This window comes from Numida meleagris, chromosome 2 (genome assembly GCF_002078875.1).
Source record: "Numida meleagris isolate 19003 breed g44 Domestic line chromosome 2, NumMel1.0, whole genome shotgun sequence".
NCBI lineage: Eukaryota > Metazoa > Chordata > Aves > Galliformes > Numididae > Numida > Numida meleagris.
Window position 1 is genome coordinate 119,250,678 of NC_034410.1, and position 69,839 is coordinate 119,320,516.

The 69,839-nt window shown below is 41.1% G+C and overlaps 2 protein-coding genes across 2 annotated transcripts; one reads left to right on the forward strand and one right to left on the reverse strand.

Annotated features, from left to right (window-relative positions):
• Positions 12,127-46,360, forward strand: STMN2 (stathmin 2). The gene is made up of 5 exons (XM_021387670.1): positions 12,127-12,349; positions 34,570-34,665; positions 35,318-35,490; positions 42,424-42,615; positions 44,971-46,360. Exons 1-5 carry the CDS (start codon positions 12,331-12,333, stop codon positions 45,028-45,030), a joined length of 540 nt encoding a protein of 179 aa, XP_021243345.1. The 5' UTR covers positions 12,127-12,330; the 3' UTR covers positions 45,031-46,360.
• Positions 66,662-69,833, reverse strand: HEY1 (hes related family bHLH transcription factor with YRPW motif 1). The gene is made up of 5 exons (XM_021388424.1): positions 69,706-69,833; positions 69,556-69,631; positions 69,404-69,487; positions 69,245-69,326; positions 66,662-68,520 (listed from the first exon to the last, which is right to left on the reverse strand). The coding sequence occupies exons 1-5, from the start codon at positions 69,795-69,797 to the stop codon at positions 67,937-67,939; spliced, it is 918 nt and encodes a 305-aa protein (XP_021244099.1). The 5' UTR covers positions 69,798-69,833; the 3' UTR covers positions 66,662-67,936.

A 69,839-nucleotide genomic window follows, 5' to 3' on the forward strand; every position in this document is an offset into this window, starting at 1 on the left:
AGAGGAGAGGAGAGGAGAGGAGAGGAGAGGAGAGGAGAGGAAATGATTGCTTGCTGTAGCAAGAAATATCATTCTTCACCACAATTGACATTTTCAAGTAGCTTTGCCATTTTAATGTTAAAAAATGAATTTTATGCTGTCATCTTTTCTTCTCTGGGGTATATTCAGACCAAATTCTTAGCTCCCAGAACTATCTCAGACACAGGAAAAACTATTATCCCACTGCTGCAATGATGAGATATATGACTACTGAGATAAAAAGGGCATGGCTGTAGCGCGTTTGTTCAAACCTACTGAATTTAGCATACTATTAGCTGACAACACTCACTTTAGAATCACTGCTGCCATTATTGATGTTTAATAATGCCAATTTAAATGCATTACTGAATTGAAAATTTGAACTCTCTAGAATGTGCCTTATTTACTTTTGAAATCATTCATTTTTTTGCAATAGAGATACATGGTTTCTCAGAAATGATGGATATTGCATTCCTTTTGCTGCTCAGGATTCTTATCATCCTTTCAGACAATTGAATTTCTTCCATTTGTAAAATCTATTACCAGAGAAACGATTGCAAGTAAAACCCAATGACAGGAATCAGAACTGCTCTGGCAATATAGGAATAGTTCACTGATCCATATTAGTACCTAGGAATCCTATTTAAAATATTATATTTACTTAGTCTTAACAATTATAATTTGAGCAACATCAAAGAAAATCTTATGAGGCTTGTAAGTTCATTATATTCCTAGAACATATTTCTCTAAGATAAACTACTGAGATGTTTTAATGTTTGGAAATGCCCTAAGTAAATGTAACAATATTACACGTTTAAAGGCTGATTAACTAGAGAGGCTGCAGAAAACCATCACAGAGGAAAATCTTTGTCCAAAGAGGTACTTTCCAGAAGGGTTCCCTAAAAAGGATTTACTTTAATCCAGATGTGAAGCAGCATTTGTCGTAATCTAAATGCAACTATTAAATTAATGCTAGTAAATATGAAAATGCTCATAAAATTGTGATGTCATAAATAGTTATTTGCAGAATGACTAAAGGAAAGTAATAGCCCTTTCCGGACTTAAAAATTTATGAAATGATGACACTGTATCGACTGGAGCATTTACTGCACTTTCAATAGTTCTAATTAATGAAACTATTCACACAATTTAACATAGTGCTTAGCAGTATGACATTATGTCCCAGTTCTTTGCAGACATACCTGCTCTAAAACATATTCATGCTCATGCAGTGGCCTACTGAGGATCTTACTGCTTATCCTGGTCATGTCAGGGAGTGCTTAATTAACATCAGGTATCTTATGCTTGCCTGCAAATCAGTGTAAAGCTACTTAAGAGACATGCAAACTGCAGGGTCTGATAATTAATGAAACAACACTGTTAGAAATCAGATGTAAAAGAATACTTGTTTCATTTTATCACTTAACTTGAAAACTAACAACAGTGATAAAGATGTAGATGATTTCTTGGACAAATAAGTTTGTTATCTTTTTCAAATAAAATACATCTGCATTTTAATGTGGTCCAATACAGAGGCATAGATCCAGAAATAGGTAGTCCTCACTAGTGTAACAGAAAACAATAACCTGTAAATCAAAGGGTCTGAAAGGAATCTGCATGAAAGCAGAAGGCAGAAAAATTAGAAACTAGACTCTTTTCTGTGAAGATGACGGTATTTTTTCATCTCTCAGTGCCTTCAGGTGAAGATGAGGTACCTTTCTATAAAACATTTAGGAAAATATGAGCCATTTCGCTAAAGAGTTGTTAGAATGTAGGAGTTACTCTGCTTTGTTCTCCTGTAAAGGAGAAAGGTCAATGGGGCAAGGATGTCGGGTAAAAGAGATCAAAGTTTTCTAGCTCAATGAATCCTCTGTTGCCATGAACTCAGAGCTAACCAGGCATCTAGTAAGAGAATTTGATCCTTGCCTGACTTTCAATCTATAGCTCCAAGAACTTAAAGTTATCATCCTGAAGGTCATGTTCTTACATGTTAAGGTGTTACATCTTACAGTAGCACTGTCCTCATATTGCATGATGACATATCAGATGTGTACTTTTCTTGGTTATGGGAGCTTCAGTCAGCACCAAAATGTTACTTACATTTTAGATGTGCTAGGATACCAAGGACAGCAAAAAGACTCAGTTTAGTAACCAGGTTTTCCATTGAAACCCATCAAAGAAATACGGTATTCTAAATTTTGGGTAAGGAAATATCTTAATTATGAAAGCTACTAGCCTTTGGAAACTGATATTCTATAGTAGAATAGAATACAGCTGTGGCTAGCAATAGCAGTACACCCTAAACTGCCGCTGTAGATTCCAACCAGAAGGCCTACCCTACAAAGTGCATGCTTCACTCTCCAGCTCATAACCTCATTTTTTACCCAGGAACTTCTCTCAGCCATGTCTCTTTTTCACCTTTCAGATAAAATCATCTTTCATGTGCTAAGTGAAGCTGCAATCTGTAGGTTGCTAACACTACGACCCGTGCAGACTTCTCTATCAGCCAACATCTCTGGAAGAAGAATATAAGAAGTCCACTCCAAGATCTTGCACTCAAGGAACTTTTGAACAATTTGAATTTCATACAAGAAAATCTAAGTTTAAAAAGTAGTATAAAAATGCACTCTCAGCCAGACCCATTCAGCTGATGAACTGGAGATTTTAATCTAATGTGATAGATAACAGCGGCTGCATACCATGGAGTCACTAAAAAAGAATGGCAGCTTTTCTCTTTTTTTTCATTTCTTGCTAAAGTTAAGCCTTACTTGACTTGAATCTGATAGTATTAGACTAAAAAGGAAATCAGAATTCAGACAGGAGTTTTTCAGTCCTAGAAAAAATAAAAGTGATTTACTGCTTTAATTGGCTGTTGAATTAGCTCATATGAATAATAGCTCATGGTCTTTTCAAGTTCTGTGCTTTAATAAGACTCAATTTTACTCCTCTGTCTGAAGATTTACTGGAGGATATTCATTCCTTCTGGACATAGTGATTACTTTCAAACCCCAGACGTGAAAAATGAAAATGCTATGCAAAGCAAAAAGTATATATAGTATATGCTGCTGGTGACATTGGTCTTTTGCTAACTTTTCTTTCCATGTGCCAAACACAAATGTCTGTTTTAATTATACTGCAGGGCCAAAAACAAGAGGGGTCTACATTACGTGGACTGCATTACAGGGGCCTTGCATATAAAAATATAAACATATATAAAATGTAAAAGTAAAAACAAGAAAAGCCAAAGAGGGTGAAAACAGATGTATGCCAGTATGCCAGTCAGGAGAACCATCACCCATGTCACAGAGCTGGAACTCAAGCAGTACATGGGCTTTTTCATGTTCAGAGCTGAACCAGCAGATACAGGAAGAAACGTTACATAATCCAAAACATGGATTTGTACTGACCCCTTTACTTGCAAAAGCCACAAGCAGATACTACTAAAAACCATTTTGAGTGTACCATCAGACAAAAGAATACATCAATACTAAATGAAAAGTTTTTTTATTCTCTTTGAGCAATTATTGTTGTTACTAAGCCAGTAGCTAACTATTTACATGAGCTTCTACTATAACAAGCAGTAGCATCAGAGATAATTATCTAGCCTCCAGCCAGCCACAAGCTGTTAATGCTTTGCCACTGTCTTCCATGGCATCAGTTCAAGCTCTACCTAAGCAGTATTTACCTTTAGGTTACCTAACCACACCCTCATGGACCCTACGCATTTAAAATAGGAACATGGACACTGAAGAAGTCTTTGTAAACTTAGAACATCCTACAAGCCAGAACAAAGAACCCTGCCCAAGAGATTTGAAAAGTCATGTGGGGCATCAGTATGTCACTTAATCCCCCTCCTAGTAAGCTCTCCTGTAAAAGGATGATAAAAACTTCTTTTACCTATGTATTTTGATATATTATTTAATCACTATTTTTGCACAGGACAGCTGCTTAATTTACCAAACAGTTAATCAATATTTTGCATTCACCTCATAACTCATTGTGTGGCCCATGCTTTGTTTACTGCCTATTATTCAATTGCGTTATGATGGCAGAATTACTAATTTCCTTCAGGGCTTCTCAGTAGTGCTCGTCACTTCAACATCTGAGTGATGCAAAAAATGCAAATTAATTTAGCTTCACGAAAACCCACAGTGGCAAAGAAAATGCAATATTGCTATAAAAAATATATGGAGTGGAGGCACAGAAAGATTAAGGGCATGCATATTCACTAATTTGACATGTCCCGTCTGATGCATCAAAGATGTAATTTAAAAGTATTTAGCAATATTTCAAACACAGAAGTTGCAGCACCAGTCACAGGTGTGAATGCTGAGCAAATTGGATTTGGGACTCTAATGGTGGTCATTAAAATTAGATAATTAGAAGCTATTAGACTATTAGAGGTTTCACCTACAGAGACTGCAAAACTGTTTTAAGTGGATATATTAGCAACAGACAGGAAAAATCCTGTGCATCAGCACATTAATTCAGTCACATGACTTTCCTTTACCCTCCCTTGCTTCATTCATTAACTACTACTCTCAAGCTGAAGCAATAAATGAGGCAGGAGTCATGCAGGCATCGCTCACACAGCCCCAGTGCATCCCCAGAGCAGGTCCATCCTGCACCACACTGGAGCCAGTAATCCTGCATAAATACAATATGTGATCACACACGTATCATACGGGAGCTGAATTAAGGTTGCCAGGCAACCTCCTCCCCACATTATGCCACAAATCCTTGTCCTTCATCTTTTCAGCAAACAAATGCCAGGCCCCATCTCACAACCATATTCTTTCCTTAGTCTACCTCAGAGATCCTAATTACCCACGCTCCCAAAGGCTTCTTAATTTCAGTCTGTAGGTCCAGACAGTTCCAGCTTTCTCTCATTACTCCAGTTGTAGTTCTCTGTTTTCTGCATAGTATTTAGTCCATCCCATTCCCTATTTCCCTTACAAGCTCTCAGTACCAACAGATGAGACAGATACAATTAAAAAAAATAAAGCATCCTCAGTGTGATAGAAACTTCAGAGATTCTAGTAAGATTTTAACATATGTCCCCAAAATCTGTATAAAGCACTTTTTTTTCCTAAAGCACTAAAATATTGTCAGGGTTAAGTGGATTTTTACAGTGAAAAAGACAGAGAAACTCTCTACTACCAAAATAATTGTCTGCTATATTTCAATTATCTATTGCAGAATAGATATTGTTAGAGTGTCTCCAAGAGAAGACCACCAGAATGAACAAAACATTATCACATTAAAGCTTACCGTCAAAAACAGCTAAGACTTCTCAGCTGTTTTGGGTTTTGTTTTTGTTTTTTTCAAACAAAACAAGCAATCACTGGACATGAAACACTGAAAATGTCAAATTAAGATAATGAAATCTGGCAAAGCTCTGAGCAAAAACAGGTGCTGCGTGAAATTTCCTGTAAACTTTGTATGGGCTACTAGCAAGACTAGAAATAGGATAGTTCTCCTACACTTCATTTTCTGCTACTGTTTCCCTCTAAGTGTGAATTTCACCCAAATGCAACTAATGTATTCAAAATCTATTTTCTATATCCTCAACATATTTTTACTTTATTATCATCTGCTGTCTATACAGTGATAAATCACTGAGAAAGTAAAAATAAATTTTAGTTACAAAAAGAATACATAATGAGCCTGGTATCAGAAACAGGATCATTGTTTGAGAGCCAGTAATAACATAACACTTATTCTCCTGAAATCTGCCTGATTAATAGAGAAAAATGGTCTGTAATATATTTGGAGCATCTTCGCCAAAGTTTATGAGACAAGAGACATGATGAAACAGCTAATAACCAAAATTTAGCCACGGAGAAAAATAAATAAATATCAAAATAAACGAGCACAAAAAATTTAGTCAATCCCAAGAAGAGAAAAATCAGCAAAGGAAAGCTAGAATAATTGCATTCCTACCTCTGCAAACAGTAATGTAGAGAGAACAAAGTGAATCAGACCTTTGCATCATACTTCATTGCCTATTTCTCTTTACACATGGCATTTTGCTGTTCAGAAAGACTACAGTCAGGAAACCAAATCAGAAATGTGACAACATGCACTTCATTTCAAATAAAAGGGCCTTCTTGAAGGACACTTTCAAACTAGGACTTCTAGTCTTGGAATGACTTGTGATTTAGATCTGCTGAATATTGTCACTTCTATTCTAAGAAAATTTCACTGCGAACCTCTGACTTGCCATGGACGGAATTGTCACTTGTCTGTCTAATCTAGTTCCTTCTGCATCATCTACCTGCCCACAGGGTTACTTGAAACTCCTCCCATTTTAAAAAGAGAATTGGATCTGATTCTTCTCTCCGTTACCTTTTACTTAAAAAAGTAAAGAACCCTATGACTCTAGAATTTTAAGCATACTTAGCATGCCAGCTCTAGAGATGAACATAGGTCTTGGTAGGACCTATTGTGCTTAAAATAAAACTTATTTGCTTAAAATTAGCAAAAGAAGATTGCACTTTACTAGGTAGGTAGCTAGCTTGTAGAACTGACCACCACAGGGCATTGTGGTAAATAAGAGACCCATAAAAGACAGCATGGGTTCAAGCACACTGCACAAGCACTCATAAGAAAGAAAGGTTTGTAAAGGGATGCTGAATAGTAAAATTGTATCAAGCTAAAGAATCTCCTGAGAAAGTGGCTGGAATTATCCCTGAGGAAGAACTGCATGTGCTTGTCCTACTCATGGCCTTCTCCAGCATTCACCTACAGCCGGTGATAATATGGAGAGGCTGGACTACTAGAGAGTCACTAAATGTGTAGAAACCATAGGAAACCAAGGTTGTAGAAATGAAACTCCATACATTTAATAGATGGGAGAATAACAGGAGCACTGTCATAGAATCATAGAATGAATCATAGAATCATAGAATGATTTGGGTTAGAAAGAACAGTAAAGAACATCCAGTTCACCCCTCTGCTGTGGACAGGGACCCCTCTTACTAGATCAGGTTGCACGGGGCCCCATCCAACCTGGCCATGGACATTTCTGGGGTGGGGCATCCACAGCCTCTCTGGTCAGTCTGATCCAGCATCTTACCACCCATATAGTTAATAATTTATTCCAAATATCTGATCTAAATCTACCTTCTTTCAGTTTAAAACCATTACCCTTTGTCCTGTCACTACACTCTTGGATAAAGAGTCCCTCTCCAGCTTTCTTGTAGGCTCCCCTTTAAGTACTAGAAGGTGCAATGAGGTCTCCTTGGAGCACTCTCTTCTCTAAGCTGAACAAGCCCTGCTCCCTCAATCTTTCCTTATAGGAGAGGTGCTCCAGCCTTCTGATCATCTTCTTGGCCTCCTCTGGACTCACTGCAGCAGCTCCATACCCTTCATGTGTTGGGAGCCGCAGAGCTGAATGCAGCACTGCAGGTGAGGTCTCATGAAAGCAGAGTAGAGGGAAATAATCACCTCCTTTGACCTCGCTTGTCTTGATGCAGTCCAGGATATGGTTAGCTTTCTGGGCTGCTAGCACACATATATCATACATACTTGCTCTCTGTTAATCCTCCTAAACCTATGCCTATGGCTGCTTTTCCTATACAGTTTCCATTTTAGGGACAGAAGTCAGTTATTTATCTGTAAACAGGAAATGAAAGAAGAAATAAATTAAGAGGAAGAAATTCACAGGAATACAGATCTGGAAACATGTAGGCAGGGAAGAGTGAAAAGATTACAAATGTGAAAAAATGGGAAGACAGAGGGGGATATCAAACTGGGCACCTCTAACAGCATTTTTGTGAGCATTCTGAAAATATGGAAGAACTTGGGGAGGCTGCCCAGTGGTGATCTACTTGGAGATTTTTCAGGATAAGAAAACTGAAAGATGTTCACAGGCATAGGATTCCCCTTAAGGTTGCATCCTTCAGGAGCTGCTGATGACCAGTTTGGCCAAGGCTAGAATGTAATTGACAAGAAGATCCCGTTATCTGATGGGGACTTGAAAGGGGCAGGTATACAGTTGAGATGCTACTGGCTAGATGCCTGGATGGCCTTTTGGTCTGATTCAGCACAACAGTCCCATGTTCTCAAGAACATGCTGACCTCATTCAGAACCACACAATTGGCTTCTTCTTCAAACACTCTTCCTCCACAAGGCCAAGGGTGTTTTGTATGTCTGCAGCACAGGATAGAGTCTAGGTGCAACTAAGTCACTCCAATCATGCAGCCTTGCACAGCTCTAGCCCACATCTCCCAGACAAGGATATCGATGGAGGTCTGATTATGTACAATCCCCATGTTAGCATTAAGCCATTGCTCAGAGATTTCTTGGAAAAAATATCCACAAATACCACAATACCATTATTTGACTTCCCTACTGTGATTCTGAATGTTGCTGATATAACACCATGTGCAGTCGTGCAAGTATAAAAGCCTGCATGAAACCAGGCTAGCACTAAAGCTGCAGTATTCCAATGTGTGGAATGTTCAGCAACTGAAATCACTAATGGTGACACTGTTTGCAGCTAGTTTATTGAGCACTATCAAGCTTTAACAAGATGATTTTTAGAAAGGCTATGTCCAGGAAAAAGCACAATTTCAGAAGTGGATAAATGCTAGTAGAAATGTGTGAGTATGTTGCTGCTTCATAACTCATATGTTGCTTTGGAAAATGAAAGGATTAGAAAAGTGTAATTCAGGAAGAAAATGGTGACGATTATTTATATACGACACAGTTACACATATCTATCAGTGGTCTTTGTTTCTCCCAGTGTATTCATCAGTACACAGATAATCTTATTATTTGCTTAATGTGATATTTTTAACATTATGCAGAAATTTAAAAAAAGTTAAAAAAAATCCAAATTACAAAATCACATATGCTTATATTTGTAGCCTCTCTCTAAATTTCACATTAAAATACATAGGGTACTGAAACACACACTATGCTAATTTATTCTAATCTATACTCAACCTGCTGTGAAGAATAAGTCTGGACAAAAGATTTTTTCACCCACGTTAGAAAATTATTCTGTCAAATAATCTTTATTTTCCTCATGCTTTAAAGGGCACAGAGGACTATGCCATGGTTCTGTTTTATGAGAACAAAATAAAAATAAAATATCAAATAGTCCTCACCAAGGGAGCCCCATCCATTCTGTTATGGATGCAGGGAGAATCTGGTGGAAAAACAGCATGTGAGTACATAATTTAAAACTGTATCATAATATATATGCATAGGAGAGTAATTAAGGTTGCACAGGCACCATTCTTCTCTGACTTTTGAGGACTTCATTGCACAATCTGAATAACATCTTTCAGCATAGATTTGGGTGAAGGAGTGGAAGTAATAATGAAATAAGCAAATCAGGAGCTAATTACTTATTAGTCTTCAAAAATTGCATGGACACAAAGAGAAATTGCTTTGGGAGGCCTAAAGAACAAGTAGGAGTGACCACAGCAAGAAACCAGCTGCTTTAAATAAGGTCCATTGTATTTCCTAGTGACAAATGTTAGGTGTACAGAAGTCAGTAAGAGCTTAATTTCTCAAGTCACTTAAGTTCAGCCTATGCAGCAGAGACAAAAAGCACAGGCTAATAGGAGATGCATAACCTACTCCCAACTCTGCTGTTTGTAGGTGCCAGCACAAACAGTATTTTCCGTGCCAAAGGAGTTCATTTACCTAGCAACAACAGTCTTCAAAGTGCTGCATAAACATTCCTCTTTCCAGTATCACCTCCCTCTCTCCTTTCCTTGTCTCCAAGCGGGTAAGAATTAAGGTTCTTTCTAACAAATGGTGAAAAGAAGAAATGTGAAAAAAATGTATAACAAAAGACTTTTCAACGATCTGACCAAGGCCACAGGTGAAGTGTCCAGTGAAAGCCCACTGCCATTTAGAAGCTTTGCCCTGAAGTGCATCCTTGCAGCCTTTACCTCCATAGACCTGGAGGTAGGCTGAGCCGACAAATGCATTTTAATGTCAACTAAGAGAAAGCACAGACTGTGAAAGAACACAAGTCCTAGCCTTGCTAGAACATGCTACAGCTTAATTCCATTCTCCTCTCAGATATATGTGAAACACAACATCAAAAAGTGGTGGCAGATCAGACACAATATATGGTGTGTCGAATAGCTGCTCCTGTATATGCCAAGTGATTGACATGACAGTGATAGCCAGGCAATTTCTTGCACCACTTTCTCGGCAAAAACCCAATACCCTCTTGCCGGAGAAGAGCCGGTGTGAGCCCCTTTGGGCCCCTCCAGCCAGAAGGGGCTGCGGAGAAGGGCGGTGCCGGGCAGGGAGCAGGGCGATGCTGCTGTCACTGCGGCGGTGGGTGGGGGCAGGCTGGGTTAGCTCGGAGAAGAGAAACGTCAGAATGAAATAATAAAGTAAATTTTAAGAAGAGAGCAGACGACAGGGCGGGTTGGATGACTGCTGGGCGTGCCGCGGCGGGGGATGGGAAGCCGAGCTCGACAAGGAACGTTATGGCAGGGCCGCATCGGGGTCCCCCCGCGTCCCCTCCCGGCAGCTGAGCCCTCGGTGCCGGGAAGGCAGGAGGGCGGCGGGGGGCGGCGGGAGCCGGGCGGGGCCGGCAGCTCAGCCCCTCACGCGCTCCGCGTTGCGGCTGCCGCGCTGCGCTGGCGCAGGGCCCGCGGGGGGAGGGGGCGGGCGGAGGGGTGCGGGGCGATGCGCGCTGCCCGCTCCGCCCTGCCCCTGCCCGCAGTCTGCCCGGCCCCACCCTCCCGTGAGCCCCGGCCGCAGCGCCGCCGCCTTCAGCACCACGGACAGCGCCAGCTCCTGCATCCCCGCGAGCCAATGGGCTGCGGCCGCCCCAGCAGGAGCCACCGCGGCATCCTCCGCGCTGCGGCTCCCACGCCGGTGAATCACGGCGGCCCGCTGTGCTCGCTGTGCTGTTCGGGGCCGTTTGCTTGCCCTCAACCCCCCCTTCATCCCGCAGCTCACTTCCAGACTTTGCTGCTCACACTTAAAGGAAAAACTTGGTTCCCGCAATTCAGAAATGATCAATAGTAACTCAAAAGAGAGAGCTGGCCTCTGACTCAGCTCGGTGCCCAACTCTACTCTGACATACTTTGACTGGCTTGAAGGAAGCCGTTAATGAAGCAACCTCACAAGCTACGTCCTCCAAATTCTGAAAATCTGCCCAATGGCTGCCTCTCTGCAAGCAGCATGGTAGTCTGCTGCCTTTGGCAGTAAGCCTGGGTTTGTCCCAGCAGAGGGGAGTGAGCTCAGCTGGACAGTGTAAGGATGACATGGCCATGTGTTGTCCCCTTTGCAGCACAGGCTCAGGTGCTGTCTCTTCTAGGCCAGCAGCTGTTCCCAGCCCTAAGAGGTGTTCATATGGGTCACCCCACTGCCAGTTTCTAGCAGAAACTTGGCAGTTATCTAATCAGATAACCACCCACATGTGCTTAGTTGTCAGCCACATCCTTAAGAGAATCCTTAAAATGAACAGAAAGAATCCTTACAATGCATCCATCCCCTTTCATGTAACAATCCTGTTAGGTAACGTTCTGAACTCTTCATCAAGTAACTCAGGCTCACAACTTCCCAATGGCTATCCGTATTGTGCACAGTGATTATTGAACTCCTTTCCACCTTTATCCTGGTTTGGGCTTTCCAGAGCCCTTCCTGAGCACAAGCAGCTCCAGATGTCGTTCCCCATGTTTTGGCACAAAGCGAGTGGTCCTGGGTTGGCTTTGGGGTTTCTAACATAACTGTGCAGCATAAAAGTATATGGTATCTGCATGTATTAGTAGGAAATGGGAAGCAGAGGGGAAAGTAACGTAGGCAGCTGCTCCATTGAAACAGTTTAGAAAATCCTTTCAAATTGTCCTTTTTATTTATTTGTTTATTTTTGTCACAGCTTTGGAATAAATTGTGTTAAAATGCATTTCTGCATGTTTTACAGGTAGCAACAGCAGAGCCTTCAACGCCAATAGGCTTTTTTCATGTAAGACATAAAACATTTGACATGGAATGTACTACTGAAGCCAGACCGAGGGGGGAGAGACATTCAAGGACTGATTTCCATTTCAAACTGCATTCTGGCACTTTGTACTCCAGCACCATTGGTGGATCAATATTTAATGCCCGGAGATTCTGGCTCTGCAGGAGTCATGTCAGGGGACCTCTAGAGCCAATCTGCTTGGGTAGAGGAGTGATAATTATTCATGGGCTCCTGCCTCTTGCTCCTTCTCTTGCACGGCCCCACTCTGCTGACTCAGTGCCTTATTCAGTCTTCTCTCCCTCTCTGCACTGCTGTAGCTGGACCCCTTTGCCTTCAGCACCTCTGAGCGCCTGCACATCCCACCATGGCTAAAACAGCAATGGGTAAGAAAATGCATCTCTTTTCCTTCCAGTGCCACTGCCACTATTTCCTAGCACCACTCCCTGCTCTGCGGGGCTCTTCTCAGTGGCCCCAAAGTTTAGAAAAATCAAGAAAACGCTAAGCATATTTTTTATTTATTATATGGATTTAAAAAAGAAAAAAAAAGAAAAAGAAAGAAAGAAAGAAAAGAGAAAAAAGAGTTGGGGGAGGGGGAGGAGGAGGGTGGGACCGCAGGGCTCTTTTAACGTCCTGAGATCAGATTAAATATTTTCTGATGGGTGAGGTTGGTAGTGTGAGCACAGCCTAATTTTCAAAACGGTTTTTATTATTTCAAAGATTAGTGTATCTTATGGCACCGAATATATCTATAATGTTAATATATATATTAAAATAGAGACATATTAAAAAAGAGAAAACGAGCGGAAAAGTTCTCCCCCCCTCAGAGATGCCCCCACCACCCCACGGCCCCGTGGGCGGACGCAGCGCTGCCCTTTATTTCTGAACCACACCGTGTGGCGAGGGGCAGAGGGGAGCCCGGGGAAGGTACCGCGGAGCGAAGCGGGCGGGGTGCGGTGCGGTGCGGAGTGCGGTGCAGGGGGCGGCGGCTGCGGAGCGCACTGCGGGCCGGCCGCGCCCAGCCCAGCGCCGGGGACTGCGGGGGGGCGAGGGGAAGGAGTCCGCACCTGCAGTCTGTCGGGGGTGGGTCTGGGGGGGGACGGGGAGGGGGAAGTAGGTCACTGCACCGTTCATGGCTGTTTTCTAGAGGGTCCCACCCCGCTTTTCTCTCCCTGGGGGCTCTGCTGTTAGCTCGCGTTTGGAAGCTGCAAGCCCAGCAGCCCCTCCCTGCCCATCCTCCCCAGACGGAGCCGCGCCCTGCCGCCGCGCAGCCCCGCTCCTCGCTTTGGGTGTGCGGGATCCCCCGGCTCCAGCCCCGCTCTGGCCGCTGGGGACTCGTCCGGGCACCCCCGGGGCCGGAGGCGGGGGGGCGGTGTGGGCAGCCCGGCCCCAGCCCTTTTGTCTGAAAGCGGCTGGGGTGTGGGTGGGGAGCGGAGAGGCGCAGTGAGGGTGTGGGAGATACGGCACCGAAGGGTGTGGGAGGAACGGCTGCTTGAAGCATCCAAACCCCAACACTTTGTGGGTTTTCGTATTTTTTTTCCTTTTTCTTTTTTTTTTTTGGGGGGGGGGGGGGAGGATGTGTGTCTATGAAATGAGACAGGACCTATGTCTGACGCAGTGAAGTTTTCACAGTCATTCACCATTAAAGTCGTGCACACACGAATCACACAAAACGATGATGGAGAGCTCCAACACCATCCTTTCCCGAGAAACAAATCCCATTCAGATTCCCGCTCTGTGCACTGTCGCCACTCTCAATCATGGTGCACGAAGTTGCACTGAACCCTCCTGGCACTGTACGTGATGCATTCTGCATTTATTTCTCTGAACGCTGATGTTCTGCTCCCGAGGAATAATCGGTGCGGATGGGAGGCGTTTTAGCCTGGCCGTGGAACCCCTGGGGACAGGGCAGGAGACAGCTGGATGCCTGAATAGCAGGGGGAGACGAGGGCTGTGGATTGTGGCCAGCCCTGCAGTGCGAGCACGCCCTCCCCTCCCCGCTGCAGCAATCTGGTAATCGGTATTGATAATTTGTCGTCTGCCAGAGACGTATCGCTGCAGAAGGCCCTGCTAGAAGTGCTGTCAGTGGGAAAGAAAGGGCTCGTCAGCCTTTGATTAATGATCTCTCAGCGCACAAATATCGAGGTTTCTGCAGCAAGAGACATGGCGGAAATCATTAGATTTGCCCAGAGACTGGCTGGCGTATCACTCCACTTTGCCTATTAATACCTGGCTAACAAGCAGCATAGAAAAGCAATTAAAAGCAATGTAACTACCTAGCTCAGGTTTCTAGTGAAAGCACTAAGTACAACAGTGTTCAATTAAAATAAATGTTAATAAAAGCATCTTCCCTCTTTAAAACTCACAAAGGTAAAAGCTTCTTATTTCTTTAAACTTCATTCTTCGTTACTGTAATTATTTTCACGGATTTTGAATGTAGATAGCATATAACAATAAAGCATTTCATCTCTATTTTAAGAGTTTATTCAACAGAAGAAATTTTATTGTCTTGTGGAAGAGTAGATGTTTTCTCAGCTGGACATGCTTCCAGTTCCTGCTAAATAAGCTGCATTTGTTCTGTGCCCAAGCTTTACCCAACAGACCACTAAGAGTTCTACACAGTGCCTGATTATTTTTTCCCTATTAAGCACTGTATTTTGCAAAGCGGCAATAAAGATGAGGCCCTGCTACCATTGGAGCCAATAGAACATTTGTAATCAACTTAAGCTGGCCCACCATTATGTTTCTGGCCCTGTTCCAGCAAGACACTTAAGCAGGTGTCTGGGTTTGAGCATGTGAACAGCCCCAGTGCCACTGAACAGAACTCTTCACATAACTCAGCTTAGGCAGGTGCTAAATACCTAACTTGGTAATCTGTTTATTCTCTGCCATAGGGATCAGAATTAAATGTTTGGAATTTTGTTTTAAGAATCTATTAAATAAAACCTTTTCAAAGATAATTCCATTGACTTACATGGGATTTTCAACAGCTACAAGAAATTCTGGAGCTCGTTGTACCCTGAATGCTCAGTGAAGTCCTTCTTTCTGTTTAGTTTGCATAACGTATGAAAGATGCACACCAGGCACATGCATGCATATGCATACATGTGTGTCTTATTTAAAAAAAAATCACATAATATGACCGCAGAAAATCTGGAGACTTTTAAATGGCATTCTCCTCTTGACTCCTTCTTCCAAATAAAACTCGGGTTATATGGATAGCACACAAGTGATGCATTTTAGAACATTAAATCAGCTGATTTTTTGGGTGGGGTCACTACAGACCTGATAGGCCGTGTATGTAGTTGTATAATCCATCTTAGAGCATGTACAACATGGCAGTGTGAGGGTGGAACAGGCAGTGATGCTGCTCAAACAAAAAGAATATGTGCCTGAAGTCATTATTACACTGTTTTCTTGTTGTGTTTAATTTAAAGAATATTTGTTCTGAGAACGTGTTCAGAAAATTACCACACAGAAAGTCGTAGTCCCACTTATGGTCTTTTTTATATCAATTATGGCTTTTCACTTATGGCTTTTTTATATCAATTGGTCTAACAGAAATGCATGGGATATGCATGAGTAATGTGTTAAAGGAGTGTTTTAATTTTGGCTATTTTGAGATAGTCAGGAAGTCTGTGAGGTGACAAATGGGTGGAATTTATGGCAATATAAATATTTAGGCAGGCCCACGTTGCCTCTCAGTAAGACTGATTAAACCATTGTAAAAGCGCTTCAGAGTATTGTTCTTCTCTTTTATCCTTTGTGTTTTAGCTACAAGCTCAGATCTAGATACTTAGCTTGATGGATGCAGTGTTGCTGCTCAGTTTGTCTATTAATGGAGTACTGCATTATTGTTTTATCTGGTATGTAAACGTACATGCAAAGTCATAAATATATGTATGGTTGTTGATTTTAACTGATTCAATTATTTTAAGAAGTAGGCTTTTTACCACAAAGAGCTAAGGATTTTGCCCTGACCTGCCAGTACACTTAAACAATTGCTTTATCTGTAACAATTGCACATGAGTGGCTGTCTGGACATCAATGGCAGTGACAAGCTTCAGGTTAAACAACATATGGCCTAGTGCCAGGCAGCATTCAGGCTAATCATGCTTCCTTCCATATTGTGTGGGCTTTATGTGAAGGTTTTAACTTGTTTTCTTCCCCGTTTGCAAATAAATGGACTCAAGTAATCAGTATGCTAATTGTTAGAAATTTACATATTTGAATAGACTAATATAAAATTACTTTAAAATAAGAATAAATGTAGATGAGATTCAGAAAAGAGAGTTTACTCTCTCATAATGTTGACAGAAATGTGATTTGACTGAGACACCATCATTCCAAATTTTCTCAGGGTCTAGCAGAAGAAAGACTTCAATTAATCTGTTGATCATTCTTTTGATCATTGGTATGATAATATAAATTTACTAGAGAGTACATTTCACACAAGAACTCAAGGCTAACACTTATTTACATTATTTTCCTGTTTTTAAAAAAGTAGATTACTCTTCCTGCTATTGAAAATTTGGACAGTAGTAATTTTACTGACGGTCCATGTGCTTAAGAGTTTATATTGCTTCATAGCAGTTCTTTATTTACCCTATGAAATGCTGAGACAGGAGAACGGAGCATCATCTATTCCATCACCTTATGGAAGACATCCCATAACATGCAGAGGAAATAAAAATAAAAATCAGCAACTTGAACACTCCCAAAGTATTCTCCTGCCTCTACATCCATCTTCTCTTGTCCTAATACAAGCTCTGTCTAGCTAAATGCTTCTCTGTTTAATAATGTATTCTTATAATCTATTCACATTGATTTTTCTCAGGTTTTCTCTTAATTAATTTAGCCTGGAATCTTTTTTTCATTTCTTTGGTATTTGCACTACAATAGCATGTTTCTCTAGATTGCACTTTGCACACTTTTTTTTTACTATAATTATGCATGTAATCTAATGGCATGGTTAAATTTTCCCAGGTGACATTTATATTCATTTCTTCAGAAAAGAATTCTCCATTTTCAAATTAATACCACTAATTAAAAGACTGATTATAGCAGAGGGATTGGATGGTCATATTCAGCAATACACTTAGGTGACATTTTAGTCTTCAAAGACTGGGCAAAAATTAACAGATTAATTCTCCTAAAAGCCTCCTGTGAGAAGCAAGCATTATCATGTAGGCTGAAGAGCAGAGATCAAAGGGTTCCCGTGGCAGGTAGGTCTGGGCGGTACTTGACCCATGCAGCATTGTCGTGTAAGTCTAATTCAGCTGCATTAGTAGCTCATAGTCAAAAGGAACAAGAGATATTCAGTGCTCCTGAAAAAAAAAAAATGAGCCCTAGGTGTCTTAAACGAGGCATCCTAAAATGGTGCCACTGCAAATAATTGAGATAGCAGGAAAATTAACTCTCTGAAAGAGAGTTGAATGTTACGCAGCATGTTGGTTACCAGTCTATAACCCTGTGGTCTGACCAGTAGGCAACAACTCAGCTGGAAATGGAATTCTCCAACAAGACTTTTTTTTCTAATTGAGTGTGTTTCCCAAAGGCTTTACATATATCAAGTACATTTGTCTTTCATCCTACATTACCAAGCCACATTTTTTTTTATCCTGGCACTCTCAGGAGTTCTGCACAATTCTTTGAGGAGGAGTGAACACTGTATCATGAACCAGCAGCGATCACTTACCCTGCCTTCAAAGATCCAGTGTTAATTGTCCAAACATTGTTTTTCATAGGTGTAGCTTTCTAATCCAAGTTGGTCACAAAAAAAATGCATAGTTTATGCACTTGTTTTAGTACAGAAAACCAATTGCTGGGGTCTTCTCTCCTCCATCATGGCAGGAAGAAAGAGAGGTGGCCATGAGTGCATCCACTTTGGCCCAACAGCTGGTGGTTGGCCTCCATTTATGGTGACCCTAGTTCTTGTGTGTCTCCCTGGAGAGTGCCAGAGCTGATCTGTGTCCGCTTACCCATGGGAACAACTTCATGCTGGAGAGAGAACGGAGGATGCAAGGGCACGCAGGAGGAAGATGAGCCCCACTGAGTACCTGGGAAGCCCTGGCTTGTGGAACTATTGTTGGATGTTGCATGCTACAGCCACTGGACTAAAAACAGGAACTGTTGCAGGAACCAAAGACAAAATTTGACACGGGTGGAAATTAGGGACCCTCTGGTTAAATTCTCTAATTTTTTAGAGATTGAAGCCTGATTTTTTTTTTAAATGTCAGCATAGACATCCACCTCCTCTACTGGATTTATCCCTTACTCTTTTTATGATTTGACTTTCTCCTCATTAACATGAGCATAACTTTCTATAATTATTTCAGCACTGTGTTATGAAATTATATTCCTTAATGTATAGAAATGTGTAACAATGGTCTCATGTCATTGAATTTGCAAAAAAAAAAAAAAAACATATCAATCAGGTCAGGAAATGAAGCAACTTACTGTCTAAATATATACTAGCTTTCTGAGCTGTTCAGGTGCTTCTTATAATCCTTAAGGAATTTCTCAGGCAAATGTGTTTATTTTATACTGGTTAGCATAGAATGACTACAGTGGAGAATTTAACTTAGGCTAGGACATGTTTTACTTCAAGCAATGCTATTTTTTAATGTTTAGGTTTTTTTACATTTAAATATATTCACTAGCTCCTGGGTGACTATGTAGCTACAACTTCTGATCTTGGTACTGTTTTTGATCCTTTCTGAAGTTTTTCAAATCATCAGTGATCATTTTTGCCTTGGTTTTATCATAATCTCAGGTTTCCACTCTGACAATGACTGATATGATTTCCCTAGCAAGATTCCCTACATGTCTAAAATTATTAGGGTTATTGTTTCTCATCTCAAAAACTGTAGAGACTACATCAAGGTCAAAGATTCACCAAAAAATTGACCTACATTTTGGCTATGATAGTATATTAAAATTAAAATTAGTGGTTTTTCAGTATTTTTATCTTCCAGTTACCTGAATGGAGCTATAAGAAACCCTTACATGCTCCTGGGAAATGTTTTAAATTAAAATAGAATGCATGAATTGGTTTCTTTCAGTTTTTCAAATGCATTTTTTGAAGTGAAATTCAGTTCTGTAAACAATTTTATTAGGATTTACTAAATATCACGTTTAACCATTCTGATATATTTACTTCTTACATTATTCACACGTGAAAAGAAGACAAAACTAATGCCACCCAGCAGTCATGTGTATAATCACTTGAATATAAAGTTTTGTGTCTCCAGATCCTGGCATTCATTCAATTTATTGTGTAGATGTAATACAAATGACTATTTTTAAGCTAATACCTTTTCTATCCATTTAGGTATTTTTGATGTTGTCAGGATTCCAGGCCGGCAGCTTTTGATATTATATGTCGTAGATAGGAAAGAGCCCCATACTCACTGTCATTTAAAAAATAAAAGTTTAATATTTATTAATAAAATATTGTCCTCAAGGCAAATATCTCACTGCTGGGAAAACAATGTTCTAATGCTAAACATGCTTATTTTCTAAGTAGGATAGCTATAATGAATTCTTAAGAAAAATGGAGGATTCACTTTGTTCCCTTCTGAAGTGCATTCACATTTTTTTTAAGTGAATCTTCAAGAAGTGTAACAGTGCAATGACTTTCACCTTCTAGTGGTGGAAGGTCTTAAAAACAGGATTAAATATGTCAGAGGTACTTTCCTGTGCGCTGCAAAGTTGCAATTATCATTTGGTGTAGGTCACCAATGCTGTTCTGCAGTCTCAGCTCTTCTGGTATCCTGATCTCTTCTGCACCAAGGATGTGACCAGTGCAGCCAAGGAGGATAAAAAATTGCAATAATGAGAATAAACACTGAACCATAGCATAAAACTTAAGGCGTTTATAGAAGCAAATGGAAACAATCTACAACACAAAGGTTACAAAATTATACTTGATACATTTCTATGTAGCTGCATGGGTATAATTTCCTGGAAAAAAAGCAAAAATTAAGGAAGAGTATCCTGGTAACAGAATACTAGATCAAATGCACCTCGGTCTGTCCCTGAGCTGCTGTTCTAATATTCCGATAGTCTTTTAGTGCCATTTTTACTTCAGAGGAATGCTTGAGCTGGTGGTCAGGAAGACTTCTATTTTTGATTTCCCAACACTGAACTTCCATCTGAGCAGGCTGCCATTCAAATCGCAGCTTCCCAGCGGCTCCATCCCTCCCACCCACTGATTTCTAGTCCCTGTCCATCTCCTTGATGCCCTTTTTCAACTCGGTCTATCTATCCAGTCAGTCACAGCATCACTGTTATTCTGGGTTCTTTTTCAGTCATTCCATTCCTTAACAGACTTTATCTTTTTTTAATATATTTTCTTTTTATTTTCATTATTTTTACTTTCATTTTTATTTATCTGCTACTGGTGATTTCTTCTACCAGGCAGATTCAGATTTCTTCCCTTCACATAGCCTTTAGTGGTCTTTCAACAATACCTCTATACTTCTGAGGGACCAGACACAGAGGAGCTGACACCACAGGATGGTTGTTTTTCCAGTTTCCAGCACTCCTCTGGCCCACAGCAAGCAGGAGGAAGAGTGCTTGAAGCATCATTCTCAGCCCATGTGAATGCAGACATATCCAGAACAAAGTATCTTCAGAGAATTTGGCTGTATGTTTTGGACATGTCTCTCCTAGCCCTGAGTCAGCTAGCCTGAAATCAGATATTTCAGTGAGTTATTCCATTGCCAGGCCTGGGCAGATTTTTCAAGGAAGGAATGATTTCCTGGCACAGAGCACTAGAAGCTTTCAAACAAATGCAGTATTTGTCCAGTTTGCCATATGCAAGCTCTCTGTTTTTCTGTTGTCATCTTCCCTGAAATAGTGAAATGATTTTTGCTAAAAACTTCACCCAAATTCAGCAGCAGGCAGCCCTCCAATCAACAAAACTGCTGTCCATATCATTATAATTTATCCAAGTGATGGTGGTGGATGATGGTAGAGAAGGTCTCCTATGCTTTCCCATGCAAGTGAATTAAAAAAATGGCACTAGATAGGAAATAGCACTCACTGTGGTGTATGGGCCACACAGTTTAGCGGACAAGATGTGCAAAGGTCAGGAATACTGATCTTGGTAGAATTATGTCCTGAACCAGGGCAGATCTACAGCAATAGACCCCATGTTGATTTATGCCTGATGAACCCATTTTTTTTCCCTTTAAATCTCCAGAAGCAGCAGCTTAGGAAGGAAACATCTCCTTTATTATTTTGAAAAATCATATAAGAGCCAGCCACACTAATAAAGGAGAATTGGATTATACAGGAAAAGAGACTTTTTAATACAGGAAAAGGAATTTGATTACACAGCAAAAGAGAAAAATCAGGGCATTATAAGCTCCAGTTAGTTTTAGGATGTATTGAAAAGTGTGATGAGCAGGCCAGCCCTGGAAGCTTGGTAAGGCTGTTACAAAGGACCAGCTGAAAAACATGGAAGAAGTTTTGATTTGCCATTAATCACAGAGTGTTGATGCTGGGATGTGGTGGTACACAGTGTCCTGAAAATGTAGATATTGCAGGCAAAAGTCTCCTTACTCTAAATAAACCAGGCACCCTCCTATCAGAGACCACAGATATCAGTAGAGCATCTAAACAGGGATCGACTGCTGGTGCAGTGAATTTAGCAGCAGAGTAGTACTGCAGGTAGATAGACCCAGACAGGCAGGCAGACAGACAAGTACAGAGAGATAAACAGACTGATACAACAAGTGATATCTAGATAACTGTATCTTCAGTAATATTTCAAAAAAGGAAAAAATCACTAAATAGAAAAACGGTGTAAAAGTAGAAAAATATGAAGAACTGTGGTGAATCATGAAAGACTTAATTCAGAAGTCACATTATTAAAATCCGCATAAGTTGTTGTAGTTTATACATTTATGCATCTGTTTTAGATCTTCAAAAACCAGCATGTTTGTATTATACAAATCTGAGCAAAGCTGCATCTTACACAGGTGGCTTCCTCTAACCATTAGTTCCTCTTTTTTTAATTGTGTGGTAAGTGTAACAAAAGTATCGTACCAACAACTGCACTCTCTCAGACAGTTTAATCAATTCTGAATAATATATCAACTTGTTTGCACCACCAGCTTGGTTTCAAAGAGGAGTGTGTCATTCTTTTATTTAATTATTATTTATTTTACACATTCTCTGATTAAAGTAGTCAATAATATTTATAATCTATGCCCAACAGATAAACTTTAGTAATATGCTGCTGAGTGGTATAATTATTTCCTTATTTTAGGCAATCCAATATTTGTATATAGGCCTAAAGACAAGCCAGGACACAATGGTAAAAATATTAATCAGTTCATTAGTAATAATAGGTGCATAGATAGTTTAGTCATGCAGAAAAAATATCTGAGAGCTGCAGAATAACAGACATTTTGCAAATAGCTCAAAAAATTCATCTTAGTTGCTGAGAAAGCATTTGTTGGATAAATCCCCACTCAATGTCAAAAAGAACTTTTCAGCTGACTTTCAAAAGGTCTGGCATCTCATCCACAATTGTTCTGATTGATAGTGAAACATGGCATTAATCAGCTGAAGCTCAGGACTGGCAATAACTTCAAACTATTGTAATTCATTTTATCGGGTGACAGTAGAGTGCTGCTAGTTACAGACCATGTCTTCTAGATAAGCTTATAGAGACCTACTGATAAATTCTACGGCTCAGTGATTGAGCTTTACTGTCGTACACGTGCATAGCATGTATTTTTCCTCAGACAAAGAAAGGATGTGTCAAATTGGGAAATGCTTGTCACCTAGCAGGAGTCAACGTTGCTGAAGATTTCATCCATCGCATCACAGTAGTCACTTCATTAGTTAACACAGCACTAATAAGTTTTACTAATAAAGGCAAAGTATGTCCAATCAAATCACAGAATCACAGGGGATGGAAGGGACTTCAAGAGATCACCAACTCCAATCCCCTTGCTAAAGCAGGTACCCTACAATAGGTTGCACAGGTAGGCATCTAGAAGGGTCCTGAGTATCTCCAGAGGAGACTCCACAACAGAACTTTTAGATTTATTATGTGGTCTGGATTTGATTTTAGGCTTGACCTTAATAAATGTTTTAAATTGTGACAAGTTCTTGTTAAAATAGACACATTTATATTCACAGTCTCTCTTTCTAATATGATTTAGTGGTTTTGCTTAATAACAAAATTTGCAGAGACCCTGGATTTTTTGCGCCACCTAAGTTAATATTCACTGATATACAAACTTTTATTTTATTTGCAATAGTTCTAGGAGTGGAATGATGACTTGGACTCCAAAGGCCATACAAAATCCCCCCAGTGATGCAAAGCCAATAAATAAATAAATAGTTATAATGATAGTCTTTATCTCTTTTTATGTATCTTATTTTTTGCCTCCATCTCTTCTGTATGGTTTATTGCTTGCAGACCTGAAAGGGTACATGAATCACTGCATTTCACAAAGAGGTAGGATGACTGGAGAAGTGGTGATGACTACAGCTGAAGTCCAGGAGCTGAATGGGCTGGGGTCTCTCTCTTGTGGTACCACAGCAACATGGCAAAAAGAAACTGTGAGGTTCTTTGGCAAGGAGGTAGGATAGAGACCAGTGAAGGAAGGAGCTGCTAGCAAGCGTTACCTCCCACATAGGCATGAGATGAGCTTACTCTGGGAACTGAAAATCTGGTTGGAGGGACATTTAGAGGTCATCTGGCCTGTCCTGCTGCATGAAGCAGGACCATCACCCCTTTGTCTAGCCAGCTTCTGAAATCTTCCATAGATAATCTCACAGCTAACATCCCAAGCCACAGTCTGTGGCTGTTGCTCCTTCTTCTATTATCTGGCAGTACCTGGTTGGGGGGATTAGCTCTGTGATTTCACAGATCATCCCTCTAGTTCTAAGCAACTAGCCTATCATGCCTTAAGAGTCCTCTTAGCCAATTAAATTAATCTGTCGCCTTCCACAAGTGTTCACAGGCCATGTGCTGCAGGTAACCCTCTGCTAGACCCTCTCCTGTTTGTCCGTGTTTCCCTTTAACTGGGGTCAGTACCTCAGGTGGAGCCTCACAACATCAAATACGTTCCATCAACCCAACCTCTCAGCCTGTTCATTCACACACATCTCTGCTTCTGGCTGGCCTCCTCCCTCAGTTTTCCTCATCTGATCCCTTAGGAGAAGTGACAGAGGAAATAGCAAAAAAGCTCTTCCATGTGAGACTTTCAGAACCAACTCACACGTACTGAATTTATTTCTCTAAACTGGGGAAAAAAAAAAAAAAAGAGGTCATTGCCCCAGTATCTACTCCTATTTTATTCATCTTTAAGTGCTAGCAGATAAGGTTTATGTAGCCATGCACTGAAGCATCATCTGACATACCATTTAGGCATCTGTAGTCTTTTAGGGCTGTATTCAAGACTAGCAGAAAATTATCCTATGTTCTTAAACGCTGGGAACATGGATTAGTACTGTGGGCATGCTGATCACTGAAATGTCTAGGAGTAGCCTCAAGTTCTAGAATTGAGGACCTGCCAAAAGATTGTTTTCTAGTCAATTCACTGCCCTACTCTTATGAGATAGCACCAAACAAAAAAAGTGAGTTTTACAAAAACTGCTTTGTATCAACACGGTACATCAGGGAGTTGCTGCCATTTGTGCTTACTCTGTGCACTACTGTCAAAGACCTTCAAAACCTCAAGACGGTATTTTTAGACCCAAAGATTTCTCCAAACATAAACACACCCTATAGATATGCTTCCTACGTACAGAGACTTTCTTACTCAGGGTCTAAGTCTGTCTAAACGTAGAAATTCAGCTCTTTGGAATATCCTATAATGAAACAAGTACAAGCCCTTGCTCCCACATATACCTAATTGAGAGAACTCTTGAATTATTATAAATACTTTCAGAAGGGGATTTAAGCCACATGGTAGTCATAAATCAGAGCATCTGTAGCAGGGTTGTTATCATACATGCTTGAATTCAAAGTAAAAAGCTCCACAGTTACAAGTTATACCTACAAACTCTAATGTTAAACAGTTTTACATAGACATTTAAAAGTCATCTTCACTTTGTTGTGGCACTCGAATTTAAAATGCACTGCTAATTAACATGATTATAATGTGTATGTTGTATTATTGCAGAGATATAAACACATCATTTTTAAGTAATCTACTTACATACACCATTTGTAATTGTGTACAGAAAGAAAACAAATGCCTTTATTCACATGGGTGAGAGATCCTTATTTCAAAATGTCCCACAAAATTAAAATTCCATTCAGAACTCAGAAGAAAATTGGATTTTTCAGACTGTCTCCTTTCATTGTCATTTGCATTTTGACATTCAGTCGGTAGTCATGGCAGCTCATAGGAGGGATTGTGTAGAACAAAGATGCAGTTACACATGTTTGGCTTTGGGTTAAGTACATTGAATACGTGCAGGCTGCTCAAAATCAACCAATAAATTTACGTAAAAAAAAGGTTTTTATAATATGTATAATTCATATATATATATATATAAAATAAGTAATGAGTGCTTCAGTGTGTTTATTTCAGACATTACGAAATGAGTTTTCCAGGCTATGTGACTAGGTTTTTTTGAGGGGTACCTTTCCCAGCACTCACAGTAGCACATTGTTTCTAAAATGGATTCTCCTGGTAATTATAGTGTGAAAATAATTAAAATATGTTCTGCACTCACTGAAATGACTCAGCAAGCAAGGAATACATTTAATTACTGGGATATAAAGATCAAGAGTCCAACCAAGCTGCAAATTATAATTGCATTTATCCCTTATAATAAAAGCACAAATCTCTACTTAGCTGATTGCCCTCAGTATTGTCTTTGCCTAAAACAAATATATGCTCCTTACAATTGAATTTGCAGCTCATTTTCTTGCCTTAAGTTATGACTAATATTTTGGCCTTCATTAGTTCAAAGAACAATTTTTAAAATATTGGAAGAATCAAGGATATCAGCACCTTAAGGTGGCACAGTGTATGCATTAATGAGGATTGCAGTTATAAATCATATATGAGTTATTATTAAAAAATTAAAAAAAGCAGCAATACATTTCAAATATGACTTTTAGTTCTTACAACATCTGAGTCCCGGACAAACATCAAGGACAGGACTTTGTGGTAATGGAACTGGCACTGTAGTAATGCAGCTCTTTTTTTTTGCCTCAGTAAGGTGCTCTAATTTGCATCAACTGAGATTCTTTGAATTATGGAAACAGAAAAGTTGGATTCTTTATCTATTCCTTCTTAATTGTCTGCTTTTCTGAACCCTTTCCTTTGTTTGATGTTGTATCAATGGCTTACTTCCAGAACTTGTGGATAATTCTGTTAAATTTGGTCTTATCCTGAAGCTCAGTGTGAGACTTAGAACTGTAATCCAAATCCAAAGATGGGGAGAGAGGGGGGATAGTGCCATAACATAATAGAAATAATATCAGTATATATCCAGAAAGGATCTATGATATCAAGCTGAAAAGAAGCAGTAGCGAAATTCTTAATTCAATTGTGATAATATGATTAATATCCTAGGATTATGTCATGACTCTTCAGCCAACATAGATTAAAATGTCACCAGAAATGTGATGCAACCCAGGAAGTGTTTGTTGAGGCTACATTTAGGGATCACAGAGATGCAAAATTAAGTCAGTGGAAGGCTCTGAAGAGATCATTGTGAAAAATTGAATACATGCTTCTGTTCCAAACATACATAGCTGAGGCTGAGATTCAAAACAAATGCTGGAAGGCAACTCTGTCACATCCTGTTTCACTAATCCAGTCTTACTGTGCTAAAATAGAACCTACAGCACATTTCATACCTTGGGATTATGTTGTTTGATCATAGCAGGCTGCTTAACTAACCAGTTACCCCTCTGTTCCACCAAATTTGATTTGCATCCTTCCTTTAGAGGCTGTATTACCAGCCAGTACCCATGCCATCTACACCATTCTCAAAGAGACAGCCTTGGCCAATGGAAGAGTCACTCATCCTGTCATCAGGAGTCTGAGCCCTCCATGAAGTTTTCCTGCAGACTGGGTCTGTGACCTGTGGCCATTTTTGTCAGCTCCGGGTTATTTCACCCTCAGTGCTCTCTGCCTGACTTTCTCACTTACACTGTAAGATGTTTGGCACAGGGTGTTCGCCTCTGACGTGTTTGTACAAAAGTAGCGCATATCTCAGCTGGACGTCTGTATGCTCCTGCAACACAATAATGAAGTGACCTTAGGAGTACACTAGCAGCATCTCCGATAGTCTGGCCCCTGACTGCGGGGTGCTCTGGGGGAAACTGGTGTGCTCAATACAAGAGTGTGAAATTGCATTTCCCACCCAGCGCCTGGATCTTCAGCAAGCAGAAAATTGTTGGCGTACTGCCATTGTGGTGACTGGTATCTGCATGCCAGGGCTGTCCATAGGTTCTGTGCCACTTACCAGGGAAGATCTTCAAAGCTATGTTAGTGGATGTTCTGGGGTGAAATATCTGACTTTTTAAGCCACTTTATATGTGACCTTTCTCAGAAGTAAAGGATTCTAATGGCTCCATGTGCTGGCAAGAGAGCATGTAGCAGCTTTTCAGGCATATGAGGCGAAAGAAATATGTTACACAGTGAGCATTAAGTCATGCTCAAATCCGGCCAATCAGAAATTCCACAGCTTAAGGTTTTGGTCCTTAAATCATCCATGTAAGTCTCCAAGTGAGAGCTTGGGGATTTTCCTTGAGAACAGGAATATTAATGACAGGATCAGACTCAGACTGATACATGTACTACCATTATTACTACTACTCTTACCAGTAGTTATAAATGAGAAGTAGAATTTAATTTTTTCTGTAAGACATGACAGAGCAAAGATTGCTACAATACCATCAGAAGAGGCTGTTTTCCCAGTGGGCAGGTGTGCAGCCAAACCCAAAGCAGTTTTCCTGCAGGTGAGGTGAGCCAGGTAAGGAGGGCTGATCCTCCTGGTACAGCTGTTACTGCCCGTTGCCTTTTTCTACCTAGTTCTGGTTCAGTAGAATCTCTTCAGTTCATGTCATCTTATGTCTGAATTTCCATTGTCTTTTGTGCTTCCAGAGGATACAGGAGACAGCAGGCAGCAGAATGATTACTGAGTGGAGCTGTATTAAAGAATTGTGAACCACTGATTCTTACATGGATTTCACACTTAAGCAATAATAACATACCAAGAACTATCTGTGACTGTGGTGGCCTCTTATGATGGTAGGCAAAACTTCAGCATCTTAAACATCAGCATCCTGCCAAATAATTTGAAGAATTTGTCTAGAGAGCCAGAGAGGGACAATGAAAAATTAAACAATTGCATTCAGTTAACTGGCAGGAAAGTATGCTGCCTTAGGAGCACAACAGCCTGTGAGTTCATTCCTTGCTGTTCATCTTCTCCATTTTCCTCAAAGTCCTTTTTATTAGCTGACATCTTTTCCTGTGGAAGAAGCTCTATAGGAAGAAAACTGTGGAAGGAAGATGGGGTGTGGAGGCAGGGGAAATTCTGAGGAGGGCAGGGGGAATCTTGAGAAAATGGCAAAAGCGAGGCAGATATCGAGGGAGGAGCTCATCTGTCCCCAGGGAAGGATTTGTGGATTTTTTTGAATCCTGGCAGAAGTTCACTGACATTCGACTGAGTTTCAGGAACAGCGCGATCAGAGTTCAGTAAATGGATTTTCTCATAGCTCTACCAGGGAAAATTACACACACAGAAATAATATAAAGCAATAATTTCACATCTTAGCATTCTGACATCAGAAAGTGAACAACATTTGAATTCAATCCCAGTCATTATGTAAAAACTATGGACATAGCATCTGGAGTAGTCCAAGAAAGCACTATTGGTCAGTCCACATAAGCAAACATTCGCTTGTGCATTACTGTGGGTTGGTTTTCCAGCCAGATACTGCTCTGCCACCTGAACTTTGCTGTAGAAAGGCCACATGAGGGCTTGCATTTGATGGAAGGGTTAATGGTTTAGTACAATTTGACACAGTCATAACAGTATGAAGGGTCAGATCTGTCATTTGCATCAATTCTTGTGTTTTGAAGAACTCATGCTTCCCAATTCCACTGCCACCCTGTGCTTCTATGAATGGCACTATTACTTGATTCTCCTCCAAACCATTTTAATCTATTTTCTTAAAAGGCTTTCTCTCTGGAGAGAATAAAATTGCAAATACTTCTGCTGGAACCTAGATTTCGTGATTTCAAAATGGCCATGAGGGTTACAGAAATGAACGCCTAAAATTACTTCTTAAAATTCTCCATCACTACAAAAGGAGATTAATCTGTCCAAGTTCTTTCACGTTTTCTGGACTTATTGTAGGAAATGCTATAGTCAATGTTCACAGAGGAAACTCAGTAATCACAGTTTCTTTTCTTCATTCTGTTTCTTGTTTCCTTTTCAGTTTCTCCTTCCCTTATGGCATATATATTGAAATATCAAAAATTCACGGGCATGGGACATCATTCAAATTCTCTCCACATGAAACTGCTTTGCAGTAAATGAAGAGTGCTCTTTTAAAGACTTGGTTAACAAAGAATGGCCCCGCTTATAATCAAAAGGAACAAAACCAACTAATTTTTTGTATGTTTTTTTTTTTAATCTGTAGAGTTTGATCAAAATTGTATCTTCAGTGATTAAGAGAACAGTAAAATGTGAATCAAATGCATGCCAGATAGACAATAATTTCATAGGGCTATCTTGGCTTGCTTCTGGTAGTTATCAGTTACAGTTATGGCTACATAACACCATTTCATTTGACAGAAAAGTATGCACTATATTACTAAAATGAATAATGAAAGTAAATTCATTGGCCAACAGAGTGTGCCTTTTGGTGTTCACAAAATCACATGGCTATTCATGACTTAAAGCATTACCCTGACAAACCAAAAACTCTAGCACTTCAGAGAGAGTAGCCACAAAGTGAAATTTGTAAAAAACTGCTCTCTCAATGACATCCTTGAGAGATCAGTGCAGAGGATGGTTGTGGTATGTCTTCTGTACCTTGCATTCCATGCTTCATTGAATCTTATTCCTTATTCTTACACTCTCTTCCAAATCTAAAAAGAAAAAAAAGTGGGATTTCAGTTAGTGACTATAATTCATTTCAGGAAGCTGACTGTCTGGTGGGCACCCAGCAAGGCAACGGAGCTGAACTGTCCAAAGAGTTGAACATTTTGGCCATGGGTATTACACCAGTTTCCTCTTTCTTGCAGGTGCACAGATTTTCAAGAATTAGTTGGCTGGTGGGACTTCAGGTTTCAAAAATCAGTAGCATTTTATTATATGCAGATTGGATTCAGTAAGGGAAAATGAATCAACAGATTTGCGTTCATCAGATGTTAATTATAAAGTAACATTTACACTTATCTCTCCGCTTTCATGTGTTAAAAATAGTCTTGGTTATGAATAATGGTCTCTGCTGTGACACAGCAATCTGTCCTAACTCTGCTTTGCCAAGGAACAAAATTTGACCCAAATTGCCCATGGCCCATCAGTCAGTACAGATTTTCATGTTACAGTGTAAACTGTAAACAATTCCTTATAGCTATATAATAACAGATGAGAGCAGACTGGGTGGTTTTAACAGTGTTTTCACTAATGTTCCTGCTTCACCCAGCAGTGGATAACTGTTTGCTGACTTCCAATGGCAGCTGTAGTGCTCTCGCCTCTTAACTTCAACCTATGGGCAAGTGAGCTGAAGGATCTCTGTCTTTAGTGGAGAAATATGGAATGTATCTGACTAAGTGCATTTGAGGGCAGGAGAGCAATTTTGAAGTGAATCATCAATGTACACCACCTGACCAGGCTTTGGTCTGCACTACAGAGCAATCTGAGAGAGCACAAACAGGTTTAGTTGTGAGGTAAAGAAAACTAGAAGATGCCCTTTAGTTCTTCTACTGTGCTCAGGAGCTAATGGTTGTTCACATCATGAGACTAACATAGTCTAAAGAAAAGAGCCTCAAAATGTCTACAGCATGTAGCATGGAGTCCTTGGGATTGCGTCCCTCCACAGATTCCACCCTGCTGTGCATCCCTGCTTGTCATGCAGAGGTAGCAGGAGAATCTGGCAAGTACGGAGCCCACAAAAATAAGTATCAAAATGTCCACCAACACAGGGATTGGTTTCTTAATTTATAAATACAGCTGTTAGAAATAATTTCAGAAGTTTCAAAAGGTAGTGTTATTTGCTTCAAACTGTGATATTAAGATGCATTTGGAACTCATTCAGGAAAAAAATCATGAGTTTTTGAGTTTCAGTCCAATCTTAGATTCTTCTCCGAAGCTGCAAAAGATTTTAAGGGCACTAGGTACTATTTCCAAGCCTTTCTGCAATTTTGAATACAAGGAATTCACTTTTAAAAATTTGTAATATTGCTAATACTGAAATCCCTTGTGTTTTTAACAAAAATCATTGTTCTGGGTTCATGCCAGACTTCAAAGCATTTAATGCATCTAAACATTTAAATGGTGCTGCCTGTAACTGAGAAGATTCAGTTACAATCTTTTATCAACATTGTTCTTTCCTAGTAATTTCCCTATCAAAGCTTTTGTATTAGTATGATTACTATCATTTACTTGCCTTCATTTAACTTGCACATTTAGTGCAATGATATGTACCCTACATGGCTGCACAAGAAGCTGTATCATTAAGCCAGTTGAAACACATTTGGAAAATAAACTTTGTTGCAATCACTGATTCTCTTTATTGGTTTTTAAAAGCTCCACTATAAAACAGAACATTCTGGTACCTATTTCAGTTAACACAAGAAGACCTGTGTAGTTTGCACAAATGTACTGTTGGCTTTCTGTTTTTTAATGTAAAAGGTTTCCTTTAGAGAGAATGTGTTTCTATGCCTACAACACTTAACTCCACACAGTTTAGGAAATCACAGTTGTCCCCCCTGTTCTGTCATGAGCTCCCTGTTTGACACTGGTCAGCCACTTCAATCAGACCACCATCTAGAGATGCCTGCATAGTTGTCACTGGGCTAACCATACTACTTTTTCTTTAAGGCATGGCATTTTAAGGAAAGGACAGCTGAGTAGCACATGCCTCCTACCACATATGTTGGCCTTTGTCAGGTCATGGGGGAAAGTCTTCACAATACTGATGCTGGACACCTGAGGTGTGCTGGTTTTCCATTCCTTTGTGACCCTCAGATCTTAATTCTCCAGTAGGCAAAACATACCCAACAACACTGCAGGAGTGTAATACATTACATGCTCTCCCAATGGCTGCCTGAGGCAGAATAAGTCTCCTTCTCCTGTGCTGGCTCATGTCACCCCTGTGTTGCTTGGTTTCTAGAGTTGCACCAGCCTCCAGCAATTGCTGTGGATGTTCAAGGCAGGTTCTAACTGTGGTTGAAGGACTTCCTAGGGCAAATAGAGTCTAAATCAATACCAAGAAAAACAAAACGTAATGCCTGTAAAGCATGGAAAGTCATCCTAATTCTGTCAATGTTCAGAATGAAATAGGACAATCATTTCAGCAGTATGCTTTCAGTGCAGCAATTGTATTGAAAGAAATGAGAGCTGTGCACGTTCTTATCTTTCTCCAGCCGTGTTTTGCCGATGACAAGCTAGCAGAACAAACATCCTTTTCTGATTGTTTTTAATGCTGCTAGAAAACAAGACATGTTCAGTGTCAAGCTAAGATAAAAAATAATGACGGGAGCCCAAAAGGGCAGGATTCCTAGGACATCTCTTTGCATGCCTCTTTGTACAAAGATATTTCAAGCTATATGTTGTGTCAGTGATTCAGCAGACATTTTACAACAATATATAGCTTTTAGCTTATATCATCAATGGCCCTGTCTTTAACAACCTCCTGTGTTTTTACGAGTCCCTCATGCAATATCTCATGCGCTCACTCTCCACAACCTCCCTAATGAAATGTTGGTGGTGTGGACAGCTGGCTGGACAAGCCCTCCTCCAAGGACAGTCTGGACAACCCCCAGTGAGGGCTTAAATGAACACAACATTATGTTTGACTATCAGTAGGCATCAGTTTGATGTCATTTGACTCTTCAGAGAATGTTTGAGTTATTCCTTGCAAGCTGGCACTTAGGTTTCAAAAGAAAAACTTGTCAAGTCCAAACCTCCTTGGCAATCTTAGTTCAGAAAAAGCAGAGTCTTCCAAACACCCTTGACCTGAGATGCTGGCTTTCAGTGTTTTCTGTAAACCTCTATGTCCTTTGGGTGGGTTATTTTGTGTCCAAACAAAGCTTCATCAACTTAATTAATCATGCACTGGCAGTTAGAAATCCATTCTACTGATACTATCTCCATCAAACTGATGTATCGTTCAAATACCACTATTCTGAGCAGCACCTAAGGGCTCTGAAGATCTCATCAACCACAGAGGCCTTTCTGAGTTGGAAAAGAAACAAAAGACAGAAGAGCAGCCATGAGAAATACTAAATGACAATTTTATCTGCATCTACTATTTCAAGATCACAGGGCTCTCTAGTTTTCCTATTAACATCAAGGATTTATTTGGTCTAATCAGTTAAGTGCAATACTTTCAGATCCAGTTATATTGTAAGTCATGTTTTTCATGTGCTGGCTGCAAATATATGTCTGACTGTAGACGTGATTTTATGATAGGAGCAGTGATTTGTGTGTGCCAAGGTCAATTTTGAAGCAGCCCCACCAACATATATACCTTGTTCTGTGCATGCAGCAGCTAGTGTATTGCCACAGGACTCAGGAGGGCTGGCTCTTGTCTGGGCTCTGTCATCGGCCTGCCAAGCAACCAGATACAAGACTAATTTCAAGTTAATAAGCTGGGATGTTAGCAATTAGGAAGGGCGAATGCAGACTATCATGTAATGACTAAGGATTGGTATCACCATTTCTCAGTCCATTACTGGGGTCTTTAGGCACTGCTGGGCTACAAACTAACACTGAAGGTAAAATCACAAGCTTGTTTATTGCATCAGCTGATATTCAGTAGACCTGACTATGGAAGAAAGGTAACTGCACAGGAACTGAGCAGGGAAAAGCTTATTTGTTTCAAGTATTTTCTCATATTAAGGACATTATGCAAAGGATTTTATAAATGGATCTTCATTTCTGGCTTTATTTTTAATTATTTGGATGACATTTGCATTTGTCGTAGTTAATGACTTTAGCATCTGCCTATGGCAACACATGGGCAACGTTTCAGAGCCATTCCCAATTGGATTTGGAGACGTCATAGAATTTGTAAGAGCTTCATTTCTTTCCACCTGCCAGGAGATAGTGGGGTCATGGCACTCTTCCAGTGCTAAATACATTTGCTCGTAGATAGATTCACTTTCTATAACTGAAAGAGGACTGTGTGCATTAGAGCCAAGGCTGAGGTCATGCATGACAACAGAAGCAGTTCGTTCAGTACTGAACATTCCATATTTGATGTGGTAAAGACTCCATGTTCAGAAGAAACAACTGAAAGTAAATATTCTTGATAAATCTGCCAGGTGGGTTATGAAGCAGATTTGCTCATCCCTAGTCATTCATCCCAGTTAGAGATTCACTAAGGAGAATCTGAGGAAGAGGAAAGTGCTAACAAGGTCTCTTGTTTCAGCTTACAAGGAAAAGATGAAGGAGCTGTCCATGCTGTCTCTGATCTGCTCCTGTTTTTATCCCGAACCTCGCAACATGAACATCTATAAATATGACGGTGAGTAACTTTCACTGGAAATCATCCTGCAGGTCAGATAATGTGCTAATGCTGGGATGTGACTCAGTTCACCATCCTGGTACCTAACGTTAAACAGTCAATATTTTGCTGATTTAATTTATTTTGCTGTTTTGGGCTATTGCCTCTTACCGATTGTGTATTACCCATGATGTTCGATATTTTTTCTAACAGCAACTAACTAAACTCCTAAAGCTATCTCTTTCATACAGAGCTGCATTTTTCCTAGTACCCTGAGAAGTGCTTCCCATTTGAGAATTACACGTCTTTACAGCTGACATCATAGTTCCCAAAGAAACACAGAAAAGATGAAAGCGTGCTTAAAATTTAATCAGCTTGGGCAGTGCTCTCTGGGAGTGTGAAACGACACAGAACCGCAGTAAGCTTCCAAAACAGCTGTAAATTTTTATCTTTATAGGATTAATGTATAAATAAACTAGTGCAGGTAAAATGGGACGTACTTCTCCCAGGGACAATTTTCAGCCTGTAATCTGCCATTTTCTTTAAAATGCCCAAGGTAAAGTTGTTAAATCATTTGTCCATATTTCTGATCCTACACTAATTTTTGTACTGCTTCTTTCCTTGACACCACCGCAGTATTGAAGTGCTTACCACTTCTCACTTTATTGTGCAGACATGGAAGTTAAACAAATCAACAAACGTGCCTCGGGCCAGGCCTTTGAACTGATCCTAAAGCCACCATCCCCAGTCTCGGAAGCACCACGAACTTTAGCCTCTCCAAAGAAGAAAGAGCTCTCCCTTGAGGAGATCCAGAAGAAGCTGGAGGCTGCAGAGGAGAGGAGAAAGGTATTTTTCTTTAATAAAATATTTGTAATTATACCTGTCAGTGTACAGGATAACATCCAATTTTCCTATCTATTTGTATGTCTTTCATCACCGTCACTGACTCACAGTGTGCCTGCGTGGACAAAAGCAACTAACATGTTTAAATTAACAGAGTAGTTTATTTTATTTCAGCAATGTGCAAACAAACCTAGCTAGTTTTGATGTTTGGGAAGCATGTGTCATAAAATACAGGTAGTTTTGCACATAAAGTCCCAGAGTGTTCAAATATATGTGCTTTTTCTGTGTGTGTAAGGGTGCATTCAGAGTAATCTACAATAGTTGCTGAAAGCTGGTGCAGTTCTTCTGGTGTCTCTATTTAAGAGACGGACATGCAATTTGAACAGCTACTACCTGGGCTATCAGATATTGACTCCATGTAGGGCCCATGGAAATTAGTCACAAGGTCTATCTGAGTCAACTAAACTGTCTTATTTATGCAGTACGGAGATATGCCAGCCCTGAAAAAAGAGTGTTCTGGATTGCTCATCAGATGCTTGATTGAAGATGTTGCCATAGCATTGCTACTAAGAGAGGCATTTCTAGCAGACAATATGAGTAGTGCTGGAAATAGGCATTGTAGGGTTATCTACTGAGTCTTTTCTCCTTTATGATCTTACCCATAATGGTCAATTCCTTTTTTATAATTATCAAGCTTGTCACAAAGAGCTTAGAAAGGTTGGTAGACCATCTTCACAACAATTAGCACAAATGCAGTGTGCACGCAGCAGAAAGTCCACTGCATTTACAGAATCTTTTGTAGATGTGAACAACAGTGTATACAGAAGTTCAGGGACAACAGGTACGCCAGAGATAGCACATGGAGTATCCCCAGCAGCAAAAGGTTCTCTGCTCTCCTTTTGCTTCTGTCAGACCAGACCAGGGTTCGTTTCAAGAGAGTCAGTGGAGCCATTACAGTGCTGTGTGATGAGAAGTGAATCCTCAGAAGTCAATAAATCTGGATTGCTGACATTTATTTTAAAAGTGGCCTGTATCTTTATTTGCAGTGAAACTCTGAATCTCAGTAATTTGAACAATTCAGTCATTCAGATGTTGCACATTAGTGCTCTAACTTCGGTCTTAGCTTCTATAAAAGTATTCACTCAAGTAGAAGAACATGTCTACATGATAAAGGCATATGCATTTGCACCAGCACCTGCCCAGAAGAATGAGCTGTGACACATCCATATGATGGCAAGCTTCAAAGACTCAGTCCATGAAGTACCTCTGTACCGAGTACATATACTCAAGTAAAGATACAGACACAGAATGAAATGGCAGCAGTTAAGAAGCCCAATATTATGCATATATTTAGTGGGAAATAGAAATTGAATGTTCCAGAGATTTCATTTCATTGATTTCATTACTGTTCATTTCTTTCTAAAGGAAAATTCATTATCCGATAAACTGGTAATCAGTGATAGCAGTGCAGGCACCTGCCATTTCTTCCCCTTAATACTGCATCCATTTTGAATGAACATATAGATAACTGAGTTATTTTAATAGATAAGATCTTCCACAATAGCAATGCAGCAGAAACTGCAAGGAAAGGAACCTAGAACAGAGCGGAAAACCTCATTACATCACTGTTAAAATCCTTGGTGCACATACATCCCAAGCATTGCCTGGAGTTTTAGTCTAAAAAAAGCATATAATGCAGAGAAGAGTGAAAAATGCAATCACAGGGATAGAGCATCTTCCATAAGAAGATAAATTAAACATTCTACTTCTCAGCTCAGAGAGAGACAACAGATGGAAGATAAGACAGAAGTCTTTAAAGTCATGAATGATAATGAGAAGATAAATAGGAACAATTATATTCTGTTTCACGCATCCGAAGGGGAAGAAACACTCTACAAAATCAGACAACAATTTGAAAACAGAGAGAGGGAATTACCTTTGCATGTATCATTTAATCAAGTTTCTGTATTTGTTACCATAAGCTATTTAGATGCTATTTAAATATTAATTACTTCAAACAGACAGTATCAAAATTGGTAAAGAAGTACCTTGTAAAAATAATTATACAGACACAACATCTGCCTCAGAAAACGTAATCTGGTAGAAGCTAGGAAGGTCTATAGGAAAGAATCAGGCAGATTTGCCCAACTTCATATATACTTTCCCAAAGCATCTTCCACTTTCTGCTGCTAGACAAATCAGGGAGACATTTTCTGAGATCCAGCATGGCAATTGTTATCATACTTCTCTATCTATGTACATCAGCTATCATGCATAACCATTCTAGATCATGTCCTTCCAGCACAGTTCTAATTAAAATCAAGTATAACTAATGGATGAGAATTGCCTTTTAAAAAATAAATAGTGTTTTTACACTTTTTAGGAATTAGACCCCGCTCTGCTAATTAGGCAATGTTCATTAATAAATTTTCAAACTGGTGAGAACATCTGCAGCAAAACATGCATTCCTTTGCTCTGTAACCCCATGGAGGGGGAGCATCCTCCTGTTCTCCTTGTACCTTTAGACTGTCATTGCTTTGGGAAAGGAACTGCTGCTCCCTGTGTGTTGACACACTGGTTGGGACAGCAAGTCCTAACAACAACCAAAAGAGGTTCTAATAAGTAAAAATAAACCCCAGTGAGGAATATGATGTAAAAACAAAGAGATGTGACGAAGCCAGTGCCATAAGTGACTTCTAACTTATAGAACGGTTTGGGTTGGAAGGGACCTCAAAGATCATCTAGCTCCTATCAATTTGAGCCCATATCCTTGCTTTTATGTGGGAAAGTAACCTCATTTCTGATACTGAAAACATCAAATAATTAATTCCTTCTAATTAAGAACTAGGAATTTATATGTTGGCATTTGCATTGCAGTAGGAGCCTTTAATCCTACCCTGTGGTATATCTTAAATACACAGTACACTGAACAATATCAGAGTTATTAAAGCTTCTACTGAATAATTTAATTTAAAATAAATCCAGCAAGTGAACAGATATGTTAGAAAAGTGGAATTCTCTTGACTGATAGTATAATAGAATCATAGTGTCACTAAGGTTGGAAAAGACCTCCAAGATCATCCAGTCCAACTGTCTACGTACCACCAGTCCCCGCTAAACCATGTCCCTCAGTACAACATCTAAATGTTTCTTGAACACCTCCAGGGACGGTGACTCCACCACCACACTGGGCAGCCTATTCCAGTGCCTGGCCACTCTTTTGAAGAAGAAATTTTTCCTAATATCCAACCTGAACCTTCCCTGGTGCAAATCAAGGCCATTACCTCTCATCCTACTGCTGTTATCTAAGAGAAGAGGCCGACCCCCACCTCATCATAATCTTCTCTCAGGGAGTTTCAGAGAGTGTTAAGGTCTCCCATGAGCCTCCTCTTCTCCAGAAAGTGTGTCTCCGTGGTGTGCCTTCTACCTCCTAGTACCTCAGATATTCAGGGAAGTGCACTCAAACTGAAATTCGTAGTTTAAAAGCAGTTGCACAAGCCTATTTCTTGTTTAAAGAGTAATCCTTTATCTCTGCATAAACAACTTAAATATTTAGCAGTATGCATCAAAGAAAAATAGATCAATGTGAGAAAATAAGAGCATCTATTAACTAGTGGAATAAGTGGAATTTTCTTCCTGTAATAATAATAATAATAATAATAACATATTTCAAAATATAATTTCCATAAATAATTTTTCTCTAAGAATGTTGTCTGCATCTGTCTCTGGCCAGCTGAGATATGGATTTCCTTGTGAAGCACTGTGAAAACTGGGATTGCATGTGGTCCTCTAGAAAGTGACATGAATGTCTTAAGGAATTTGCCTACATTAATAATCTTTTTAACACAGTAGTGCATTTCTGGGAGCAAAAGTATCTATACCAGGAGTGCCTGACAACGTTTTTATTCCTCTACATCTAGCATTAGAGGCTGCAGCTGTAGCTGCCTTGATTAAGGGAGCTACAGCTGCCTTATATCTTTGTTTGCCTTTATATTTAATAAGTCTTTTAAATATTCACCCCCGGGTATTCTTTTTTTCCTTTCTCCACCATTTTATACTTAATCTTCTTTATTTTCCACCCCATTTCCAGCCTTGTATACTCATTTTCTCATAATAGCTATGCTAGAAGCATTTATTGTAAACCATTTACAAGTGCATTAGAAAACGGAATTTGAGAATACCCTTTCCAGCTATTCAATACAACGTTGAAAAATAAACTTGGAATAAAAACGTTCTACATGTGTTGGATCCCATGTCAAAACTGTCCAAATGCATCAGCTAAAAGCCAACACCAACAACAAAGAGAGTCCATTAGTCCCAGGCACACAAGATATCAAGGGTCATTCATTTTAGCAATTTCTGGCTGTGTAGCAGGCTTTGAACAGACTGGGTGGCCAAGATCTTTAGCCAAATGTGTCTGAAATACAAAATCATATGATAATCCAGTACAAAAATGCATTGACTGCATTCCAAAATTGTCATAAGGGTATTTCAACAATGATCTGAACACAAGGGAAACAGGCAGGCTCACAGCTGGTGCAAGGGGCATTAGAAAACGGACATCAGTGTTAATGAGACTCTCCTCCTTCAGTGCTTTGTGATGAGGAGGGGACCCTTTATTCTGAGCAACTCCTGAGTACCCTGAACATTTTGTGCGAGGAAAAGGGATGTCTTGTAAGGCATATCCTAATGAAATCACCTGTTAGGAATATGCAGTCAGTTTCTGAAGCCTGGCATAGCTTTAATTTAGGCTCTTTCTGATGCCGATGAAATTTACATTCAGAAAATCGTAGAATCATAGAATCACCAAGGATGGAAAAGACCTACAAGATCATCCAGTCCAACCGTCCACCTAGCACCAATAGTTCTCACTAAACCATGCCCCTCAACACAACACCTAAACATTCCCTGAACACCTCCAGGGTCACTGACTCCACCACGTCTCTGGGCAGCCCATTCCAGTGTCTGGCCACTCTTTCAGAAAAGTAGTATTTCCTAACATTCAGCCTGAAAATACTGCATTAATTTAAAAGTATTTTCTTCATTATCTTTCATTAGTGACCAAATTACTTTTGAAAGTACTGTCTGCCAGCATGGCCTCTAGAGCTCTATTTTGCTATGGAGCTCTAATTTTTCACTTTTCTCATGTATTTATTCTGGAAGTAGTTCCAGAAGGCAGGTTTCAGTGGAAGAAAACAAATCCTGAAAAACAAGCAAGTGCCCCCAAAACCCACAGGCATTTAGATAACTCCCACTGAAAGCCAATGTTCTTTCTAAAAATGCTTATTAGAAGCACAGTCCAAATCTTACTTTTTATTATGGGATACATCCCTAGACATATCTGTTGTCCAAATCTCCACATTCTTGATCATATATATAATGGGACTTTTTGTTCCCATTCACAACATGTTTTGGCTGGCACATCAGTCATTTTGTCTGACTCAAAGATCTGCAAAGTACTTGCTCTATTGCTATCTGTTCAGCATATGCTACAGCAGTAAAAGCAGCAAGGATCACCATAAGGTACCAAGCAGTTCAGTGCATCAGCTCACTCCAGAGGTCACAGCTGAGCAGTGAGTCCAGAACCGCAATCAGGCCAGAGGTGAAAGAAAATACAGTGAGTGGCCAAGAGTGACAAAAGTGGCTTTCTCTCTGATCTCCAGCAAGCCATTCCAGCCTCTGAAAGCCAAACAGGTTTTAATCCAGTGTCTTGCTGTAAGATGTTCTGCCTGCCTTCTGCAGCCTTTTCTAGAATCTGCTTAATTTGCCTTGTCAGTACATTTGGCTGTATGTGAATCTATCTTACCTTTGTTAATATATTTGTGTTCTCCTCCTAGCCAGAGCTTCCACATATAAGAAAACTGCAGCTTTTTTTTTCACTCCATTATTAGCCACACGATAGAATTTAATAGGATTCATTACCGTTAATTGTAATTACTGGTTAAAACCCTTAATTTAGGCCTTAAATTAATCATTTTTATGGATAAAAATGGCAGCAGTGTATTGTTATTTGCACTGAAATATACACGTAGCTTCCCAGAGCCATATTTCTTCCCTGTTTTCTGTTTGCCTTTCATGCTCCCTCTAATTTATTTTTTTCCAAGAGCATACAATGCTGTTTATCATTTCCAAATAACCCCTCTGAAACATACAGTCTTTTCTACTAGACTTGCCTGAGGATAGACCCAGTGCTGCAAATTCTTTGGCTTCTCTCCTAGGATCAGTGGTTCCATGTTAGTAACTTGATTTAAAATAAATAACAAGCCTTGTGCTTCTGAGCAGTAAGTTTACAAAGGGTAAATGTGTTTAATTCCTACCTTCAGTTTTCATTTTTCTTGAATAATTTAAGTAAGAATAGATTTTTAATATATCTTCTATACGATAAAATCCCCTTTTCCGTATTTAGGGAGGAGAAGCTAAACATAAATACTGCAAGAGAAAAAAAAACATTGTCTGAATTGATTCTGTTTATCTTTCAAAGTCTGTTACTAAGCATTCAAGCATACTAAAGGACTACCCAACCTGGGCAGAAAATGCACCTCTCTCAGAAACCACCTTTTTAACACCATACTCTTCAGCCCCCAATCCCGTATCTCTACAAATAAAATATTCACACCTAAAGGACCACAGTCTCAGAGGTTTAGCAACCACCACAGTAACTGTGGACAGCATTTCTTGTTAAGAGAAGTGATTCAGACACTTCTCTGCTGCTGCCTAAGGCATATTCCCCACATTTAGCCACTGCCTCTCAGCCCATTATTGAAATTAATCTGGTTTATACACAGAAGTGATTGTACCAAACAATGCCTCTAAAAACAAATGAGCAAATATTACACTACAGAGTTTCCAAATTCAGTGAAGAGTCCCATGGAGGTTATTTGGCTCCATGTGGGTTTTCAAGACATTCCTTTCAGCCACATGTCTCTCTGTTTCCAGTCCCAGGAGGCCCAGGTGCTGAAACATCTGGCAGAGAAGAGGGAACATGAGCGAGAGGTGCTTCAAAAAGCTCTGGAGGAGAACAATAACTTCAGCAAAATGGCAGAGGAAAAGCTGATACTGAAAATGGAACAGATCAAAGAAAATCGTGAAGCTAATCTAGCTGCTCTTATTGAACGTCTCCAAGAAAAGGTAACTGCACTATTACTCCTCACCTTGGGCTAGAGAAGAGCATCTAATCAGTATTTCAAAGAGATGTTGTGGGTAGCTCTTCTCTCAGTTGCTAAACTTAAGTTAGTTTTAAACCAGAGTCCCTGATGCCTATCTAAACCACTTTTGGAAAATCACAGTTTGGCAGGGACCTCTAGGTCCATCTGGCCCAGCCCCTGCTCCAGCAGAGACACTCAACGCAGGGGCCCAGATCGTGTCCATGTGGCTAATAAAGGTCTCCAAGAAGGAGACTTCATAGCTTCTGGGCAATCTGTGTCAGTGCTCCATCACCTGCATAGCACAGAAGTGCTGCCTGGTGCTCAGAGGGAGCCCCATGTGTTCCAGTTTGTGCACATTGCTTCTTGTCCTGTCACCCTTTACATCCCCTCTTCAGTATTTACATCCATTGATAAGATTTCCCCTGCACCTGGAGAGGAACTTCAGTAACCAAATTAAACATTTTCCTGTGTATGTATAATTCTTCACTTCTCAAAGGGAAAGAGGGAAAAAATCAGGAAAAATTCTTTCCTATACATTAAAAGGTGCCTATTGTTCCATAAGTCTTGCAACTAAAGCAGAGTAAGCTTTCCTTTGAAGATCCTTTGAAGATGGTACAGCCATAGGAATTCCTTTTGAGAGTCCAGTAAATTACAAAACACACAGTTGAGGACCAAATATACCCTTCTCCAAATCACCCCTCCTAAACAAGAAAGGAAGACTTGAGAATTAAAGTTTAGAAGAACTAAGAAAAAGATAATTTACATTTATTTCTCTCACTAATGAACTTTCTAATATTTTTGAAAATAAATGATTAATAGAAAATAGCTCTCAGTCACTTCCAATGAGATCTCTCTAAATGCCTCTTTCTTTGATAGAAACAAGAGTCTCAGGCAGTAGGAAAGAAACAATGTTTCCCGAAGTTTTAAGTTATAAGTGAATATGCAAACTTGATAATTCTGGAGTTTAAGAACTGTACTCAGATTACTTGACATTTTCACAGTAGCTGAGTTTACAGGCACATATCCCAAAGCCTATGAAAACAAAGGGAAAAGCCAGTTAGCCATCCTTGAGATCCAAAAGGAAATGGGACAGACAGCTGGAGCATCTCAATGCTATGTTAATATTAATTGGCTGTTAATCCTCTCTTCCTCTGCAATATGATGGCTAATGTTCATGAAATCCAAAGAAGGTTTTTGAACAAAGACTATGATAACTCATTTCAGAATATTTGTACAGACCAAAAATTAATATTATATGGCTATATAGTTTTGCCTACACAACAGCCAACTCTAACTACACAGGAAAACATGATGTGGGATATCTTCAAGAGTGACCCAAAACTGTGGGTGCCTCAAGGTTATGGTGTCTGAAAGCTCCTATATAACATAAGATCAAAGATAACTTTTGCATTCTGCAATTAACTGGAGTCCTGAGGAACAGGTCCCTTAGAAAATATGGCACTCAAAATTATGAAGCTTACAAGAAACTGTGATTTACAGACTCAGATGATACAGTAAGCTGTGTTGGACTATGATCCATAACTTACCTCAGCCAATAAAAAGATTCCTGTTGAATTCATTGAATTTTTTACCAATCCCCATGGAAGACACCCTAATGTATGAAAATATCTAGGAAGTGCCTTAACAGAAATCAGCTAGAGATGAATTGCTTCTCTAGTCACCTTGTGACTTGTCATTTAGTATTCTAAGCTTTTTTTTTATTGATCAGATAGGAATGGTAGAAGTCTAATTGTTTGACAGCTGAAGGGAGAGAGACACAAACTAAAAACCCTAAAACCTAGAAGCTGCCAAAAATTATACACTTTTATGAACACCCTGAATGGAACATTTCCTAAATTCATTTGAGAGCTGTTGTTCCTGACCATGGACCAATTTTCACAGAAGCATGTGAATATGCAGTGGCTTGAATAAGTCTAAATTAATCATGACTGGTTTTGTAAAAGAGAAGACAACATAGATATAACTGGACAGAAGGGCTTAGCATTGACTTCTGGTATCTGCTCCCCAGCTTCATCATAGCAGGAGAAAGAAGGAGAGGACAACTAACTTCATTGTTCAGTCTAAGGAGGATAGGATAGAATGGCATGGAATGGCATGGAATGGAATGGAATGGAACAGAACAGAAATAGAATAGAATAGAATAGAATAGAATAGAATAGAATAGAATAGAATAGAATGGAATGGAATGGAATGGAATGGAATGGAATGGAATGGAATGGAATGGAATGGAATAGCTCAGCTATGTTACCATCAGGAGCCTCCCTTGGCATGCAGGAGGAGAATGGGGTTTGATTTTTCCTTTCTTGATGTTTTCCAGGAGAGGCATGCTGCAGAGGTCCGTAGAAACAAGGAGCTCCAGGTGGAACTGTCTGGCTGAGAACAGCAATGGTGGATGTGACCCATCCCCACCATTAGTAAACTCCCTCTGCCTATATTATTATGGATCATGCGATATCAGTATGGGAAATGTATGACATGGTTTAAAAAAAAAAATCAAGAACTCAATAAAAACTTTAAAAAAGAAACAAAAAAATAAAACAAAACCAATGCGGTCTCTTTGCAGAATGATTTGCTTGATGTTTAAAAAACTTGGATCTTATTTTGTAAATACTTACATTTTTGTTAAAAAATACAAGTATTGCATTATGCAAGTTATTTCATAATCTTACATGTCCTGTAACAGGCTTCTGATGTTGTCTATTTCCACTCGATTGAATTTGCTGGGTCTGTCCATTTGAAGCACCCCATGTCTAACTCCATTCCCTGCGACTTTCATTCCAACTCACCACGAGGTCAGTAGTAGTTCTATGGTGCTAGAGACCAGTCATTGCCTAACAACCTAGGCTGCTTTGCCATCAATAAGCTTTGTTGAAACAGTGACTAGATCACAGGTGTCGTGACTTCACATTCAGCTGTCCAAGACAAGATTCTTAAAATGTAGTTTCTTCAAATGCAACTTGCGCTACAGGACTCTGTAGCATGCTGTACAACTGAAGTTAAATCACCATGTGCACTACTTGGTGCTTCTGCTTTTTGAAGCAAGAGGCAACAAATAACAGCTTTGCAACTGGATGAAAGCAAGTGGTATCAGTTTGAAGCGAATTTAAAAGGCACATTGTAACCATCAAGCTATGACAAATTCTAAATGATGCCAAACAGCCATACAAGTGCTAATTGTAAAGTGAGCTTAATCTACCACTTGAAAATTTATTAATGAAGCAACTAATAGATCGCATCAAGTGGCTTTATTTGTAGGTGCCATGATCTATGATACTTCTCTGATGCTACTGTAGTACATGTGTAACAGTAAAAGAGGCAATCAAATATTTCACCGGGAACCCGTGAACCAGATGTTATCTTTTTGTTTTTACACTGCTGACTTCCATTTGTCATGACCTTTATTCTTCAGTGTTAGCCAACCCTAGTGATGGATAGCTAGGACTGGATGATCATGGAGGTCCTTTCCAACCTTGGTGACTCAATGATTCTATGACTAAGAGGGCTGAAGCAGGAATGACTAGACAGGGTGCTTGTGCCAAGTACAGTATCATGAAACCTAACACATCATCCCCAAAATAGCTGCGGTTTTGAAGTTGTCCCTGCCCCCCCTGAGGTTGCTGCCTGCATATTCTACTCTTCATTAGTGCTATTTTCCTGTATGTCATTGTGAGCAAGCTGTGATTAATAAAGAATTGGGGTTCTGTGAACTGAAAAAGGGCTTGTCTCTTCTCTCGCTCCGTTACTTCTGGCATATGCCCTTATGAGGTGAAAGCCTAACAAAGTCATAAAAGCATGGAAATGAGATTTAAATAAGACCTATTAATAAATCAGGTCTACTTCTCTGCTAATGCAGGACTAGCTCCTGCTATGTGTTTTCCAGTGCTTAGGCTGGTTATTTTTAAAGATTGCCAGACAAACTGAACCTATGCACATGACCTCTAGCATTAAGTTATTACAAAAGAACAACGTACATGTATGTGCACCCCATAGCTTGACTCAGTACTGAAAAAAAATGGAATTTCACAAAGAAAAGTCAATGAAGTTGTCCTGGGAACATGCATCTATAACTGCATCAAGATTCTGGGTGCTAACACACTGATTCTCAGGGTGAAAGGAGTTCGTGTATAGGATTTACTGAAAAACAAAAAATAGGTAAGGAATCTGCTGAGCTGCTGAGCTGAGATATAAAACTGGATCTGGCTCCATTTATAGCATCTAGAGAGTTAACTGAAAATTACCTTCAGGATTAGTTTTCTGATTTAAAGTCTTGAAAGTGCTGTCATTTGCTCTTTTGGAGAGATGAGCGAAAAGCTCCAGATCTGCAACAGTTGATTTCTGACCCATGCAGCCTCTTTTATTTTGGAGCCAAGTTATGTCCCTGGAAGACTTGGCCCTTGGTCAAAAAGCTGTAGGAACTCATCCACATGCAAGGCTGCAAGGTCAGCCCTGTGCGCAAGGAGCTCTGTGTCACAGAGTGGGAGCGGCAGTGCAACTTGTTACAGCACGTTGGTTTTGTAGCCTAAATTACTTGTTTTTCTGGCAAAATTACTAGGAGTAAGCCTGGCAGAGAAGTCAAACAGTAAATTTAGAAACTGGATGTCAAGCTTCAGTGTTGCCAAGTCTTTGAAATGTGTGCTTTGCTTTAAGCCCTAGTGAAAAGGGCCTCTCAGTCAAGCCTATATTTCCCTTTAAGGTTCAGGATTTTGATTTGAGGTCTCTTGGACATTGATTACTTTCCTAATGGCAAGTCACGTACAGAGTTCTTCCTGCTCTCTGACTTAACAAGACCTGGTTGTGTTTCAGACCCTATTTTGTTTGTTCTGCATAGCCTGCAGGACAACAGGCCAAGGACAAACCTGTGGTGCTGGCCCCAAGCAGGGCAGCCTGCCTTGCTTCCATGGAACAAACCTCTTTTCCCCCACAGACAAAGATGTCCATGTGTCAGGAGGGTCCTAATCACATGCCATCCCCAGAACCAGACGTGGGCCTGGTATCAAAACTGCCCCAGAGAATTAATGAAGAAGCAGTGTGTCCTCTGCAGGCCACTGTCAGAGCCAATGCTTTGGTCCTGCTGGGTTTACTGTCAGGTACACATACACACACACACAGCATGAACACCTATCTCATCCAACACTTTTCAGAAATTATCATGTCAAACCCAATCCTCTCACCAGGTTTTGGGTGGAAGAAAAGAGGAGAGAATGGGAAGAGGGAGGACCTGCTCCCACCTTGCAGCGTGTGCCCTGTTCTAAGCAGGCTCAACAGGGTAAGGAAGCAGTTCACACAGCAGAGGGCTTTCGACTGGAAGAATTTGAGAGCTTTCCTATACCTCGGGGCTGGTGCTGCAGCGACGCTGGTGCAACAGTGCCTTGCAGTGGTCAGTTTTAAGAACGGGGATAATCTGAATACACGGGATTGCAAGGATCTCTCTCTGAAGGATATTCATCTCATCTGCCTCACAGTTCACACTAGGTCTTTATATAAGGTTGTCTTAGTTTCAGCTAGGATGGAATTGTTTTCTTCCAAGTGGCTGGTATGCTTGTTTTTCTCCTAGAACCAAAACACGGCATCATACCAGACACTGAAGAAAACAATTCCATCCCAGATGAAACTGTGACGAAGGCAAATCGGGGCTCTGAAATCTGAAGGCTGATCCCAGATCTTTCCAGATTTAATTCCGGTGTAACGTGTGACACGGCCATGGGTCGCTGTAAAGCCAAAAAGGGCTTGGCATTTTGGTGCGGAATGAGGAATAGCCTGACCTACAGGCTTGCAACCCAAGGCTGGGTTGCAGCAGAAACAAGAGTCTGCTATGGACTCCCCATGGATTAGGAAGATCTCTGATGTACAAGAAAATGCCTATGCCTTGGGTATTCAGTAGCATCTGAGATTTAAATCTTCCTCTGGGAATAATAATGAAAAATTAATCCTTCAAATGACCACAATGTCTGTAGGCATGCATATGTTTGATAGTTTACTTGAGCAAGCATCCACCTCAAGCCTATAGCATGATGCCAGCTTCCCTTTCGTTTGGGTGCCACTACGTGGATGCTGAAAATGTCTTCCTATTGTGACACGTTGGCTTTGGTCAAATGGGTCCCAGGAAAGGAAGCTCCTGAGCAGCTCTTGAAGATGGAATACAGGAAAGGCATTATCCTAGATTAGCCCAGGGAAGTATGGTGTAAGGAAACAGATATAAGGAAACAACTTCCATTTTTCTTATCTGTTCTGGTTGCAACGGCTTTTTAAACAAAATTTGGAATACAACTGTGTCATAACAAAACATGTTTTGAAAACATTAACTTATCAAATATCCAATTTGCCAAACAGTCTTTCAGATGACAATTTCCGCAAAATCCACAAGCTCATAAAAATCCTCCTGCACAACTATTTGTGACCGAAAGAGGGCAAACTCCGATTATTTAACATGTAACAAGGCGTGGTGAGTTTTGCTGAGACACCTGTCTAGCTGTGCGCTATCCTGCAATCCTGCTTTACAGCATCATGAAGATCAATTCGATGTTATTTGCTCTGAAATCTGTATTTGAGTATATATGTTTAATAGAATAGAATAGAATAGAATAGAATAGAATAGAATAGAATAGAATAGAATAGAATAGAATAGAATAGAATAGAATAGAATGACATATATAATATAAAAGATGCTATATATAATATAAACATCTTTTATGTGTAACATCAACTTCTTTAAAGCTGAATTTGGAGAAGCCTGGTAAAGGATGACAGAGATGTGACCAGATTCATCAGCTGCATTGTGTTTTACATATCACCCATTGCAACTGATGAAAAAGCAGTGGAGTATAGTGGCACATAAACAGCTTTCAGTCAACCATTAACCAATTACCTGAATATCTACCTGCTGTGGGTATTACTTTGGGAGCAGTGCCAGATGAATGCTTGTCTTCTGCCTCCGGGGACAGGTTTGGGAGCAGCACAGTTGCTTGCTCACAAAACACAGCCTGTGCCTGAATTAACAGTTTCTGCTAGACTTCGATGTCCCCATGAGGAGACAGCTCAAGTCTTCCTTGTGCTGTCCTCCTAGGACCTGTTATCAGTGCTGGAGGGAGCTTGACACAGCCTAGGCCAGTGTGTCAGTTCAGTTCTATGCACCCATGCATTCGGCTACAGCCTGCAGCAGAGCTGGAGGGGAAGGAGAAGACACTCCCTAGGTGCTGAAGGGAAGCTGGAGGCTGTCAGCTGCCACTGGGACACAGCAGGAAAAGGGGCCACAGTACCCAAGCTGGGGTCCTGAGAGAAAAATCGAGAGTGCTGCTTCTGCTTTGAGCTCAAAATAATTTATGAAGGCAGGTAAACAGGCAGACATGGACTGCTGGCACCATTTGGCCTCCACGCTGAGACATGTTTAATGCTCACAGATGTAGCAAGCAGTCTTGGCTACAGAAAGTCCTTTGCATCGCCCAAGGCATCTGCTAGCTCTTGGAGCCCATGTGTGAGGATGGATCCAAACAGCTCTGAGCTTCCTGGCACGAGCTCAGAGCCGGCCAAGCTCAGCCAGCTTCACACAGGAGCTGCCTGGCTGTGCTGGGAGTCCCAGGGCACGCCAGAACAAGTACTCAGCTGCCATAATGCAGTTTCATGGGCTCTGCTTCATCCCCATGGAGGGCAGGTAGAGTCACCACAGCTGCACAGATGGAGCCAAGACAAAGCTGACACCTTATCCTGCACCAAACTCCGACTCTTTTTTCCCAGAGCGGCAGATGAGTTCTCCCTCTGGGCATGGCTTCTACTCGGTCACAGCTGGTGGGCACTGACAGATGCTCACAGGTAAGTCTGAAGACAAGACAGGCTCATGGCATCACTTCCCAGCCTCCAACAAAATGCACTTCTGAAGCTGCCTGAGTAAGAACTGTGTAGTAACTGTGTAGTATTTAGTATCCCTGATGGCTAGATCTTTTATTGATATATCTGAGGCCCATGCAAAATTCTGGTATCCATAACAACTCATGAACATGAGCCCCACAGGTGCACAGGTGTTTGATTTCACCTGTTAGTGCTGTCTGCTATCTGCTACGTCTTCAAGAAGCTCATCAGTTCTTCTAAAAAAGGAGTTTCAAATTGTTATAACGGAAGGGAAAATTCCTGGACAAGCTTCTTCTTTCTCTCAGCTCTCTGAACTCAGCTCACCCACCCTCTACTCATACAGCAGCGTGAAGGAAGTGTCATTCCTCAAAAGTACAGACTAGATGCCTATAGGTTCCCAAATTATAATATTTCCACCCAGTGTAAGGAGCTCAACTCGTGGGGGTCAGTTTGCTTTAACAGGCATGTTCCACAACACTAAAGCAGTGCAGATGTGCCTTACTGGTTTGCACAAGCAAACTCCTTGGCAGTCACCAGCCAGAAAAGTAATCCTGCCCCAAGGAGTAGGTCTCTCTCCACCTGGAGTCTCAGAAGTGGAGGGACTCTTCTCCTTACTCACTGAAAATAGAAGCCCACCTGCTCTGGCTGTTGTCCAGGCTTAAGGCTAAGGATGAAGAGCTGTTCCATGCACAGAAGCCCTCCTAGCTACCTCAGGTCACTGCGGTGCTACTCCTGCTTGCTGCTGGAAGTGTGGAGCACTGTTCCAGAACATAAGGGAAATATCATTTTTTCCTAGATTTTAATTTGGACCAGTAAAATAAATGGAACATATTCTCTTTTTCCCATTTTACTCCTTTCACGGAGAAATTATATTTTTTCTTATTTCGAGGAAGAATGATTCCCTACACTGTAGGGAGACTCCTGCTTTTCCCCTGTCCTGTAACACACAGTGACCAACATGCAGATACTATTTTACATGTAGCCTTCTTCTGATTCTCCTGGTGAAGCGAACAAGGCAAGAAGTTTCTAAAGCAAAGATAATTATTTCCCAGGGGAATAAGACACATAGGTGTAGTCTGTCTCTCTTTTTCCCACCACATTTCAGACTATTTTTTAATGGGCTTAAAGGCAGGACAAAAGCTAGAAATTAGACATGTATTTCAGCCTGGTAAAGAGCTCCATATGCATTTTGTATCTCTGAAGTCCTACACTCAGCACAGTCAGTAGTAACTGAATGATGTGCAGATCTGAAGTGTAAACAAAAATGAATTGTTAAAAAAGAAGCACAGCCTGTTTCCGAGCAGTATATGGATTTCTGCTGAATGGAGTATTGAGTTTTCCCTCCTTCGTGGTGGAAATCAAACAGAAATACTCCAATACCAAATCCCAGAGTAGCAATACCCATAAAGTTAATCTTTCTTTGTTTGTGTGGCATGGGAAAACATAGTCTTTCCTCTTTTTCTGCTAAGTGATTTATTCATTATTCTGGTGTTAAAGATGACTTAGTTTCTTTCTGATTGTCTTTTGTTAGAAACTGTAGTTGACTGGAAGCACAGAAAAGCTTTTAGGTAGTGCATACTATCTCATTAGAAATAAGGCTTAAAACTTGTTTTCACATCTTTTCATTACCATGAAGACCGAAACATTCTTTCTAGTGACCATTTACAGCAGTCTTAAAGGAAAGCAACAGAAATGAAATGTGAAATAATCTCTATTAACTTGGTCAGATGAGGGCTGGCTGAAAATACAGCTAAAAGTAGCTAGAGTGGTTACAGTTTTATGCAGATGCTTGTCTTAGAGAAAGACTACAAATTTGAGATATCAAAATGCCTAGAAAAGAGCTAGAACAACTCCCAGCTTTTACAGAATTAGATAAGACTCATGAATCTTACCATCTTGAGGGCTATTTCTGAGAAAATGCCCGTGAATGGAGATAAATCACACAGATGAAGCAATAGGCTTTGGAAATACGAAAGCAAATGGCTATGTGGATGATACCATGAATATTCATGTTATTCATTGCATTGCATGAGGTAGCTGCTATGTGTCAGCAGAGGTAACCACATCAGTAACTGCAGATATTTTATTACATCTAAATCTAAGAAATCCTACTATGAAATTACAAATGTAGCACTTTTAATAGCAAATGCTGCAATTAGCACTGCAATTTACTGGAGAAAGCATTAACTACTTCATAGGCTTTGAGTATGATATGTCACTGAAGTAATACAGTCTGTGAAGTATTAACAGCTCTATATGCAACCATAAAATCATTTTAACATACTTATAAATTTAAAAAAATATATGAAAAAAGTCACTCTCTAATTAGGGACCACTCTGGAGGATTCTTCATGCAGAAGAGAAGAAACAGTCAATAGTCCTGCACAGAAATGACTTGCTCATGATCTGAAGGCTAACTTCAAGACACAGAACAGACACTGCTGCCAACAGTAGGCCAGATGGGTAGGTGATTCAGGTGAAAATTTCCTGCATTCAGGTCCTGCCATCACACAGGCCAGGGATTTTAAACTGTCACTGGAAAATCAATGGAAGCACACTATTCCTACGAGGGATATTAGAATCAGGGCAACTCAAAGCAGAAATTGAAGTGTCACTAATGTCTTTTTACCTATGCTTCATATGACTCACATGTTTCCTACCTTAGTAAAGCAGGCTTCTCTTACAACCCAAGTCCTCCATGTAATTCGTCAAGTTACTCACATAAGTTACTCATCCTCTGAACAAGTTTGAGCATGGCACTGGGCTTCATTTTTTAGAGCAGCCATAAGAGAGCATGAATCTATGAATTTCTTGAGAGCTACTGAATGTCTTAGAACGGACCCACCTTACTACAAACTGCTTAATACTTTCTGTAAGAAGAGTTCTCCTGAGGCAATGGTAGAGAAAGATATGTAAAGGAAAAAGCAGACAGTTTCTAAAGTATGTCTGTTTCACCCCATCTTGGGTATTTTGTTCATCATACCATAAAATAAGACAATACTCACAAATCCTGATAAGAGTGTTTCATGACAAATGAAGGTCATTCTTTGGGATTTGCATGAGTGGATGAAGCAACATAACAAGGCAACACATCATTTTGAGTGTTTGGACCTCATTAATTCATGTGTGCCTCTTGAAACTGTACAGTGCTTACCATATGAAAAACTGTTTGAGTCACACACAAGGATTTGCACAGAATCCAATGCTTGTTGTCAAACTGAAGAAGTGTTTACTTTTTGAAGAACTAACTTTGCCTCTCAAAAAACAGATGTGGATCTGCAAAATTGCTTAAGGACAAGTTTCTTTCCTTTTCCTTCCCATCAATCACAATGTGATTATATTTCCATCATTTTCCTTAAACTGAGTTCCTTTTCATGGATTCTTCAAAAAGGAATGTATGGATGAAATGGCTGTGCCATTATGAACATATAAGAAATACTTTAATTGGACATTGTTAATAACTGCTGCAAATGTTTTGCATTACATTAGCATTTAATTGATTTTGATCATTCATGTTTTCATCCATAAGAGAACAGTGAATTCATTTTTGATGTTGAAACATTATCTCAATTTTTATTATTCCAAAGAAAAACTGTTACTGTTATAACAGCCACAAATAAACACACCCTCAGAGAAAAATATTTTCTCTTATAAATGTTTGTATTTTGACCATGCTTTAAAAAGCACAATTTAAAATTAATTAACTATAAATATCATAGAAAGGGATGAAATAACACTTAAGATGTGTGGTCACTCGTTTGATCTTTGCACGGCTAATAAAGAATCTGACCTCAGTATTCACTGATATCAACAGGAATTTGTTCCATAATGTTGAATCAAGCTCCAAATATGTCATTCAAGATCTCACTGTTGAAAAACTGAGTCATTGTGAAAGGGAAACATTTAGAGTCACTGGAGTAAAACAAATAGGGCACATGCTATAGCCCTTCAGATAACATCCTCTTTTCACCTAGATGCCACCTCCTAACCTAAAATGGAAAGTACATTGCTACTAATCTGGAACTGTGACAATCATCCATTCATTACGTGTATTCAAATGGTACCTGTATCTAACTGCTAAATGAAAACAAACAAACAAAAAAAAAGAAAACAAACAAAAAAAAACAAAAAGGAAAGGAAATACTGTCATTGACCACCTACAAAGAAAAAGAAGTTATACAGTTTAGTGCCTGTGACCCTGTGTGGTCTTAGTTCAGGAGTTGCATCTCTCCATTCTCTGACACAGATGAACTTTCAGATTGAGATACCATCCAGTTTTCCAGAGATCCCATGAGGTTATCATGCCCAATAATCCTTGTATCATAAATGAAGTCATCAGAAAAGCAGATTTGGTGCAAGACCTACAAGCAGGTCTCTCTCTGTTGAGACCTGCATCTCAACAGTATATCTAATGAGCAGTGTGCATTAAGAGCAACTCCTTTTGTGCCGAATGCAGGCAGCATTGGTCTCATGATGAAAGCATGATGATACTGTCTGCTTTACAGTATTCCCAGTCAGAAAATAATCTTTCACCAGATAAGAAAATCAGGCCACAGCCTTGTATCCTGTCTAATGTATCCCTTCATCTTGGGTGCTAAACCTAAAGGCAGGGAGATGATGTATAAGTTGTAGTTAGGAATCTGTGAAGACAACAGCAAAGATTAGTTATCACTGTTTTAACATATCTACAAGAACTCCATGTTTAGCGGAGTTTCTTTATCAGTCCTTTTGAAGAGATCTGTAAATGATTCACCTGAAGAATCTTTATGCTGAGTCATTTTACTGATGTGCATTTTCAGTGTGCTTCTAAGGGCCCATATCAGTGAGAACGTTGGATGGGACCAGAAGAAATTGCTGGAAGCGGCAGAGCTCAGTAGTGACCCCATGTCACTTACGGTTAATCAGGATTCTGGCAGAATAACTCAAGTGAGGATAGCTGCTGAATGAAAGAAGAACCTGATTTGTCCTGATGTTAAAAAATGACTGACCTTTGAACAGTTAATCTGCTGGTAGTTGTGTGTACCAGAATAGGCCTGAAGTACAGATAACAATAAATGAGGCCTGGGAATGACAGCCAGAACCAGAGTCCTAAAGCATGTATCTGCTGAGCAGAGCCAAGCAAACCATGAGCCTGTGCCTCTGATCAAAGGCCTCCAAGAGAGCTGCAGCATTCCTTGGCATGTTCAGGAGATCTCAGGGCTATTTTTGACCACTACTATGAGCTGGCCAGCCAATACACTCTGCAGATGGACAGATGATCACATCTTGTTGCCAAAAAGTCTTAAGAGATTTACAAACGTTCTTTTAAAGAGAACCACAGTATTTCTAAGCTCCCTCTGTGGAAGAAGCATCTCAGCACAGAGTGAGCTCTGACAACCATCCAGCAGGAGATGTGGCCTTCCAGTTCACTTCTCAAAAGGTAACGCAGAGCTTATGCTGCTCTTTCAACTAAATCAGGGGACACCAAAAAGTCATCTATATGCCCAAGGAAGGATCATGTCAAGGCCATGAAGGTGCCTTTGTCACAGATGAGGTCTGGTTCTGAGCACAGGTATGCTGTTTTGCAACATCTCAGGCAACCACAAATCTATTCAAATTTGAGCGGTGCTTTATAGAGAGCTGAAGGCCCTCGGAGTAACACTCTTCTGTCAGCAGAAAATCAATAATGTAGATATTATACTATTTGAGCATCCCTCTTAGCATTCTGAAACATAATGTCCCTTAGGAGGATGCCAGAGAAGTGGTGAGAAAACAAAAGAAACTACAAACCAGAGCTTTGCTAGTCTCTTGTGGAAATGGTTTTCACGTCAAATGACTTAAGTGTCAAACATGACTCATTGCTGCCATTTCTCTTTGCCCAAAAGAGAGAAATATATACTCTGTGGTCAAGGCAGAGCATGATAGGATGATAGTTATTATGCACACCAGTTTGATACCAGCACAAATGAGCTGTTAGAGTTCAATGAAGGTATCTCTCCATAATGCATATTACATGTCCCTAGCACTCTATGAAGAACTGAAAACAGAGCCTTTTAGCCAGTGTAAGCGTACTGGTATTTCAGGGACCGAAAGCAATACTCCTGGAGCTCTCCTGAAACACTGCCTGCACTTGGTAACATTAATACCAGGCTGCTGTTCTTTAAAAAAAATTTTTTTAAAATTAAAAAAAAACAGTATTGGAACAACAAAACTGTAGTTCTGCTCATTTTCCTCCTTTATTTGTTGCCAAGTGCCAGTTATGACTGACAGCTTCATGCAAAGAGAAGTTTAGATTTGGGGTGCTATTATTTAGACATAAAGACTATGAGGGAGAAGCACCTACAAATGTGTATACACATAAGTAATGGCTTTTCTTTTTGAGAGCATGGCCCTGTAGAAAGTTGGCTGCTTAAACCATGAGCTAAGTGGGCCAATCCTGAGCCATGGTAATACTTTCAACAAGGCTCCACCAGTCCACCAGTGCCAAGAATCTGGCCTATTGTTGCCTTTCAATCTTACCTCGTTGTCTGTGAGCATTGCCTTCAAGTGCAGTGTACTTCAGTAACTCAGTCAACAGAGGGAAGTAGATGGCAAACATTCCCTCCCAGAGACATGGGCTCACTTTCTGTCATTTAATGATACGAGAGCCAGCGCTGATGCAAATACTCCAGCCAGCACTGCTGTGTTTTGCCATCAGGTTTCCTCTATAATCAAGGCATCGCTGCCTTGTCTCATTCAATGCCACGTTCAAGTGGCATTATTCATTTTCAACACCAGTAGTGTACATGGTTCGAATCGTATCTCACTTCTTCAGTGATTTGTCCAGAATCAAGCATCTGCTAGGAAAAAAAGTTGTCACATTGGTCTATCTCTGCTCCTCCGGACACCTCAGAGACATGCGTGTCTTCAAACTCTAAGGTCACACCATGTCATCCCCTGCATGTGATGCACAGGCTGTGTTATCTCTGAGATTAGAAGAGAAAGTTCAGCAGCCAGGAGGGAGGATTTGCAGTGATGCCTACAACTGCTGTTACTTTTTATACACACTTGCTTGTAAGCCAGGAGGACTCTGACAGTGCTCACCATGTTTTACTTTTCAGACTGAGCTTGCAGTACCATTTTCTCATTTTTAATAACAGTTAACCCAAAATCAATAAGAGTGACTATTTCATCAGCAGAAACAGAAACTTTCTGGTATAGGCATTTACAGGAGTGTAGCATTCTTGCTCCACAGAGATTCCAATACAACTCTGGGACATAAAGATGCTTTCTGACACTATATTGTTTTCTGTAAGGGAAATCTCCCTGCTCAGGGGCACTGAAATAATTATTTTGCAGTTCTGACCACATAACATTTGATCCCATAGCTCTTAAGAAGAAAAGACACGCATGTTCTGCAATAGGATTGTCACCTCCATGAAAACAACAGGCTGAAACTTTCAATTTCTACACATTCTGCCAAGATTCTGCACAGCTTTTTTGGTTTATTTGGAGTTTTTAAGGAAATCCTCTTTTCCTCATGCCCTATGTGTTAGAACTGGGCCCAGCTGGCCCTAGAGGGGCAGGAAGGAAAAGCAAACAGAGCCAGCCCACTGTGCCTGGACCTGCAGAAAGCCACTGAGATTTCTGGAGACAATACATGCTATAAAGTCCTTTTTGGAACAAAAGCACTCTTACTGCACTCTCCTTCTCTGTTAAATCAACTGAGTTGTAAAAATTATTTCTATAGAAATCTATTTTCTCTCTATGTCATAAAATTATGTGTTACCCAAACAGCTCCATTGCTGTTGCAGAGCCAACACCCCCGGCCCCAAAGGCGCAGCTCTGCTCCCATAGGCTGCCCAACTAAACACAGCAGTTGCTCTGCTGTCTCACAGCCTTCCCCCTCCAGTCCTGTGAAAGCCAGAGCATAAACCAGAATTGTTCCAGAGACACCAATATGTTCTGTGTTTTCTGTATACTCCCTGAGCATAGACATAACTGACACAGTTTTGTATGTCCTCCAGAAAGGAGTTTTTCTTTCTACCCAAAGGAGATTTAGTCTTTTTCTCTTATCAACAATCCCTAAACAGGTCTCCTGTCCAAATTACATTCTGTCTCCAGACACTATCATGAAGGGATCATTCCCCAAGGTTACAAGGATTCCTTGTTCACTTCAGTAGGTTCTTGCCACCACTGAAAGATACAGATTGGCTATTTGAGGTAACTGAGCCATGTGTAGGCAGAAATGCTTTGCCAAAGCATCTAGTTGTTTATTTAATGCTACATATTTGTGATTGTTGCTGGTATCTGGCAGTAGAACTGGAGAGGCCACAGAAGGGAAACAAGAAATTAGCCAGGGAAAAAATAAAATCTACTATATGTCCAGAGAAGACTGTAAGAGCGCAGCCGTACCAGCAGCGCATCAGGTTCTGGGCCACACTGTGCAACAGGAAAGGTATTTTATTGCCAGTTTCTCATCCAGGTTATTATGTTCCTTCCATAAATAGAGGCAACTCCATTCTGAATAAGGGTTCAGCCCAGGTGTTTGTTGTCTGGTCCACATGAAGATAACCTACCTGTGTCACCAATTATCCCTCTCAGTGGAAGAGATCTAAGGAGCAAATCCAAGACCTTCAGCCCTACTGCTAATGGGCCATACGCATAATGATTCAAGGCATTATAGGGGAAGCTGTGCTTTCAAATAATTTTTAAGGCCTCGTATATTATACACAAAAGGCTATGTTAAAAATACAATGTTGAGTTGTGAAGTCAAATACACAAAAACAAATCTAAGGGGAGTATTCTTTTTGCCTAAGAACTTGGTTGCATTCCAAATGCAGGCTGGATTTCCTTTCATCAGGGAGCAGTGAACAGGACTAGTTGTGCTGAAATATCTGAAGGTGTTAGGAGACTTTAGAGTGAAATACAGTCCTACTGTTAAGGGTACTGAGAGGTGGTGCAGGAACTGGATTATTTTGTGTCTTCCGTTTACACAAGTGCTATGGGAGACTAGGAAAAGGTTTGCTAAATGTTTCTGGTGTTCTTCGTTGTCTGAACTCAGACATGGGAACTAACTCAGCCTGATGTGAAGAAGTACTCGTCATTCAGTGTCTCCCAGAAAGTCAAGAGCAGCAGTGCTTTGAGTCCAGAAAATGCTGCAGAAGTGCTGAGGGAAAAAAATAAAAAATTAACCAGGTCCTTCCACCTCAGCCAACACCTCAACCAGCTGCTTCAGTTTCACGTTTCTGAGTCCCACCTCTCTACCCAGAACATAGTGCTACACCTCCATGGGACACTGCAGAGATCACTTAACTTTGGAGCAGCAAATATAGAGAAGCTCTGGAGATGGAGAGAAGGAGGCATATTAACAAAAAATACCCTATTTAGTCAGGTTTCAATCTAAACAGGTTCTCTACTTTTCACTCATACTCTACTTACTCCCCTGGATTACAATTCATTCTGCAACTTCTGCAGTCTCATAACAAAGTGGGGCTAGATGCTGGGTGCAGGTTGCAGATACAAATTTGTCTTTGTTATCTTTCACTGTCCCATAGGATTAACAGCATTGTTGCAATATTTTCTCTCATCCAAATGAGAGATGAGCAGATACTGTCACCAGAAAATTAAATCTGAGGTGGCATCAGCCTCTGGCAAAGTCTTTTCTAGCCTTTTGCAGTCAGAGGCTTCAGACATACTTATTAAAGGAATCCTGTTTGGGGTGTGTCAAATACAGTCTCATAAAAATCTCCATTGTGATAGGAGTTTTGGGATATAAAAGTTAATGCAATGCAGATAGCTGAGTTGAATAGGCTGTATCCCAGTAGGCTCTGATATAAAAAGTATTTCATTACATACAGCTTGAATCACAGCTTTCTCAACACTGTTCAATACAGAATGGGTTTCTATTTCACACAAGGCAATGACAATATCATGGAGGGAAGGCTGTACTCCTAGCATAAGAACTGGCAATAAGAAGGGATTTATATATATATATATATATATATATATATATATATATATTTTTTTTTTTTTTTGCATTTGAAAGAGCACGACCAAAATGAAAGCTGAAGAACAATTTCATTACAGCTCCCTATTTGCTTAAAAAAGTGCACAAAGTCAGACTGTCTGGCTAGCACATTATGAGGATATTAATGCTGTGTAAAACGGCAAGAAGAAAGGCAGGGATTTTTCTAACCGGAAACCTGATGCGTCACTCCTTCAGCTCTGTCCCTGGGGGCAGACCATGGGAATTCCCAGTGTTGGGTCCCGGTGGCTCTCAGCCAGCTCTGTCAGTGAAGCTGTGCTTTCAGCCTGGGCTGCTGCTGTGCTGCAGGAATGGGAAATGAGGCTTTGGTTTGATAACAGGCGGGATGAGGTCGCCCTGAGGCGCTGTGCAGGGAGCCCTGCAACTTCTGTCAGCACCATGGAGAAGCAGGGAGCCTCCTTACTTCCAAGAGAAGGGATCAAAAGTTGACAGATTTTGCCTAGCAGAACAACAACCTGGAGATTCTTAAACTCCGTAGCAGATTTAGTCTGAACTTTTTTCAGTACGTGTTTGTCTTGTGGTTGGCTTGACCAAGGGGAGAACGTGGGATTTCAAGCCTCCCTTTTGCAACAGGCACAGATTTATGACAACAACTTGGTTTTAGAGCTACAGCCGTGCCCGTCAATGTGCCTGTTTGAGGTAGTGCCCCAAGTTTTGGGGTACAGCAGCCCAGCCGCTGGCTGCAGGTGGGGGCTGCACCTGCCTCCTGATTAGCCTGCCCCAGCTATGTGGGCCCAAAAGGTCTGTGCAGTCACATCTGAGGGGCAGAGGGCTGGACCTCGGGAACATCATGCAAGGGAGCTCAAAAGAGCTGTTGTTCTGCATGGCCTTCACAACACTGCTGCCCAGTGCATCTTAGCCCCTTCCTCACTGAACTAAAGCATATTTGTTTCTGTCCAGCGGGTGTGTGTATACCATTCGCAACCACAACGAGGTAATTTCTTAAGGGGGTAAAGTTTAATCATTCTCACTCCTCGTGCTACATTTGGGAAGAAAAACAGCAATTTTGCCATTGCGTGCTCCAGAAAACAAGTCTCTAAGGAGCTCAGACTTCCTGTTACCAGTGCCCTAAACTTTGCCCCACCTTTGTGAAGCACAGGCAACTCACAGAGAATGTCATCCACTCTAACAATTGATTTTCTTCTGTAGAATAACGTCAGACCTTTTAAATAAAAGGCTGACCTGTCTCCTTCTAAAATAATTTGTCGGTTTTATGGAGTGTTGTTCTGATTATATACAATTCCCACAAGAAGGGAAGTACCTTTAAAATAAGGACTATTCAGTACTAGTACAGGATTTCCTCTTGTTGTTGATAATTTCCTCTTAACAGAAGACGCAATGAATCCCAGAGAAATTCAAAGGGGCAATCTACAGACAGATAGGCAACAACATTATAGAGGGCACATTGTTCAATCAAATTGATGTTTTCCTTATGAAGTAAAAAAATAGATCTGCCTGCTGTGTAGCATGTGAAAGAATTCATACCGCACACACTTCAGTTCCCTTCGTTACATTTTTAAATCACCATACAATCCCACACATCTTTACATAACCATCACTGAACAATAATAGGTGACAATTCTTTTCATTTCATCTTTTGATATTGAAATTCAGTCCCTGAAATGGCCTCTCTGATAAAGAAGACAGGCTTGGTGATAATAGGAGCCAGTATTACTGAGTTATTATCTGCACTATAAATAGCATATGTATAATGTGAAGAAAGTCAGCAGTTGTGAGTTCTCTCTGCTAGATGTTCCTTATTAGTGAAGTGGTTCCATACTCCCTTTCACTAGATCTAGTTTTTCACTACCAGAACATGGATCTGCAGTGTTCTCTTCATGGTGAAGGAGACAACTTGCCTATGTAGATAACTAATGAGTGCCCCAAAATGCTATACCGAAATCCAAGAGTGAAGCAGCTATGGCTGAGAACTTCATGGGAATGGCTGCCAGTCATCAGGAGGTAGTACTAGTTATCCCAATGCATCACATTCTCCATTGTGTTGGGCAAGGTGAACCCCTCTCATTCACAGGCCACACTTCAATTCTTCCACCTCCTTACACTCACTTGACCAGACTGCACAAATATGATCAGCAAATCATGCTTTGAAGCATTATTACAGCTGGCAATGACCACCCAAGACCTATTTCCTCTCTAACTGGTGAGGTGGCCCATCAAAGTAGATAGAGATATCCACATATATTCATTTCAGCACCATCATGGTTTTTAAATCACATGCCTCAGTTTTTGTGTGTTATCTGATTCTGGCTTACAGAGCAAAACTACGATTTACTGAGATTATTGTCCTCCTCATTGCAAACCCTTTAAGTACTAGCACACAGCTTATTTTGTCATCTGACGACAGTTGTTTCCGTACCTTTGCAATAGACAATACAAACAATGCAGCTCTTCATTCATCTGCTCACAGCCTTAGCCTTCCTTTGATCCACATTAGCCTTCCTTCCTGTTCTCTGCCATTCTCTCCCTGAGGCTGTCCCACCAACTTTATTGCTTCAAAATCCTCTCTTCTGTAAAAGCAGGGCAAAACAGAGAAGTGCATCAGCATTTGAGCCATTACTACTGTCTGTTCCTCGACTTTGCAGCTTACCTTGGAGAAACACAAGCTGTCTGGAGACCTCCCAGAAGCATTTCCAACGCAGAGATAAGAGAGTTGGCTGCAGAGGCCTCCTGTGATGGGGCTGCCCTGACAAGCCGGTGCACAGAAATGTGCAGAACTGCAACCAGCTATCCCCTTTCCTTTCCTGGAGGCTTCTCCTGAGGAAAGCAGCCTGACAAAAGCCTCTGAAGAGGTCCAAAGAATGCAGTGTGATTAAGGACTCTAGAAGTAAGGCAGAATGCCCCCAAGTGCTGAGCTGTTTCAGGCTCTTGGAGAAGGCCTTGCTGTGTTATACAGCTGTGTTACGTGATATACTGAAGAACAAGACACAGCTGGAAGAGAACCTCTGCCTCTGAACTCTGCAGTCCTGGGAAGGCTTGGCCAGGCTGCACACAGCATGGTCAAAGCAAAGCCATTTGGCCAACACATTCATGCTGTGTGAATGACTAGTAGAATTTGCTAGAAAAAAATATACTAGTAGAAAAAATTCCATGGGACAAGATGGTATGAGAGAGAATGACATAAAATACCCAAGCTCTTCCTTAATAAAGGCTTTTTCCAGATGAATTCTTCAGATTCCCAAAAGACACCTTCAAATGCCTGTATCTTACTGGGCACTGGCATTTCAACATTTATTACTGCAGTCATGCTACTATATTGCAGGCATGAGTTAATGCCTTCATCTTCTGGCTCCAGAAGAAAGAGACTGGCCTAATTTTTATTTATAAGCCGGGCAAGTGCAGAGAGAGGCACTCAGTTACAGGCAGAGCATGGGCTGCTCTACAAGGGCAGGTAGACCGGTTAATGCGTGGGCACCTTCGCACCTCAGCGTACTGAGTCACCCAGCAAGTACCACAGCCCATCTCCACAGCCTTTCATGTAACGCCTCAGAAAAGGGCTTTGCAAATCATTTTTGTTGCCTCCCAGCAGAAAGCCCATGACCTGCACGTGATTCGCTGCAGGCTTCAGCTCAAGCATGGAGCGTACTGCGATTCAAACTGGGAGTTTCTGGCAAGAAATGCCTGTGAACAGGCGCACAATATAAAACAGGAAGAAGGATTTCAGTTTATCTGTGCTCCCTTGGGCTCGTTTGTTGCGAGGAAAAACCTGGCAGGCTTCCCACTGCTAAGTAAGGCTAGAAAGGCTCCTGTCACCTGGGGACTCACATGCTGACGTGTGAGTGAAGAGGGCAATAGTCAGGATTCATCATTTTTTAGCATGATCCTAATAAACTCTGTCATGCTACGAGTGTAAGACAGGAGCGCTGAACAGAAACAGGCCTAAGAACTAGTGACAGCTTCTTTCCAAAAGCAAAAAAATGTCCCTTTGATGAGCTATTCCTTTATGCCAAAGCACAGAATGGATTTCCAGAGGTTTGTATCTGGTTGTGTGCAGTATTTACCAGCTCCTTAAATTTACTCTGCACTCGAATCCAGCTTCTTTGATATAGGAAGGTAATATTTGCTTCTTTAAAATACCATATCATCTTACAGCCCACGCAAAATGCTCGCCTGAGGAATTCCTGACAGGCACAATTCATCCAAAGCAATTTAAGGTGGTGGAGGGGTCATGGGATCAAGTCACATCTGCATTTTCTTTCTTCTCTACCTCCTCTCCAGTTAAGTTTTTGCTTCTGGATTGTTTGGGATTTTTTTTTGCAATAGGGCAAACAAGTAAACGTTTGGGACTCAGGAGATATCTGTTATCTACAAGAGCAAGCGTATTTTGCCTCTCTCGATCTGTCTTTGGAAACCCATCATTTTGTAGGAAATAAAAATAGCTGAATGTCTCACAACTTAAGCTTTAGAGAAACAACAGTAACTGTCATTTATATAGAAAACTTCCAGCTACCGCTCTTTCCTGAAGAGAAGAGAACGAGCAATGCCACTGCTTTTTCACAGCTGACAAAACAGATAGGGCTAAGTGATTGCCAAGCATGACTTACTGAGCAGCACAAGTTGTAATATAGCCCCGGACTTCTAATCCCCGCGCTTCAGCTTCTGGGTCAGGCTTTTTCCATTTGAATTTTTAGCTTTCCCGAGTTCCTGGAATTCATTCACCTGTTTCTAAGGAGCAGTCAGTGGATTTTCAGTCTCTACAAGTTAATACAGATGTATCGCATAATTTGAATAAGATTAGTGCCTTAATACTTTTGCCATTGGTAATGGAAAGAGAAGACAGTGAGTATGAACACAGCAGCTAAACTTTTATTGCCCTCTGTTTCTGAAGTTGATTCAAGATTAAGACGGTGGGACAGAAATAATCGTAGGAGTCTTTCTACACAAAAGAGCCAGCTATGTAAGGACAAGCAAAGTCATCTGAATGTCAGTGAAATAACCATTAAAGGGCTGAGAAGTGTTATCATTTATTAGAAGATCTAAAGTTGCGTGCACCGTAGTAATCTTCTAGGTAGGAGTTGTTAATTTGGTATAAAAATGTATTAAGCACGGGGCAGAGCATAACTAAACAGGAGACAATACATGCTGTGAAAAGGAAACTGGATTTGGGATTTTACGGACTCTTGTTTCATGTTTATGCATAAAATGCTATACTCTATAATCTCGATAACACCTATGTATTTCTAGCTGCCCCAATGTTTTGCATCTCATGTCTAGCAGTGGTCCCCTGCGGCCTCGGAAAGAAGGTAAAACAAGGTTACACACTTGAATAACCTCCCACTCTTTCCAGCCTCACAGCAATCTTTCTGAGAAAGCCTAGCCCACTCAGCCTCTCGTCAATGCCACTCCTTAATTGGCCCGAGAGCCCTTCTTTAAACAAAGCACTCTTCTCCCACAGGGCCGAGCTCTTTCTGCTATTCTGGCAGAGCTAAATCCAGATGAGGATACACCACGTACCAACACAAGAGTACTACAAATTCAAACACATGTGAAAGCAGTGAGGTACTCCCAAGAGAAGTTACTGACGTTCTCCAGGTATAGATTTGCAGGTAGGACCATCTGCTCATATTTCTTTCACGGAGAAAACCTCCCATCTACATTTAAGCCTGTCAGGTTGCTGCTCTAAGAAAAAGCAGAGTGCTCCATTAACACTGATTGGTGACAAGCAGAGGATCAGTCAGAGATCTTGGGTACATTCTGCACTAACACACAGAACGCCAACTCAGTGAGGCAGTTAAGTACAGAACTTTGCTGCAGAGCTATAGGACTTCCATGAGTCTGACTGGAAAGGGCTTCCAGGTTCATAACGATCAATTCTTAAATATGAAGACAAAGCAGGAAGAATAATTAGGTGTTGTGCAACTTTAACCTCTCCTGTAGCGGTAACTCGGATCTCTTCACTCTCTACCTACATACTGCCAGGCAAGGAGGTGTCACACACAAAGTGCACCTTTAACTTTCACTCCCTTGGCCGTGACTCTGAGGCACGGTGGTTCTTCACGCTACACTCAGTTCATGCATGTAAGTACTCCGCCGTGGATGAGTGAGAACAAAGTAAACGCATATGCCCAGAGAAGGACTAAGCAGCGCTGACCGTGACACCAGAGGCATAGAATTCTGCTGATACATATACCAGACAAACGTGTCATTTAAAAGACGTTGTTCTTTCTCCTTTATTTAACCACAACACAAATACAAGAGCAGTCAAGCCTAGTCCAGTGGAACTCACGAGATAAACCTGTTCAGATTAAGATTCTCATGAAATCAAACAAAATATACATGTACACGCACACACACTCACGCACACAAGAATGCAGCAGAGCCCTTGCAAAATGAGGAGTGGCACTGAGCTGCCCCTAAAAGTATAACGCAAAAACAAAAAAAAATGCATCAGTTAGGATACATTTGTTAAGCAACGAAGTCGTGCACTGAACAGGTTCTCACTGTACCATTCCACTGGATATTTAAATACCAGTGTAATTTGTTTCAGGTGCAGATTTGAAGCTCACAGAAGGAAAGAATCTGCTTTCAGTTACCCAAGAATACCAGTAACACAGCAATTGCTCCACTGTAACTCAGAGCAGAATCTGGCCCTGTGAATTGAACACGCTGGAAGGCTGCTGCAGGTAACAAAATTTCCTCCCCTTCACATCTCCAGTAGTGAAACTCCCCACCAATTGCAGTTTCTAATGCTGCTTTTGCACCCTCCCCATCCTAGAGTCTGCACTAGAGCGCATACTGCTCCTTTGGGTGGAAGAAATAACGAAGCGATTCTGTGATGCAAATAAACGCCCACTAGGGACTAGAATAAGACCTCCACATATAACAAATCACAGCAGAAGAAACAGAAACTGGGCTCTTAAAGCTGGTCGAGCTGGTCCTTCTGATTTGTCAACGCTTTGTTCAGAAATATAAGACTCCAATATAGTTTACAAAAACAGTAACTCTTTATAGAACATCTCAGTGTCAAAATATTAACAAAAACACAGCTTGTTAAGGCTGAGAAGAGTGGTCTTGGAAAAATTAATAACTAAACTAGGCTGTCGCTAACAATAATAGGTGATATCTCTTCATAAAAAGGCAGTCCGATGTAGTCAGGAAAAACGGAACATCTGAAACGAGCTGTTACAAAATTGATTTCAATGTTCAGCACAGATCTAACACAAGCGTTAACATCCACTACTGTTAACTTTATTTTCAGACAACTTCAGCAACTATTTAAAAAAAAAAAAACTGCTAATACAAAAATGTAGAAAACAGCAACAAAACAAAACAAATCTGAAGAGACAGTTTTTAGACAAACTTAGTTAAGGTGAAGCTGTACCTTTGTCCCAGTTATTAAGAACTTCACTTTTAAGAGTGGCATAACCCAGCTCAGCTAGGTTTGCAGGCTTCCCCACCCTTACTAAAGAGTTAGCTCTTAGAAGGCTCCAATCTCAGTCCCCCACGGTCTGTACGGTTTGCCGAGGTTTGCTGATTGTGTTGGTGCAGATGGGCTCAGCATATTGGGGGACAGTAGATGGAACGAGCCAAACGAAAAGGGGAACGCAGACAGCGACGCCATGGAGGAGAGGAGAGGAGGAGACAGTTTGGTAGTAGACGTGACCACGGGGAGCACTGGTCCGACGCTGCCATTTGGGGGCACTCTGAGTGAGGAAGTTTCAGCGTGTGAGGCGGCAATCCTGCCCTGGTGATGCGGTTCTGTGGAAGACGCTGTAGTACTGGTATTGCTGGGCCCGTTTTGAGGCAGCAGCAATGGGTGAGATATGTGAGGGTGATGTCCAAAGGCGTTGCCCCAAGGAATGTGTCCAATGCCAGCATGCGCACCGCTCGCTGCCTCCCGCTGAGAGGCGTAGTTATTGAGGTGAGACACAAGCCGGACCCGCAGCGGGTCAGAGGCATCCAGGCCCTCGATAATGCTCAGGTATCGAGCCACTTCAGCCAGGCACTCTCGAAACCCGAGACTCCGGTAGTCCATAGCCAAAGCATGAGCATCGAAATAACCTACGAGAGAGAAAAAAAAAAAAAAAGAATGAAGTCTTAAGATGCTGTTTTCCAGGCACTGCCTGCACGTAGCCTTCCCACGCCACCCTCTCCTACGAGCATTTTCACTTCGATGTGGTTAGTATTCCCAACTGTAGACTAGCTGCCAAGCTCCCTTTTATTCCTTTTTTTGTTGCTGTTGTCGGTTTTGGGGGCTAACAAGCTTCTTTTATATCTGCGCTGTGATGCTGCAGCTCCCAAGACTGCAGACCGAGACCTGTGACTACAGACTGCTGTTTTTAAACTGAAATTGCACACTACCACTGAGAGGAAAGTACTTTCGTTCTTTCCACGTCTCCCAGTGCAAGCAAAATTGCAGCACAGCAAAATCCATTACAAACACAAGTCCTAACTTAAGGGAGGCCACTTCACAAACTACTTAATTTTTCCCCTCTAAACTGCATGCCACCCTTTTCACTAATTCTCCTCGCTACTCATTCCACCCTCTGCTTTTTCCAGTTTTCTGCTCCGAAAGTTTGAAATGTGAGAGGAGCGGGCACCTGACAACAACAAAACCTCGGTCTTCTCCAAGCTGCCAGCAGCTGACAAGCTGCTACCGCGCCGTGCGAGCCCTCTCTCCCCGGGCAAGCCAGAGCTAACGCCGCGCAGCACTCCGGCCGTAAACCCGAGCCCGGCGCTGGAGCCCCGCAGCGCTCGGGAACGCTCCCGCAGCGCCGAGCTTTACCTTTCCCTCCGGCCGTGTGCAGCATCTTCAGGTGATCCACGGTCATCTGCAGGATCTCGGCTTTCTCCAGCTTGGCCGAACCCTGAGAAGAGAGGAGCGGGAGCTGCGGGCAGAGCCCCGGCGCGGCGGGCAGAGCCGCGGGCGGAGCCGCCCGCCTACCTGCTTCTCGAAGGCGCTGGGCACCAGCCGGCGCAGCTCGGACAGGCTGTTGTTGATGCGGTCGCGGCGGCGCTTCTCGATGATCTGCGGGGCACAAAGCGGGGTGAGGGCCGGGCCGGGGCCGGGGGCTCGGCGGGGCGGGCGGCACTCACCCCTCGGCGCCGCTTCCTGGCCAGGATCTGCGAGGTGGCGGACGGCGACGCGGAGCCCGCGGCCGAGCTCAGGTTCCTGCGGGGAGCACGGGACAGCGGTCACCCCGGGCGCCCCCGCCGCCCCTCCCGCCGCTCGGCGCCCGCTCTCACCCGTTCTCGTCCGCGCTCTCCTTCTCCACCTCCACGGCCTCGTCCAGCTCCTCGCTGTCCGACGAGCTGTACTCGGGGTGCGCCCGCTTCATGGCGGCGGAGCGCGGGCGGCCGCCGGGCGGGCGGCGGGCGGC

Excerpts from the sequence above, each read along its gene's own strand:
- HEY1 (XM_021388424.1), bottom strand. The coding sequence starts at position 69,797 with ATGAAGCGGGCGCACCCCGAGTACAGCTCGTCGGACAGCGAGGAGCTG. Across the intron at positions 69,632-69,705 it reads GAGAGCGCGGACGAGAACGG|GAACCTGAGCTCGGCCGCGG; the intron begins GTGAGAGCGGGC and ends TGCTCCCCGCAG. Across the intron at positions 68,521-69,244 it reads GCACACGGCCGGAGGGAAAG|GTTATTTCGATGCTCATGCT; the intron begins GTAAAGCTCGGC and ends TCTCTCTCGTAG.
- STMN2 (XM_021387670.1), top strand. Across the intron at positions 34,666-35,317 it reads GAACATCTATAAATATGACG|ACATGGAAGTTAAACAAATC; the intron begins GTGAGTAACTTT and ends TTTATTGTGCAG. Across the intron at positions 35,491-42,423 it reads CTGCAGAGGAGAGGAGAAAG|TCCCAGGAGGCCCAGGTGCT; the intron begins GTATTTTTCTTT and ends CTCTGTTTCCAG.